Below are 60948 nucleotides of genomic sequence, written 5' to 3' on the forward strand. Positions count from 1 at the left end.
ATCATGATAATGGGGGGAAGGAAATATTTAGGAACTAGAGGAAAGTTGTATGTTTCATCGTTGATACCCTGCACCCTGACTGGCTCATCTCCTCCCGACGACCCTTTGGTAGGGGGTGTCCAATTGCCTACAGATGGGCTTTGGTCTCCACTCTGCACTCACCTTCATTTACAACGATATGATTTTTACTTCTTTGATGCCTGATACCTGATCCCATAGATACCTCTTGGTCACACAGGCTGGTGTGCTTCTTCCATGTGGGCTTTGTTGTTTCTCAGCTAGATGGCCGCTTGTTTATCTTCAAACCTTTAAGACCCCAGACGCTATATCTTTTGATAGCCGGGCACCATCATCTTTCTTCACATTTGCTTATGCACACATTTGTCTTCAGCGATCGTGTTGGAAAGGTGTACATCATGGAATGCCAATTTAATAGAACAAAGTGTTCTTGCATTGAGTAAGTACTTGAGTGGAGGTCCAATGTCCATTTGCTGCCTTAATACTAAACCTATAAATATATGCACGTAGATTTATTCCCCCATCCTATATAAATATACTTACATATGTTCATGCCTCTATTTAGACCTCTATAAATACCTTTTGCCTCCTAGTTCTTTCCTCTATTTCCTTTTACTTTCCTCTTGTCCCACTCTCATGCTCAGCCTTCATTTAGGTTTTAGTAATTTCTATCGGTTACATTGCCCTTGCTGAATCTCAACCACGCCTTTCACCTTGCCACTAATTTTGGATCACTTGTTGCTTCCTTGTCCCTGGGTTGGTCAACACCACCTCCTTACCCCCTCCTCCCCCTCTCCTATGTCCCCCCAGAACCATTGGTCCCGTTGTTTTCTCTTCCAGCCTGTTCATCCAGCCTATCTTATCTAGATAGATCTGCAAAGATAATAATATGCACCAAACAGCAAGGCATAGCAAGACAAAGCAACAAAAGAGAGCACAATGATGACAACAAAAAAGGACATGAATGACCCAGAGAAGAATAAATTAATTTTTTTAAAGAAAATAATTTTTTTTCAAGAAAAACCTGTAAATAGATCAAGGTCTAATTTTTAACCTCTAGGTGTGTCCTCCAGTCAAGTCCAATAGGGTGCCATGCTCTGGACCCAAAGTTTATCCTTTGCACTCCTTCGGGAGCTCCCTGCTCTGCTCCCCCCTCCCCCACCCTCACCCCCACCCCACCCCACCCCCGTTGCTCTCCCATGCACACACAAGCAAGTTAAGATCACCTACGGGGCCTTTCAAACTCTATTTAGACACATTCATTAAAATGGGTAGTTTTACACACATACACACATTTTGGAAACTATTTGATTGAATTACCATACAGATTTGGTTCTTAAAATCTCTGCATCCTATTGAGCTATAATCTAGCCTTTTAGATTAACAAACCATAAAGCTACTCTGCCTTTTGGATTAACAAACCATAAAGCTACTCCTTCCACCAGACAATCCTTTAAGGGTTTGCAGATGCATACATTCTTGCTTCAGCTTTTTTTCTCTGCGTCAAGTTCAGTTTATATGTATGTATATATATATATACATATATAAATCATTTTATTGGGGGCTCATACAACTCTTACAATAATCCATACATCAATTGTATCAAGCACATTTGTACATAAGTTGCCATCATAATTTTCAAAACATTTTCTTTCTACTTGAGCCCTTGCTATCTGCAACTCTTTTTTCCCCTTCCTTCCCCCACAAATACAGTTTTGTTTGTTTTTTTAATGACATATCAGGCTTCTGAGTTTTCCTTTATGCCACTTGTCTTTCTCTGGACCCATGCTGTTCTATATGTCTCTCTCTTAAAACATGGTGCTTAAACATGAGCCTCCAGGTGAGGCCTGTCTACTGCAAAATTCACTGCGACCATTGGAACTCTATTGGACACTATACTTTGTTGATATAATTTAAGATTTTATAGGCTTTTTAGCAGCAATGAATCACAACCCACTCATGTTGAGCTGGTGTCCACCAAAAACACCCTTTTCCCCCTCTTAAATGGCTTCCAAGGGAAGCCTTTTTGTAGTTATGAACTGGCTTTTAATTTTTGAGCCAAGAGAATGGAACTTCCTAATTTTAAACAACAACCAAAAAACCTCGTTGGGAGTTGTACGAGCCCCCAATAAAATGATTAAAACAAAAACTCTTTGGGCTGCTTCTTTCAGACTCCATCACATGACTTGCACTGCCAAAACGTGACCCTTATTATTATTTTTTATAAATCAGTTTATTGAGGATTCTTACAGCTATTATAACAATCCATACATTCATTGTTCCAAGCACATTTGTACACATGTTGCCATCAACATTTCCAAAACATTTTCTTTCTACTTGAGCCCTTGGTTTCAGCTCCTCTTTTGTCCCTCCCTCTCTCATGACCCCTAGATAAATTATTATTATTTTCATATCTTACACCGTCTGCTGTCTCCCTTCACCATCATTACTGTTGTTCATCCCCCTTCACCTTTATAATCAATCAGATGATATAAAGCCTGTAGACCTTGAGTGGAAAAAAAATGAACCCATCAACATTCCATTAATCTATTAACCCACTGGTCTTGTGGCTTATACACTGACCAAATCTCATGCCTGATTCCTGAATAATCTGATTTCTAATGTTTGGTCGTCCCTGGTCACATGTTGCTCCTCTAATAAGTGGGGACCTTCCTAATTCATAGGGTGTGTATATCAGCTTTGACCAGTGGCTGGTATTAGGTAAGTCACTGTTAACCTTTGTTCTCGTCCTCCGTTGGAGCCAGCTGTTCTGAATGAATGTACTCTCTGGGGCCAGGAAGCCGTTCCAGCCTCTCCTGTGACAGTTATAAGGACAGCAGTCAGATGAGCGCCAGAAGGACTGAGAGTTAGGCACGACTGGACGTGCTTTAAAACAGAATGGTCAGAGTTTCAGTGAATTCTTAGGGATTGAATTGCGTCCTCCAAAAATATGTATCAACTTGGCTAGGCCAAGAGTCTCAGTCTTGTGTAATTATCCTCTATTTTGAGATCTGATGTAATTAACCCTCTGTGTTGTAAATCCTAGCCTCTGAGATTTCAATGAGGCAGGATTTGTGGTGTATTCTATTAATGAGGCAGGATGCAAGCTACACAATTAGATTGTATCATGAGTTGCTCTCTCTTGAGATAGAAACCAGATGAAAGAAGTGACCAGAGGTTAGAGGGCCCTCGATACCACCAATGAGGAAGAGCCTGGAGCAGAACATGTCCTGTGAACCCAGGGTCCCTGTGCCACTGGTCTAGATCCAGGGAAAATTTGATGATCAGAGCCTTCCTCCAAAAAAAAAAAAAAAAAAAAAAAAACAGAGCCTTCCTCCAGCACCAAAAAAGAAAAACCCTTCACGTACAGCTAGATTTCAGAATTTACACTTTGAGGCTACTAGACCTTGAGAGAATAAAATTTCTGTTTGTTGAAGCCATCCACTGTGATATATGTGTTTTGACAACACTATGTATAAATAAGAAACTATCAGCATGCAAACAAACTCTATGACGAACCTTCCAACCAAGTCTGATTCCTAGATCCCACCCCATGTCCTTTTAGGACACAGGAGCTCTGTGTCAGGCTGGGTGGACTACAGAAACAACTCCAAAGACGCTCATATGTGTATAAGAAAGAGTTTTATATCGAAGAGTAATTATATAATAAGAAAACTTCCTGGCCCAATCCAGATGAACTCCATAAGTCCAATGATAGCACATATGTCTGATACCAGTCTATAAATTCCTCTTCAGATTCACACAGCACATGCAACGGATACTGAATGCAGGAAGATCACAGACCAGTGAGTGGGAAAGCTTGTGGATCCAGTGGTGGTGGAAGAATCTCAGCACTGGCATGGGTCTCCATGTGGCTCCTCCAGCTCCACGGCCCTGGCTCCATCAGCGTGGCTTCATGTGTCTTGTCAGCAGGAAGACAAAGCAGAGTGTGTGTGTCCCGCCTCCAGGGAGGGAAAACAGGAGTGTCCACCATCCTCAGGGGAAGGCCATGCCCAGACAGAGGTCACATTGGCTATGATCTGATTGACAGACTGGACTCCATCCCTTCGCTTAAGTTGACAGGAGTTTATGTGACTGCCACAAGCCCTTTGTACTCCAGCTTGGTCATCTGGGGTTCTGATTTCCTGTGACCACCCCCACCACTATCTGGTTCATAGGAGACTCTTCATGTGACTCTAAACCTAATCCCCAAATTTGGAAGCATCTCTCTGATCTAAGACTTGAATTCCAATTGACATCTTAAAATAGTAATAGCTAGCAAAACTTCCCCTCCCCATTGTCACGGACACCTTAGAGCAGTGGTTCTCAACCTGTGGGTCACAACCCTTTTGGGGGTTGAATGACCCTTTCACAGGGGTCGCCCCATTCATAACAGTAGCAAAATTAAAGTTATGAAGCAGCAATGAAAACAATCTTATGGTTGGATGGAGGGTCACCACCACATGAGGAACTGTATTCAAGGGTCTCGGCATTAGGAAGGTTGAGACCACCGCCTTAGAGTAAATCCTTTCCATATAGATGCTCCCCAAAGTGAACAAAAATCCACCTTAACATGTGGACTTGATGATGCTGACTGATGGCTTTCATGGATAAAGACTGCTTCCTTTGTTTCAACTAGTCTCCACAGCTCTCTCACTCCCAATACTATCCTCCTGTCCACCTGAGCCTTCTTCCCCACTAAAGGGTCCAAAGGTACCTTGAGCCTCTGGGAAAGTATTGGTTAAAGCAATGGAAAATTATGTGAAAATAAGACCCCGAGGGTGGCAGAAAAAAGGGTCAAAAGTGGAGCCGTTATTTGAATTATGGAATGTTATGAATGTTAAGAGCTCCCAATAAAATGGTGAAAAAATGGGGGGGGGAGAAGCTTTAAAAAAATCAGGTATATCTGGATAAGATAGGCTGGATAAACAATCTGGAGAAGAAAACACCTGGACCGACAGTTCCTGGGGGATATTGGAGATGGGGAGGTGGGGGAAAGGAAGTGGTGTTAACAAACCCAGGGACAAGGGAACGACAAGTGAACCAAAATCAGTGGTGAGAAGGGTGTAAGAGATCTAGCAGGGTTAGAACGAAGGCAATGTAACTGAGAGGAATTACTGAAACCCAAATAAAGGCTGTGCATGATAGTGGGACAAGAGGAAAGTAAAAGGAAACAGAGGAAAGAACTAGGGGGCAAAGGGCACTTACAAAAGTCTAAATACAGGCATGTACATATGTAAATGTGTAAACATATTTAAATATACGTAAATATATTTATATATGATGGGGAAATAAATCTACGTGCATATATTTATAGGTTTAGTATTAAGGTAGCAGTTAGACATGGGGCCTGCACTCACATACTCCCTCAACACAAGAACACTTTGTTCTATTAAACTGGTATTCCATGATGCGCACCTTCCTGACAGGATCACTGAAGACATAGAGAAAACAAAATTCCTCACAAATGGACGAGCAAGCGACATCATGATCCTTAGAGAAAGATCGAACTTGTCGAGAGTTCCATTTTACTTGGATCGATGACAAATGCTCACAGGAACAGCAGCCAAGCAAAAGCTATTTTTCTTTGTGTTACATTTCTTTCTATCGCGTGGACAAATCTTCTTCAAAAGAGCTCTTTGAATTGGTACATTATATAGAGCTCCCTTTCTTTGGGTCAGGAAAAAGGTTCCACATGTTTTCCACCCCAATTAAAATGAGGTGATTTGCTTTTTTAAAAAAATCACTTTATTGGGGGCTCGTACAACTCTTATCACAATCTATATATCCATCCACTGTGTCCAACACACTTGTACATTTGTTGTCCTCATCATTCTCAAAGCATTTGCTTTCTACTTGAGTCTTTGGTATCAGCTTCTCAATTTTTCCCTCCCTCCCCACCCCCTTCCCTCACGAACTCTTTATCATTTATAAATTATTATTCGTTTTTCACTGTCCGACATCACCCTTCACCCACTTTTCTGTTGTCCATCCCCCAGGGAGTGGGGTATATGTAGATCTTTGTAATTGGTTCTCCCTTTCTACCCCACTTACCCCCTAAAAAGGTGGGTGGTATTTCCCCAGCCACGTGTTAAGCACTGCAGAGTGCGGGAGGGCGGAATTTCCCAAGGAAGAAGTTGGGCAGGATATAACCTGTTGGAGGGTAGGCGGGCTTTCCCCAGCCTGGGGTTATGCTGTAGAGGGTGAAGCTCTCCCAGCTTGGTGGAGAGCAGGCATAAATGCGCTTGGCTAAGGGGAGTGATCTAGAGGTCGACAGTGGTGTGTGAGAGAAAAAGGAAGAGAAAAAGAAAAGGAAGAAATAAAACTAAGCCCACTGAGACTGTGGAGGGATCGAGAGGAGAGAGGGAAACGAAAATAATAATATAGCTGAGCCCCATTCCCTGACCATAGGGCTGGAGGGGTTTAATCCCTACCCCGAGGCAGCGGCAAGCTATAGCTGTGTTGAGATAAAGCCCCTGTGCTGGCTCCAAATGATCCCAGCTCCAGCTGAGAAAGTGGTGGGGTTATGGCCAAACCCTAGGCAGCCTCCACAGTGGTAAGCCAAAAACCCTCAGCCCCTCAAAACCTAGTGGATCTGTGCCTACTTATCTTTATGATGCCTTATGTCATCCGAGGCTCTAAGGCTGGTGGGAGGAAGCTCCCTCAGTCACATGGGACCACAGAGGATATATAGGAGCTCCCCTAGCCATGCAGACAAGATTTCCTCAGAAAGAATGTGGGCAGGATTTCTCCCAGAGGAAGGTGGGTGGAATATCCCCTGGTGGAGGGTGGGCAGGCTTTCCCTAGCCTTGGATTACTCTGCAGAGGGTGGAGCTCTCCCAGCTGGGTGGAGTGTAGGTGTAAATGCCCTAGGCTAAGGGGAGTGGTCTGGAGGTTGACAGTGGTGTGTGAAAGAAAAGGGAGAAGCAAAAGTAAAAAAGGGGAAAAAATTTAAACTAAGCCCGCTGAGACTGGGGGAGGGGGGTATAGAGAGAAGAAAGAAAAGTAACAATATAGCTGAGCCCCATCCCTAACTGTGGGGCTGGAGGAGTTTAATCCCTGCCCCAAGGCAGCAGCAAGCTGTGGCTGTGTTGCGATAAAACCCCTGTGCCCGCTCCAAATGATCCTGACTCCGGCAGACAGTAGCTAGGCTAAGGTCAAACTCTACCCGGCCTCCACTGTGGTAAGCTAAAAGCCCTAAGCTCCTCAAAACCTAGGGCATCTGTGCCTACTTATCTTTATGATGTTCCTCCTGCAACCCCGCAGTGTGAAATTTCCCTCTTAGTAACTCTTGCACTGATTTCTGCAGATTCCCTCTGGTATGTGTTACTCAGACGCCATCTTCCCGTAAAATTAACTCAGCACAGATTTTTTATGCATGTGGTAGCAGGTTACTCACTGGGCTGCTAACTGAAAGGTCAGTAGTTCAAAATCGTCAGCTGCTCCATAGGAAAAAGGTGAGTCTTTTTACTCCCATAAAGAGTTACAGCCTCAGGAACCCACAGGGACCATTCTACCCTGTCCCATAGGATCACTCTGAGTCAGAATTGACTCAATGGCAGTGAATTTAGTTTTAATTTTATACTGGAGTATCTGTTGTAGTAATATTTAGAGAAGGTATTTGTATTTGTAGGTCTATTTGGACCTACATATATTTGGATGGATTTTCCTTAATTCTTGGGGAAATATCTTGTTATATGAGTATAATTCAAATGTGTTCTTGCAAAATCATAGAAGCCCTTGTTAAATAAAAATATCAAAATGTGAAGCTACTGCTTCTTGACATTTCCTCCATCTAGGTTTATACACGTCTGAAGGTAATCTTTCTCTCTAACCCTTTCTGGAAGAATTTTCTGCATCATGTCAAAACAACAGTGATTTCAGAAACTTAAGATACTCAAATCATGTTCCTTTAAAATGTGCTTTGAGTTTTGAAAACAAAAGGAATTCCAAAGGGTCAAGATCAAGGCTTTAGGGTGGACGAGGTAAGGTTTCCCACAAGATGTTCCTTCGATCTCCACCCCCTTGGAATGGGGGATGGGGAAGGAAGTCAGTATAGCCTTTTGAGCCCATGTCACTGACTTGAATTCAACTCTGACCTGACTGTTGAAGGTCATTGATCTGAAAGATGTGCACTTGAATTTTGTTAAAAATGTTAAGTCAGTCCTAGCTTCAAAATAATCCCACCGCACCCTACACCATGAAATAAAACGTATCTTAAAAAAAAAAAAGTACCCTAAAGAAACTCAGACAATAGTGTGGCCGAGAGAAGCTGTCTGCAGCCACCCACTGATCACAGAGACATGTTTGGACATGATTTGTTTGGAATAATCCCATGCATGTGTGAACCAGATCCCGAGTAACAATATGTTTTGATCTATCCTCCTATGGTTCTGTCTATTTAATTTGTTTTCGTTTGTTCATGTTGTTTACTTAGAGAATACATACACTAATGTATGTAAGTTTCTTGGTCAGAAGTTCTTCATTTGTATAAAGTAAATGCACGGGTACATTAGATGCTTTTTCTTTCTTTCTTTCTTTCTGTTTTTAACCTCAGGAACTCAATGAGAGGTGGGAATGTGAATGAAGGGATTTGAGAATAAAAGGGCTTTGCACTCTCTCCCAGATTTTCTAAATCTGTAATATGAAACACTCAAAGAGAATCATTGTCCATCTTAAAGGAAGGCAAATGTCCTTCCTTTTTGTTGGGCCGACAAATTAGTAGAATAAGAAGGTGGAAATAAGACCAATATCTCTTTGTGATGGGTCATCTGCATTAGTCATCCATGTCCTGGAATGTGATTGGACTGCAGATCAGCGCTTCTGCAAATAGACTGTTTCACAAATTGTACCTACATCCCCAAATGCTTGCTGCTAAGTTATTCTTCATGCATCCAGCACAGAAAACATGAAGATAACTTTCAAAAGCCCATGTGATGCAAGGAACTCACATTTGTACAAAATCTACATTAGGCTTTCTTTTTTATAAAAAAACTCAATTATAGTCACAACCTTACTGCTTGGGGATCTTTTGTTGGAGCAACGCTAGATCCAAATCATAGCACTTTAGTAGTTACTACTTAGTTTGGCCCTCATGTCCTTGGGATGCATTGAACAAAGTTTTTTTTTTTTATCACAGATTATGAAAACTCTAGAAACAATGTGAAATGAAATATGGATCTCTGGTCCCTAGACATCAGATATTCTTCTCTCCCTGATTTCATTATTTGGGAGCTCTGGGGGCATGGTGGATTATATGTTGGGCTGCTAACCATAGGTTCAAAGCAACCAACAACTCCATCAGAGAAAGATGAGACTTTCTACTCCCATAAAGAGTTACAATCTCAGAAATGCACTGGGGAAGTTTTACTCTCTCCTACAACATCCTTATGAGTTGGAATCAACTCAGTGTCAGTGAATTTTTTATTAATTATCCAACTATTTTAAAACCTTTTTCTCTTAAGTCATTGACAGAAATGTTGGCTTGGCACAGTCATTTCAACTCCAACCTTGTACTGTTGATTTTTGTTTGTTTGTTTGCTTTTAAACAGTATTGGAGTCCTTTTATTTTCTACTTCCTCTTTTTTTCTCCATACTTTTATAGGGGACTCTTACAGCTCTTATCACAATCCATACATTCATCCAGTGTGTCAAACATATTTGCACATATGTTGTCATCTTTATTTTCAAAGCACTCTCTTCCCACTTGGGCCCCTGATATCAGCTCCCCATTTTGTTCCCCTCCTTCCCCCAATTGCCCTCCCTCATGAACCCTTAATAAATTATAGATTATTATTTTCATATCTTATATCATCCTCCATTTTCCCTCACCTACTTTTCCATTATTCATCCCTCACTATTTTTGCTGTTGACTTCTTTGTTGTGTCTTATTCTGGTAGTCCAATTATTCTAATATTGTTCCTGTTTATAGCATCAGGCATGCCTCTCAGGTTTTCTTCAGCTTCTCTTATTGTCTTATTTGACTGCTTTTCTCATTTGTTGAGGTCTGCTTCTAGGTAATCCTCTAGGTCGCTGGTATGATTCTCTGCCGCCTCAAGTCTATTGGCAAAGTCTGTTGATTTGTACTTGATTTTGTTATTTCTTCCCTTAGGTCTTGTATTTCGCTTTGGTACATTGCCTTTATCTCCTCTATCAATTCATCCTTCTTCTGTGTTGCTTCCCTCATATCCTATATGACTCCAAGCAGCATTCTGAAGATTTCTTCCTGTGGCAGGTCTATGCCTGCTTCTTCTAGGCACATCATTAGGTTCAGGACTTCCTCTGTCATTGTCTTCAGTTTCTCCTGCTTTTTCTTTGAGGCTGTTGGGGCTGGTTGCTGTTTACATGTTGTTTTAGAGAGGCAGGCATCATCTTCCAGAGTTGAAGAACACTGGGTTCTCTCCTGCGGAACTTGTATGAGTTGTACTGTTTTGCTGTTTGTTTTTTTTTAACTTGTATTGTTTGGGGCTTGTTTTTGAAAACTCCCCAGTATGAATTTCAACAAATTAACAACGGGTCCTAAGTTCTCACTTCTAGGCCTAACTATAGTAGTTGACACATTAAATATCTTGTGTGTCATCACTTGCTTTTTTTCTTTTAATTTTACACAAATTTTTCCAATGAACCACTTTGGGTTCTGAACATACTTGGTAGGAAACAGCTGTTTACAAATTCCTTCCCCTAACGTATCTGTGGTGGGAATCCCCTGGCACAGGCAGATGGGATTTTCCCCCCACATCGGAACCACATTAAAAGCTGGATTGGTTTTGATCATTGCCAATGCAGTTTCCTGGCTAGCATGCGTGAAGCAAAAGTGACGATTCCATTGAACAAAAGGGATGAAGGAGAAGGGCGGTGAAAGATAGCTCACCTGCACAGCCAGGGGATGATGGAGAAGGGCAGTGAAAGATAGCTCACCTGCACAGCCAGGCTACCCAGCTCCAATGTGCTTAGTTTGTATTTGGTCACCACTCCTCGCTATTTTTTCCCTGCCTAAATTCCTCCTGGCTTCTCATGGTTTCAGGGCTGAACTTCCACCCACAATTTTTTTTTTTAACGTTTTATTAGGGGCTCATACAACTCTTATCACAATCCATACATATACATACATCAATTGTATAAAGCACATCTGTACATTCTTTGCCCTAATCATTTTCTTTTTTTTAATTTATTTTAATTTTAACAATTTATTGGGGCTCATACAATTCTTTTCACAGTTCATGCATATACATACATCAATTGTATAAAGCACATCTGTACAGTCTTTGCCCTAATCATTTTTTTCTCTTTTCTTCTTTTACATTTTATTAGGGACTCATACAACTCTTACCACAATCCATACATATACATACATCAATTGTATAAAGCACATCCATACATTCCCTGCCCCAATCATTCTCAAGGCATTTGCTCTCCACTTAAGCCCCTTGCATCAGGTCCTCTCTTTTTTTTCCCCCCTCCCCACCCACAATATTAAAAGAGAACTCAATTTGAAAAGAAAACTAAAAAGAGAAAACTTCCAAATAGGATGTTATAGGGAGGCATCATTTGTTTTCTTCCTTAAAATCTTCTCTGTGTGATATACTAGATCTTCAAATGAAAGCCACCAAATCCAATACCCACCCATCTTTAAGTAAATCGCTTTGATAGAAACTAATGTTCATTGAGCTAGTACTAAGTGCCAGGGACTGGGCTAAGCATTTTACCTTTACAGTTTCATTTAATCCTCATGGAGGAAACCTTATGAAGGAGGTGCTTTTTAGCACCCTCCATTTAAAGAGGAGGAAGGGCACCTAACAGAATCGTAGTGTATGGATCCACCTCTGTAGCTTGATCATTGTAGACCTCTTACAGGAAAGGCTCTGAGAATCCCAACACACACGCACAGCGTTTGTTCACCTGGTGAATATTGACTTCAGAAAAGAGCAGAGGGGAACCACAAGAGAGGAAATAGTACCCTTTGGCTTTTTAAAAGTAATTCTGCTTCTAAGTATATGAATCCACCAGCACTATCAGTTAATTGAGTCCATCCAAGCGATCCTGTATAGGATTTCCAACGCTGTAAATCTTTACAGGAGCAGCTAGCCTCATCTTTCTCCCAAGGAGCGGCTGGTGGGTTTGAACTACTGACCTTTAGGTTAGCAGCCCAAAGAGTAATCAGCCAGCCCAGCAGGGCTCCTCCCTCTTAAATAAACTACTTATAAAATGTATTCCAAAGTATCTTGATTAAGATGAGTTCTTTTTTTTTTTTTAATAAGATGAGTTCTTTATGCAGCTTTATGTTGGCTGCAAATCACAGCGTGAGGGCACATTGCTTTCAAAGACAGATGGAGAAATAACTCCTTGGGGATTGTTACAGACCCAGAGCTTTTGCCAACAGCCCCTCCTCTTGGGTCTTCTTTATCATCTGGACTGTCCAAAGGCCCCAATGCCTCTGCTCTGTCTTCATCACCAGCAGCATGAGCATTTCATTTTGAACAAAACACTCCTGGATGAGATCTAATTAGGCTATTCCATTCTAGTAGTGAATGTTCTTCCTTATATCTGGGTCCTATCTAAAGATGTGTCATCTTGAATCAATTAGAATTAGTTAGAGATTAGAATTAATCTAATCTCTTGCTTGTTTTGCTTTTGTTTGGAATCTTTTCTTCTCACCAATTGTACCTGAAGGATGCAAAAGCCAGCATTAGCTACCAAAAAACCAAACTCACTTCCACCCAGTCCATACTGATTCATAGCGACCCTATAGGACAGGGTGGAACTGCCCCTGTAGCTTTCCGAGAGAGTTAACTGGTAACTGGAGCAGAAAGCCCCATCTTTCTCCACAAGAATGAGTAGTAGTTTCAAACTGAAGACCTTGCAGATCGCAGCCCAGTGTCTAACCACTGCTCCACCAGGGTTCTTGGGGATTAATTAAGTGCTCTGAATTTGTTTAGATACTTTGCACGTGAAACAAAAGATCTTTGCATACACTTAAATATAATCCCTCCTGGTTCTTGAACTAGCACTCAGTACCAGTTTGTTTCGGTGCATGTGTTCATACTGGTTTGTTTTGTTTTTTAAGGGCCTATGACAACAGTGGGATTTCCTTTTTAAGGACAACAGGTGGATGTGAACAGAACACACAACCATATAATACACAACCAGACAAAGTAAATTTGAAATTGGTGAAGAAATAGAAACAGGAAATTTAAGCAAGGACTGAATTGAGTACATAAAGCACATCCTGTTTGATCTTACACACTGGCCGGAAGGTGGCCACATGCATGGCTTTCTCACAGTCACAGGAAGTACTCTCAGCCCACTGTCAGCCATCCCGACCGACAAAACAAATGGAGATAATGAACAAGGGAAACACCACAATGCCAGGTGCTAAAACAAAAGGCCTGATGTCGTCCAGATATTGACAGAGAGTAAATCTAGCAACAAGGTTCGTGGGGCTTTCAGATACACCCCTTCAGGTAAGCCCACAGTGGTTAGTATACCAGCGTGAGTTCAGTAACGGCATTGATCTGGGAGGAGAAAGGATCTGCGGCAGGACTTTGGGGATTGGGTGGACAGGAAGGGGGAGACCGAGGCAAGACCCAGGGACTAAATCACTGCAACCCAGACCCAAAACTCAACTAATTGCCATCCTGCCAATGCTGAGTCACGGCGACGTTATAGTACAGGGTAGAAATGCCCTGTGACTTTCTGAGACTAACTCTTCATGGGAGTAGGAAGCCTGAATTTCTCCAGCAGAGCAGCTGATAATTGGCCTTATAATGCTGTGTAACACCAAGGAGACCATACAGTTTAACAGTTCATCCCAGAGAATAGGCAGGAACCGGGACCGTCCTGAGCAAAGTGGCCATGTGGTTGTTATTGATATTGGTGATGGCCAAGGTGCCATCACCTCGGTTCGGACTCCCAGCGCCCCTATGTACAGCAGAACATGAACTATCTGGTCCTGCACCATCACAATTGTTCTTATGCTTGAAACCATGCTTAAAGCCATGGTGTCAATCCATCTCATCAAGGGCCTTTCCTCTTTGTTTGGCTGTTCCTTCGCTTTATCAAGCATGATTAAAAAAAAACTGGTCTCTTCTGATAGTAAGTCCAAAGTATGTGAGACAGTCTCACCCTCCCTCCCCTCTAAGGAGCACTCTCGCTGGACTTCCTCCAAGAAGGTTTGCTCCATGGTACCTTCAATCTCCTTCCCCAATGGGTCAACATAGGTGACCCTAAGTCAGTCTCACCATACCCTGGCCTTCTGCTCCCAGAGCCACATGCCACTGTCACGTAGTGAGCCAAACACATCTACCCCAAATAGAGCACATTTATCTAACCAATTCTGGTCATACAGCATTTCTGGCCCAGGTCACCACAAGGGCTGGGCTTGCTGGGTGTCAGCTAACCAGGGCAAGTCATGAAGACCGACTCCAGAACGCAGTGGGTCGCTGTGACCTGAGGATTCCGTCTTCCCAAGAAACAGTAGGGCGGACATCCACTGCAGAGAATGGCAGGAAAAGGAGTAAACGTAATCGATCATGCAGTGGGTTCCACAAGGAAGAACAAATCTCTCCTGGCACTCCAGGAAAGACCAATTGAGAGACCCCAAGGAAGAAACCTGCTCGATGTGGGGGACAGTATATGGCAGCTGTCATCTCTAAAGTGTCATGCACAAAGGTTAGTGTGAGATGAATTATCTGCAGAGCTGGTTCAAGGACCCAACCCCACTGATTATGATTTTATTCATCTGAGATAGAATTGAGGAACCCATTTAATAAGCATCACGGGTGATTTTGGTAAAGATAGCTCAAGTCTACACGAGAGGAACATTGTCTACATTGAGCAATACTGTCCTGAAGACTGCTTAAATAACCTTGAGACAGGCTGACTGCCCAGAAAAAAAGAGAGTCCTGGGTCTGTTCTCCCCTGCGTGGTGGAGGCCTGTGGGGGTGAGGCTCAGGACAGGTGGACCATCTGAGCATCTCAGCTTTCAGTCACCTGAAAGGCTTTCCCACCAGAGACCTGGGTCTGCAATTTGGATGAGATAAAGACCTTTCCTCCTCAAGTCCCTTAGTAGTCCTCTCAGTTAAAAGAGCCACTGTGTGTGGGGCCCAGGTGAACCCACTCACAAAACCCTATTAGTACAACTCCCACTTTAGCCAGCATCCCTTTTTCTCCCATCCAAGTACTAACCAGGCCCGGCCCTGCTTAGCTTCTGAGATCAGATGAGATCGGGTGCATTCTGGGTGGTATGGCCGTAGACCAACATCCCTTTGTCTGGGAAGAAAAGCAGCGAGCATTTGTTGACAATTTAGTATGTGCTGAGTCCTAAGTAAGAGCCCCATCAAGGTAGTGGATTACACATCGGACTGATAAGGTGGGGGGGGGGAGGGGCGGCTGTCTGCTCCTGTAAAGATAGTCTGCCTCAGGAACACTCTGTAGAACCACTAGGAGTCCAAATCCACGCCGTGGCCTGGGTTTGGGGTTTTGGGGAGCCCTAAGTACTGCACCTACATTCGCTGCCATAATCCTTGGAAATCCATGTGGTTATTGATTAGGCTGTGGTTGGGTGTCACTGAGTCAGTTCTGATGCACAGCTAGTCCGCGTACACAACAAAAAAGGAAACACTGCCTTGTACCTGGGCCGTCCTCGCAATTATTGGGATGTTTGACTCAAAATTTAAGCCCCTTTGCCACTGCGGCGTCGATCCATCCATCCGCTGAAGGGCTTCCTCTTGTTCTCTGACCCTCTACTTTACTCAGCATGCGGTCCCTTCCAGGGCACTGGTCTCTCCTGACAACACGTCCACAGGCGTGAGATGAAGTTTGGACGGCGTCACTTCAAAGGAGCATTCGGGCTGACGGTCTTCAGAGGAAGCTCTTTTCCTCCTCGCAGTGCACGGGGCTTTAGATATTCCTCTGGCACCGTAGTTCTGTTGCTCCAGCGCGGTGGGTTCTGGGGCGAGTGATGGGAGCAGTGTGCTGTGCGTCTGTCCACCGAGCACTGCTCGCGACGTGGTCTCTGGGGGCGGCGGCACTGGCGCAAGGCAGCGCGCACCCTTTCGGATGGTCCCGTGCTTTTGCCACTGCCGGCTGACACTCTTGCTCACCCTTCATGCTGGTCCCCAGACTGTGGGCCACAGCAGTTTGACAACCTTTCCGGAACCCACGCTCTGAAACCTCGCAGACCACAAAGAAGAGAGAACCGTATGGTCCTGCCAGGAGGGGAATTGAACCAAATTGGAAATGGGTAGTGGCTGTGCATTGGGCTGCTAACCACAAGGTCAACAGTTTAAAACCAGACACTGCAAGGAGAGAGACAGGGACTCTATAGGTTCCCTATGAGTCAGAATCGACTCCACGGCCGTGAGTTGGGGTGCTTTGGGGCTTTTTTTGGTTTATTTTTTGGTTTGTGCACGTTACACCCAGGGCGGGGGAGGGGTGTAGCTAGTGAGGAAGTAGCACATTCCAGCGACTCAACAGTACCCAATGAGACTCTCCTCCTAAAGTCTTCCCAGGAGAGGTTCCAGGGCTGCCTCGCCCAGTAAGACTAAATGGATGTAGAAAAAAACCTCGTGTTCCCATTCCTGCCGTACTTTTTCTGCAGGAAAACAATTCTGCAGTCAAGCTTCTGGCCTCCCAGATCCTTAGGCAGAATGGATGGTGCACTGTCTTATAAGAAGCTCTTATAAGCTCTGGTGACTTAATGGTTACATCTTGGGCTGCTGACCACAAGATCAGCTGTTCAAAACCACCAGCCACTCTTCGGGGAAATGATGACGATTTCTCCTCCTGTAAAGAGTTAAAGACCCAGAAACCCACAGGGTAGTCCTTTTGAATCACTGAGTCCAAATCAACTCAATGGCAATGAGTTTGTTTGTTTAAGTTGTGTCCTCTAAGAGGCTTGCCAGGAGGAGGAATCAATTTGAAGGCAGGAGGTAGTATTTGTCCTAGAACATGCTGCTTTTATCACACGTTGGGATTTTATTGGTGTGATTTTCTATGTGTCTGTCTCTCTATGGAGTTTACAAGCTGCTTGAGGCCAGAGTGCCTGGGGAAGGAAGTCCATGTGTGCCCCAGCTAGGGTTTCTTGGCCTTCTTCCTTCCTCTCTTCCTTCATTGTTAGGCCTTAACTGCCCTCCCTTAAAATTTTATTGGGAAAGACAAGTTTGAATGCAGTACCATGTACACAGAACTCTAAAGAGGGTTGCATGGGGCTAGAGAAGAGGGGCTTAACTTAGCCTGATCAACAAGGAAAGGGAGATAAAATGGGTCGAAGAAGAAAAGAGGGGCATTGCAGGCAGAGAGAGGGTGGCTTGTACAAAGAAAGTCAGGTGTGAGGGAGGTCAGCATAGGAGAGACAGGAAAAAGAAAGAGGAGGAAGAGGAAAAGAGGAGAGAAAGGCAGAAAGGAGGAAGCTGAATGTGGCTGATGACATGGTTACTTGACTGTGATACTAATAAGGTGGCATAAAACAGTAAGTGGTTGACTACTAACCAAACAGTGGTCCTTTCAAATCCAACCAGCAGTGCATAAGAAGAAAGGCCTGGCAATCTGCTTCTGAAGGGTCATAGCCATTGGAAGTGCAACGCACAGCTCTACTGGGGTTGCAGACTCCACTGCAATGGATTTGCATGTTTGTTTTGATTTTGCTTGGTTGGCACTAATAAAGATCATGAACTCTGGAGCCAGACAGTCTGGGTAACCTAAATACCAGGCTTGTAATTTGCAAGCTGTAGCACCGTGGCAAATTACTTACCTTCTAGAGCCTCAGATGCTGATAATAACAGCATCTTCCTTAGGGGACTGCGATTACAATTAAATGCCTCAATACTTGTAAAATTCTTCAAACAGTATCTAGCACACAGTAAATACTTGATAAAGGGTATCTATTATTATAACAACTAGGAGCCTTAGTGGTAGAGTGGGTTACTCATTTGGGCTGCTAACCACAAGGTCAGCAGTTCAAACCCACCAGCAGCTCTACAGGAGAAAGATGAAGCTTTCTACTCCTGTAAAGAATTAGCAGTCTCAGCAACCCACAGGGTAGTTCTACCCTGCCTAATAGGGTCACTATGAGTTAGAATTTACTCAGTGGCAGGGAATTTTTGTTGTTGTTGTCGATGATGATGATGATTTTAGATGATTGTAACTGTGAGTCCTAGTGGCACAATGGTTACGTGTGAGATGCGGACTGAAAGCTAGGTGGTTCAAGCCCACCAGCTGCTCCTCAGGAGAAAGATGTGGCGGTCTTGCTTCAGTAAAGATCACAGTCTTGGAAGTCCCATTGGGCAGTTCTGCTCTGTCCTTAGAGGATCACTGTGGTCACATTTGACTCCATGGTAGTGAGTTGTTTGTTTTTTTTTTGTTTTATTCTTTGGGTAGCTTTCTCTATCTCTCTTTTCCCATTTTTAATTCTTCAGCAAGTTCTACCAGTTCTAAAACAAATACAGGAGGTTTCAAAATGTTTGTGGGGAAATGGAGTTAAAAGATCCTGGAATTACTCCACATTATGAAGCGCCGCGCCCCCCCCCCCCAATACGAAGACGTCTACTTCTGTTTACACCTCTTTTATCTTGGTCCAAAGACCTATGATTTCTTTCCTGACTTTTGGCAATGGTCTAAATGCTTCCCTGCATCCACTCCTACTTCTGTCACAAGCTGATGTCCACAGCAAGAGCAGGCCTTTGCAAAGGAAAGTCAGGTGTCAGGTCTTGGCTTTAAAATCTTCTCTCATGTCTCATCACGCATCATACCAATCACTTAGAATTCTCATAACCAGGGTCTAAAAGGTCTGATCTGATCCCATGTCTCCTCCTTGCTCCCTAGGCTTCAGCCTCTCAAAGCACTCAAACTCACTGCCAGCAAGTCCATTCTGACTCAGTGCCACCCATAGGACAGAGCAGAAGCGCTCCTGTGGGATTGGGAGGCTGTGAATCTTTTCAGATGAAGGAAGACTCATCGTTCTCCGGTGCTGCAGCTGCTGGGTTCGAACTGCTAATCTTTCAGTTAACAGCCCAGCTTATTATCTACTCTTATCACCAGAGCTCCTTCATCTTTCAGCCTCTCAGCTCTCAAAAGACATTGCCATGGAGTCCTTTCCAACTCATAGCGACCCTATAGAACTGGGTAGAGGTGTCCTTGTGAGTTTCTGAGACTGTTGGCTCTTGGTGGGAGTAGAAAGATTAGTCTTTTTCCCACAGAGCACATGTCACACTTTTTTCCCCCTGCTAGGATATTAACACCTGCTTTGCTTTTCTCACCCCTTCTCTTGCCTGCTTTCTTCCAATAGCGAGCCTGTAGGGCAATGTAGAACTGCTTGCTGGGTTTCTGCGGCTCTAAGTTGACATCTTTCTCTCTCAGAGAGGCTAGTGGGTTCAGAACAGACAGACTTCTTGGCTAGCAGCCCAATGGTTAACCCATTGCACCATAAGGACTCTTCGCAAATAATAGACCCTCAATAATTATTGAATTGATGTTGCATGAATTAGAAGTGGGCAAGAAAATAAGAGAGAAGGTGGCCAAAATTCAAGGTACTTGGGGTCACTTATCACACATCCGCAGTGCTCTGATGGAAAATGAGGATACCCTAGCAGTGGTTTTCAGCCATGGCCACACATTGGAATCACCTGGAGTTTGGGAAAGTTCTGAAGCACGAGATTCTGTTTTGGTTGGTGGCTCACATCTGGGCCTGGGATTTAACACTCCCAAACCCCAAACTCCAAGCCCACCTCCATTAAGACAATTCTGACTCTTAGCACCCCAGTATAGAGTTTCTGAAGCTTGTAAATCTTGACAAGAGCAGACAGCCTCACAACGCTCCCATAGAGTGGCTAACTGGTTTGAACCGCCAACCTTGCCATTAGCAGTTCAACTCTTACCCTACAGCACCACCAAGGCGCCTTGCCAGCTCTCCTGGGGATTCTAATTTGCAGACACAACTGGACACACTGCCTTAAAAACTGGAAGAAGGGATGGAGAAGAAAGCCTTGAGTGGAGAGCTGTTTAAACAACTATAACACACCGAAGTTGATGGTCAATTATGAAACAGTAGGAATACAGTGTAGGGTGCAGGAAGAGTTCTAGATTCCTGGTTGTGGGCTAGAGTGAATGACAGAGGCAAGCTTTGAAGAAAAGATCATGAATTCTATTTGGGACAGTCTGAGTTTGAGGTGCCTGTGAAAATCTGAGTAGAGATAAGTAATAGGTATTTGTTTCTGAATCGATTTATGTTAGTGAAGAGCAAGAAATTCTTCTAATTTTTTGGAAGATGAGAAACTCAGGTCAAGGACTCTCTAGAAAACAGAACCATTGTATGGAGTGCAAGTCCACACCCCTCCTACCCTGGACAAAAAACACCCTACTCAAAACCACGGTCTAAGTCTGTCCTTAAAAGATGGAGAATGTGTGGATCTCTTTCCAAAAAGGATTAGTAGATTATGTAGGAGAACTGTTCCACAAATACATTTCACTTGCTATTTTTGCAGTAGTGCTAGGCTCAAAGTATCCCCAAGACTAAGTTGCTGACAGTCATGAAGTAGAGGTTAGACATCGTGTATTATAGCTTAAAATCTTCCTATCAAGACAAACATACTCATCATTACTTCCTTAAAGATTCATGTTCCAAGGGGTCCAAGTTACTTAGCCCAGAACTGACTGCAGCGTTGAACTTACTTCGTTTACTAATTGGTAAACATTTACGGGGTTACCAAAGATACCAAGCCCCGTCTGAAAGAACGTGACTCCTTAGTTCATTTCTAATTTAAATTAGACACACTACAACAAGAATTGAGAGGGTGACATATTTAGTTAAGTAGCAGATGGCAAATGGACATTCTGTCCCGCATCAATCACATTCCACTTCTCAGCATTCCAAGGAAGAGTGACTCTAAATCCTGAGGGAGGAATAAACTACAAGGGACTGGGCCAGGCCTGGACTAAATTTGTTTATTCAACTAAGAATCCGCGTATTCAGAGGATATGACTGGCTGGCTCAAAGGATGCGAGGGGCCGGAAAAGGCAAAACGGAATTAAAGTCATTCCAAAGGCACTCAAGATCGGCGAGGGAAGAAAATGTGAATTCCAATACTTAAAGCGGATTGGGGAGACGATTGTCATTATCCAGGAAAAAGAAACGCGTGGGGGAGAATTCTGAGCCCTCGCATAAGGTGTCACTGTATCCGAGTCGCCGCAGCAGGCGGAGATCGATTCAACTCCAGGAGCCGGGGGCGGCGGCTGCAGACGTGCAGGGAGCTGCTTACAAAGGGCACCGCCACTCCCCCGGCAAAGACATTCCCCAGCAGGAAGCGGCAGGAACTTGCCGCCGCCACCGCGCACCGCACACCCCGGGGCTGCCAATCAGGCAGGTGAGCCGGGAGTCCACAAAGGAATGAACGCGAAGCCCCGGGCCCAAGGTCCGAAGGGCCGGCCTCGCCCTTCCCTCCCGCGCGGCGCCCGCCACGCCCACCGGCCCCAGCCGGAGACGCTCGCTCTCCGGGGGACGCCGAGCCCCCACGACTTGGGACGCCCGTGGCGGAGCGCTGCGAACGGGAAGACGAGACAGGGCGGCAGGTGCCCGGCGCTGAGGTCACGCTCGCGGGCGGCGCTCAGAGGCGCCAGAGTCCCAGCCCGGGCGCTCCCGCGAGGGCGGGGCACGAAGGGGCGCGAGGGAACGACCACGTCCCAGGACCGCCCGCGGCAGGCCCAGTGGGCGTGACGCCATGACGCAGCGCACGGGGCGGGGCGTCGGGGCGGGGCGGGGCGGGGGCTGGAGGAAGGAGTGGGAGGAGGAGGCGGGGACAGCGGCGGGCTGACGGAGGGGGAGAATGGCAGTTGCGGCGCTGGTTCTCGAGGGCAGCCGTCGGGCCAGAACTGCGGAGGAGGAGTTCGGGAAAGCGGCCGCGCCATCCCCTCTCCTCCGTTTCCGCCGCCCCAGCCGAGAGACGCCTTCGCGGGCCTGCCGGAGGCTCCCCTGAACTTCCTCTGGCTCGCTGCTGCCGGGCGATGGGCCTGCGCGCCCGGCGCCCGCCGCCCGCGTCGCGCTGACGAGTGGAAGAAGGTACGGGCGGGCACGGGAGGAGGCTACGCCCGGGGTCCGGAGGACCGGGGCGGCTCCCGTTTCCGAGGTGCTCGGGCCGGGCCGCCGCCTCGCTCCCCGCTCCCCGCCCCGGAGCGGAAACGGATTCGGAAGTCCCGTGGGAAAGGCGCCCCCTCGCCGGCGCGGGGGGTCAGACCTGGAGCTGGTTCCGGGTCCCCGGGCGGAGAGTCCCGGGCCGGGGACGTCTGGAGCCGGCGGCCGGCTCGCGGCTGTCTTAAAATGGGCCGGGCGCCGCTCCCCGGGAGCGCCTCTGGGGCCCTGGAAGCGGGCGAGACTCGAGGGCGGCGGGGGCGGAGCGCATTCTTGGGGGTGAAAGTGGCTCTCACAGGGCCCATTTCCGTGCCTCGGGGCGAGTTCGGAGCCCCTGCCCGCGCCCCCCACTCTTTGCTGCGGGTCGCGCTGGGGAACGGGAGGCTTGCAGCCGGGAGGCTCCGCCCGGAGAACTGCCGCCCTCTGCATAAACAAACAAGCAAACAAACTGCAACCGCGACCCTTGCTGGGGCGGCGGGGGGAAAGTGCAGGTTAATGAAGGGGTTCCAGAACTGACACCCCCCTCCCCCGATTTGAAACCTTTAAGGTGTTCCCCACCCTCATTTCACTCGGCAAGTAATGCCACTACTTTTAATTTCCTGTTTTCCATCTGGATTCTACTCTGCCGTTGCTTTTTTCCCTCATTTCCATTCATGGGAAGAGTTTAGGGTTCATTAGTCCCGCGACAAGGGCAGTAAATAGGAAAGGGAAGAGAGTAGTTACGGCTATATATGGGAGAAAGAAAGCTCCTTAATACACCCCCCCCCCATGGTCCTGGAAGGCAAGAATATAGGAATGATGTTTTTATTGTGGCTAATGTTTACTACTCAAGAGGCTGGTCCGATGTCGCAGATAAGTAGCGCTGCAGTTTTCAAGCCTAGGTGCTACCTGGAAATGCTCGTTTTAAATGCCAGTAAACACCGAAGCATTAAATAGGCCTTTTCCCTATTTACAATGCTCGTGATCTTTACTTTCCAGTGGACTACCCCACCCCTGCCCCGTTAAGAGCATTTCATTGTTTTCCGGTTTTGCTTTGGTTTAGTTTTGTTTTCCTGATTTAACCTCGATTTCTTGTCCCTGCGGGTATCTGACAGATCTCAAGTTTGACATGCCGTTTTGCCATTAACCAGGGACCTTGCTTACTGCACAGCTTACCACTTCTGTTTGTAAAGCAAGCAAAGATGACCATATTTGCCTGTTCATGCTTCTCCAACGCCAACTGTCTGAATTCAATTAAAATTTAAAAGGCCTCTCTATTTAGAAAATGGCGATGATCTTATGTTAATTCTGTTTTCAGTGTTCTTCCTTGCTACATGCCATTCAGTGGTTAGGATTTAGAATTAAGTGTTGGAGCTTAATTCCCTGTTTTGCACACAAACACGCAAAACCCACTGCCACCAGAGTCATTTCCATCCCAGCAACTGTAGGACAGAGTAAAACTGCCCCATAGGCATTCCGAGACAGAAAATCCTTATGAAAGCAGACTGCTACATCTTCTTCCTGGAGAAGGAATAGTGGATTCTAATGTCCCAACCTTTCAGTTAGCATGAGGGCACTTTAACCACGGCACTGCCAGGCCTCATCTTCCAAGAGCTCAGCATTTAACAATTTAGCATATTCAGCTTGTTCATGTTCTTTCTCTTCTTACTGCGAACAATGAACTTGAAGGTTAAATTTAATGTGTCAATTGGGTGTTTTTAATGTCAAAAGATTGAAGGGAAAAAAACCCCACCACATTTCTTATGTAATGCTAGTATTTTTTTCTCTGGCTTACAGAAGGATGGCAGTAAGATTAACTTTTAAAACTGCAACAACATTATGAGCTTTGAAAGACAACTCAATTCCTTAGTCTACATTAACTAATTGAAATATTGTTTCATTAGATCTAAGAGTTTTTCAGTTTGGCCATTTTCATTTTCCGGTCATCTAACCAATGTTGGAGTTTTCTGTTTTGTTTTGATTTTAGAGTTGTGGAATTTTTCGTGCCTTTTTTTGTTGTTGTTCCGTGACTTTTTATCTGATTAAATGAAACCATATTTCCTACCTAACGTCGAAAAGATGATGCTTCAGCATCTCAGTGGTTATTAGTTCTTGAAATTGAACGTCAGTGAAGTTAACACAGTATATACTTGAGGTCACCTCGAGGAATCAAAATGAACACACGTTGCTCTTACGGGGTTACTGTGTAGAGTTAAATTTGGGTCACTGAGGCTGGCTTTCTTTACGTATGTTTTAATCATTTGTAAGAGATTCTTGTATATTATGACAGGCCCTGACTTTTATCCTAACTCTTTTAACTTTATCCCAGTGTTTCTTTGGCTTCTAAACATGTCTTTCAACAACCCCACTCCCATGTTGTTTAGTTTTTCCCTTTTAACTGGTAGGCACTAGGATTGAGAATTTTTCAAGAGAGAAAAAAAGACAAAATATTTATAATAACATGTTGAAATCCCTAGTCAAGTGTGGGCAGAGGGTAAATGCATTTGAATTGCCTGTGTATGTTTCCTCTCTACTCTAGATAGGAATTCTTAGAGAATGCTTATTTGTTTTTCTGATGCTACTTACAAGTGACAATTCATTGTCAAAGGTGGCTGGTTTCCTACAGACAAATTTAAATTCTTTCATCATTTGGAGCCAAGAAAAAAAATTAGCTTGGGTTGAAAACCAAAATAAAATTGTATTTCAGCAGATATATACTTTCAAGTATATATGATTGTGCTTTATATAATATGTTTTACAAATAGATCATTATAGCATACTATAGTTTAATTGGTGCCTTGATCATATATAGAGTATGTTTGTTTAAAGACCATGGTTTGACGCCTGTTTAGCAAAGTATTTATCTGATTACCTATGAAGAATAGCTAAATTTTCTGTATTTGGGCAATTTTCTTTTCCAGTCAGAAGCTAATTTAAGTTTTTCTCAGGCTATTTTTCCTCCTAAGTCATAAGGTGTCACTTCTATGTTAGCGGACAGAAGATGCATAACATGGAAGCAACACCTGTGCATAACCACCCTACACAGCTAAGGGCTGAGGGTGGGTATTCCTTTACTAAAACACATCTGTATTTCACATGGTCACAGGATTCAACCCCAAAGGCAATAAAACCACTTGGGGTACTTACAGTGGGGGAACTTCATTGGGTTCTCACTATTGACAATTATTTGGAAACCTTACACAAGGTCATAATGAGTGGTTTTAGTTCTCAAGTAAGTCTACGCGTTGTGTCGTAAAGCAAAATACCATTTGGAAAGCACTCTAGTTTACTCAAGCCCAAACGAAATTTCATAATTAATTCTTGTCCAAAACTCTGGAGTTGGCTTCTCAAAATTATGCACACTTAATATTTCTAGCCTCTTCCCTGAGAGTATAAGTAGCATTGCTGTAATGCCAATAATAGGCAGGTTGCCCGTTGAAGAGTCTTTAGGAAGGGAGCAAACTATGGTTCCAGGTAAGAAGCAAGAAACCAGAAGAAGCGATTGGCTTAAAGGTAAACGTCATCAGCACAATGCTTTAGACGTCGTTTCACAGAAAGAGATGACCGTTAATATCAATCTCCTGTCATTTCTGTTTTTGCGATTTCCAAGTCCATTCTGGTGACTCCATCATCATTAGTCATATGCTTTTATTGTTACTACCGTTTGTTATCAGCATCTCTACAAACCTCATCTTTGAACATCAGAAAATGAGAAAATCATCTGATTACACACTGCAACACTGTATGTAATGCATATTACTAATGATAAGAGGTATAAAACATAAAACCCAAAACAGATGGTAATAAGTGCAAGCCACCATAAGTTGAATAGATCAAGAACTCCTCTACTGGCATTCAGAACCCCCAAGAGTAAAGTGTTTCATTCTAAATCAAATTATTTTTATGAGACGTTACCACAAATGAGATAATATATCTGAAATGTACAGTAAAGCATAAAAAGATAAGGTGTCAGATGACAGGGAACCTTCTCTTTTGTTCACGCTATTGGAGCTCTTGTTCTAAACATTGGGTGTGCAAAAAGCTGTGTTTGGGTTCACTGGGAGCACCCAGGTCATTTTGTGCTTCCCCATTGATTCAGCCTCCACAGGATTCTTTCTGTTGACCTTCCTCTTCTCTACTGCAAAGCAGCTATGGGTTTTAACTACCAACCTTGAGATTAGCAGCCCACCACCTAAATCACAATACCACTGTTCCTTATCATTTCACATAGAGCCTGACTCTCATAGATGGTATTTGTTAACTGAATAAGTTGTCTATAATATGTGAGGTCGCTACAGTTTAACTTTCTCTACAACAGGACTGTCCATTAGAAATACAATATAAACCATGTATGTAGTAATTTAATTACAGTAAGTAAAAAGAAACAAGTGAAATTAGTCTGAATAATGTATTTTATTTCCATCCAAATTATCCAAAATATTACTTCAGCCTCGTCATATAGGCTGTTATACCCGTAAGGTTTAATTCCTAAAAGAGTGCCTTTCCACTCCTTTACTGTCTGTTTCTCTTCTCCCCTCCATCTCAATGTTAGAATGAATGCCACAGGGCTCAGCTCAGCCCCGGATGATTTCATCCATGTTATTAGTGTACACATCTGCTATATGTCACCAAGTCCCAGTTTTAAAACTGTAGGTCAGCCTCTTCTGTGCCCTCCAGCCTTATCAAGTAGGTGTTTGGGAGATACATTTCCAACCAAATGCAAAGGGCATCTCAAAGTTAAAAATATGAAAGTTACCTCCTGGCTTAGCTACTCTCTCAAATGTATTCTGTTTTTCTTTTTCATAAAACCGAACTTGCTGCCATTGAGCCATTGCTGTCTCACAGCGACCCCTTTGTAGGTTTCCAAGAGGGTGCTGACCTGACTACCCAGAGGGTGTAAGAATAACACATTTGAGGAATTCTGGTAGTGTAATGGTAACTCATTGGGCTGCAGAAGATGCTGGTGGTGGTTTCGAACTGCTGACAACAGATTGCAGTCCAATGAGTTACCATTACATTCTTTTTACAGCTTCCCCAATTTCAATGGATAGCAGTTTCAGCCTTCTGGGTAGTCCGGCCAGCACCCTCTTGCATCTGCATATGAGCTCTACTTCTACCACCAGGAGCATTTTCATCTGATTATTGTGGTAGCCCTCAAACTATTCTCCCTGCTACCCACTACACCGAAAGAAAGGTGTTTGGAAAACGCTCACTACATACTAGGATAGCCTGTGCCCATAGTGAATTAAAGACTTTTAGATGTCTTCATTTGTTTTATTTAATTATGTATTGCTTGACTACAGACTTTTGCTCCCTTGTAACATTAATAATATTACACATAGCTAGTTTTCTTCAGAATTATACTTTGGAAACATTAAATTGGATGAATTCCAAAATTGTTCACAGGAAAGTGGAGAAGGTATTTAATTAAGCAATAAATAGATTTGATTTGGCATCTGGTTAGACTTGAATAATAACACTAAAACAGGAAATAAACAATCCTTACGAAGGATCTTTTTGATATAGCATCTGGGGTCTTAAAGACTTGAAGGTAAACAAGCAGCCATCTAGCTGAGAAGTAACAAAGCCCACAAGGAAGAAGCACACCACCAGCCTGTGTGATCATAAGGTGTTGATAGGATAAGGTATCAGGCATCAAAGACAGAACAAAAAACCATCTCGATGTGAATGAGGGGGAGTGTGGAGTGGAGACCCAAAGCCTATCTGTAGATAATTGGACATCCACTTACAGAAGGGTCACAAGGAAGAGACGATTCAGTTGTGGTGCAGTATAGCACCGTTGAAATATACAGCTTTCCTCTAGTTCTTTAATGCTTCCTCCCTCCCACTATCATGATCCCAATTCTACTTTTACAAATCCAGCTAGACCAGAGCATGTACACTGGTACAGATAAGGGCTGGAAATAGGGAATCCAGGACAGATAAGCCCCTCAGGACCAATCATGAGAGTAGGGATACCAGGAGGGAAAGGGAAAAGTAGGGGGAGAAAGGTGAAACCGATCACAATGATCAACATATAACCCCCTCCCTGGGGGAATGGACAACAGAAAAGTGGGTGAAGGGAGACAGCAGTTGGTGTAAGACATGAAAAAATGATAATTTCTAAATTATCAAGGGTTCGTGAGGGAGAAGGGAGAGGGGTTAAGTGAGCTGATACCAAGGGCTCAAGTAGAAAGAAAACGTTTTGAAAAATGATGGCAACATATGTACAGATATGCTTGACATAATGGATGGATGGATTGTGATAAGAGCTATATAAGCCCCCAATAAGATGACTTTTTTTTAATTTTCATTTTTAGTGACCCTTCACTTTACTACCTACCTGTGACCACCTGCCCTGGTGATAGTGACATGTCCATAGTAAACAAAAGTCTCCATCCTTGCTTGTAAGAAGCATTCCTGTTGTATTTCTTCCTTGTCTTTATGGTTTTTAATACTTTATTCTGATTTGGGTGAGAGTTAACAGAGCAAACTGGTTTTCCATTGAACATGTCACACATTTTGTTTTGACCTTGATTGCATTTCCCACAGTGTAGCGCTACTCTTCCAGCAGACACCCGCTGTCCATCATGTCCATGTGTCCTTCTTTCCTATTCCTTTTTCTTGCCTTCTGAACTTTATCCTAGACAATCTCCCCCTTTTAATCTCATATGGCTTATTGTTCTATGGAGTGAGCATCAACTTGGTGTTATAGTTCACAAGGGGTTATCGGACTGTCTGTTATTTGACTCTGAAAGTTTAACCCATAAATGAGTTCAGTTCTAGGCTTAAAGAGTAAGTAAAGGCCACATAGTCTTAGGGTTCTATCAGTCTATTATCAATCTCAAAGCTTAGTCTTTTTATGATTTTTTTTTTAGTTTGGCCCCACATTTTCTTTAAGGTCCCTAAGCTTGCCCCCTTTTTGCCATTGATGATCTTTTTAGTTTGAGGTTACCATTTAAGTCTTTGTTGAGTTAATTTATATATATATATATATATATATATATATATATATATATATATATATGTATAGTGTGTGAAGTATGGATTTTGTTTAATTTTTCTGCAAATGAATATCCAGTTTTGTGAACACCATTTGTTATAAAGAGACACTTTTTCCCCCATTTAATGGACTACAGCTTTTGGTCAAAGATCAGCTATCCAGATCAAACCAATTATGTGCCATTAAACGGATTCCCACTCATAGTAGTCCAAAGGACAAAGTAGAATTGCTCCTTAGGGTTTCTGAGACTAAAAATTTCACAGAAAAACTGGTGGATTTGAACCACCAACCTTTTGATTAATAGTCTGATGCTTAATCTACTGTGCCACCATGGTTCTTTATCAGCTGTCCGGTAGATGGATGTATCTCTGGGTTCTCAATTCTGCTCCATGGGTTTCTGGGTCAAGCATTGGGCCAGTACCAGGCTGTTTTGACTATTGTGGCTGCATGGTAGATTTTGAGTTATATTTCTCTAAGACTGATCCATTTGCTCTTCTAGCAGTCTGATATTTTTAATATTCTTTTCTAATACTGCAATTCAAATGCATCATTTTTTGTCTTATTTTTTTCATTAGCCTCATGGTCTATAACCTTTTGACTCGTATCTCCCTGGCTTATTTAACAGCACTTCTTAGGACTAAAGTGCAACCTCTTTTGTTTCATTTGAATTCTGAGCAAAACCTATAACAATAAACTTTTGTGGTTGCCTACCTGCTACATATTTCTTACTTGGTTGCTTTAGAAAACACTCCACTTACTTCTGTCCCTTAGCAAATCAATGTATTCTTTGTGTTTGCGTTTTCATCTTATTTGGGGGGAGTTTGTTAATAGACAAGCTATTATGAATACCGCGTGTCCAAAGGAAAAGAGACACATTTTGCTTATTGTGTTTCTTACCCCAAGAGATGTTACTCTTCCTCCTGAGAATTAAGCTATAATTTGAAGAAGATTTTTAAAATAGCATCTAATAGCTTTACCAAACATCTCTTTCAGTTGTATTTACTCTGCCTCCTTGTGTGTCTATATCACAAATAAAACACACAATGATGTAGCCAAACAGAGCTCTCCCTCTCCCCCTGCCCAAAATTTTCTTTCGGAGAAAATGACAGCTGAGCTTCAGAGATTTGTAGAGGTGGCATACTACTATTTTCAATGCCTTATATTTTTCAAAAAGAAAAAAATATGGTAAGGGCATAATCAACTCAGACACTTAATTCTGCAACATGGGCTCTTCTCTTTGAAGTATTTTTAAATTATCATGAAACTTAATAAAATTCCGTTTTCAAAGATTGTATTCACTCCACAGGATTTACCAAGACATAAAAGTATACAACACGAGATAATTTAGAGGCATTTTTAAAAGAACTGACACAAAAACTATATTGTTATCCCCCAAAATCTTAAGTGGCCACTTTTAACTCCTAAGTGTGTTCTGGGTAGCAAAACTGACTATGTTTATATAAAAATTATAATATTTCAGACCTCTGAGAGACTTTAAAATTACCTGGTCTAGTCACCTTGGTTTTCGAATATGAAAGTTAGGAAGTGGCGACTTGGCTAAGATCTCAGAGAGTAGGGTATTGTTTCTCTCCTGTTGACCTATGTGTGTATATTAACTGGTCACAAAGATTTTGACAGTTAAAGATCGAATTTAAAACTTGGGCACATCTCTGTATACTGTTAATAATTGTCGCTTTTTACCTGCATTCACTGCCATTTGCCTATTGGTATATTGTTTCCCTTCTCAAAGGGGCCCTGGGATGAACTATACAAAATGTGTTAAATCTTTTTTAATTGGGAAAATGAAATGAATGATTTTCCCCCCTTCTTTAGCAGGCTACCTTTTGTAAGGATTAAGTAATGAGTACTGCATGTAATAAATATTAACTCCACAAAACACTTTGTAGTCTATCTGCCAATTAAGAATAGGCTTAAATATCAAAAACATTCATGTGGCAAGTGCATGTTTTGACTCTATTGAAGAGTTATCTCTTGGGAGGCTGTGTGGCATAAGGGAATAGTTTCTTTGGAACTTTCAGTTTTTGTTTTGGGGAGACCACAGAGACTGTCTTAGTGATAGAGCTCAAGATAGTATGCCAAATTTATATTTGAGTCTTCCTAAGCATTCACTTTCCAAAAACATGAGAAAGTTCCTACATATCAGCATTAACCCTAGCCGCTTACCTCATAAGTTGAGGTTATTACTTTTAGAGAAACTCGTTAGGTAGATTTGTAGAATATTGAAAATGTTAAGTATTTTGTAGAGAAACAAATGTATTAATAGGATGACTTCCAAACTGAAGTGCCAGCTAGAAAAGCTGTATTTTAGAGCCAACCACTGTTAACTTTTCTTTCTTTTTTTTATGGAGTGCTTCACAAATTTGCAGGTCATCCTTGCACGGAGGCCATGCTCATCTTCTCTGTATCATTCCCAATTTTTTTAGTACATGTGCTGCGGAAGGAGCACTACTTTTATTTCCAGTAGTAAGTGTGATAGTCCTTAAAGCAGTTCTTTTTTTTTTTTGAGCATCTTAATTTTTATTGTTGATTTATTATAAACAAGCATCCATACCAGTGTGGGTAGGGGGGAGCAGGGCAGGGGCAGGGCAGAGGAGGAGGAAGGAATTTTGCCTTATTGGTAATAAAGTTCCAAGTTCATCCCATCATGGGTTTCATAATCACCCAGACACACGTGGCCCTTAAAGATGGTGTACCACTTCTTAAGGACGATCTTGTTCCAAGGGGTGCCAGTTTGGGCTGCGATCAGCTTCTTGAGATCCCCGATGGTGTCATCCGTGTTGCACTTGATGCGGACCTTCTTCCCCAGACGGTCGTTGCAAACCACCTCGATCATCCTGGCTGGAGCTACACGGGTCGGGAGAAGGGAGGCGGTGGGGTCACGAGTTCAGGCATGTCCCAGACCTCGATGTCGCCAGCCTCCCAGGTCCTCAAGCCCCTCAGCCACTCTTAAAGCTGCTCTGATGCAGTAAATGGTTTAGAACGTTGGACTCCTCTACAGTCGTCATAGCTAACATTTGACGCGCCCTGGCTGCACAATGTGGGGGGGGGGTGGGACTATCCACTCCCATACAGAAACCATAAGAAGCGCTTTTCCTCGGCCTGTGGGATCGTGATGAGTTAGGCTGAACTCCATGGCAGTGGATTTGGGACGGCACAATGGTTCCGTGCTTAGCTAACTGAAAGGCCAGCACTTCAAACCCACCAGTCCCTCTACTGGAAAACAAGACCTGGAGATTGCCCATCAAGATGATAGTCTAGGAAATCCTGTTTGGCAGTTCTTGTCACATAGAGCCACTGTGAGTAAGAATGAACCCTAGTGCCCACAGCAACACAGCGTCTCTATTAGATGATGAATGTGTGTCAAACTGTTCTGAATATTATGTATCTTATTACTTTTGTAGTTTTCAGTCCTGTGGACTGTTAGGGAGGGTGGAGGAGGTAGGGGTAAAAGTGGAGCTGATACCAAGGGCTCAAGTAGAAAATGTTTTGGAAATGATAATGGCAACATAAAGACAAATGTGCTTGATGCAATTAGTGTATGGATTGTTACAAGAGCTGTAAGAGCCCCCAATAAAATAAATAAAAATTTAACCTTAAAAAAATCCCGTGGACTGTAAATACTACTATTTCTGTTTGGCAGTTGAAGACATAAAGTCTTACTGATTCCCATGATGCCACACAACTAATACTTGTCAGAAGCTTCCCTTGAACCCAAGACTCTCATCCTTTTTCCTCAGTAAAAGGGTGCTACTTCATATTTAGATAGCCTTTTAAAATCCACTGTCTCCCTCAAACTACTCTAGATGTTATTTACCTCATTTCATCTACCAACTTTAAGATGATTAGGATAAGTAATAATTGTGTCTGAAACGGATAACTCCAAAATCTCACAACAGAATAAATGAAAGTTTCTTTCTCATTCACTTAGAGACCATGGATCACACAGGTACCCAAATTCGTTCCTCAGGCTTATGGTGATGTCTCGTAGGGCCTGATTGCCACTGTAGCCATTACTTCAGTAATCCCCTGAATGGAGAAAGACGAGAGGTTGAATGCTCTTAGGCGATTACACTTGAGGGGCTAGTCCTGAAAGTGGCATACTTTATTGTACCCACCGGCCGAAATTTTCACTGTGTTCATGCTGTTAAAGGCTAAAGTGTCACAGCGAGGTCTCCCGCGCCCTTCACCTGACTTTGGTATAGAGATGAGTGATGCAGTTAGTTGCCTCTGAGTCCACTCTACTCAAGGCAGCCCGATGAACAGCAGACCACATGATGCCCAGACCCGTGCCATCTTCAGGTTGTTAAGCTCAGGTGTTACAGAGATAAGAGAGACTTCCTACATTTTTTCATCTGTTAGCTTATCTTGAAAACTGCTGAGTCCATTTTCACCAAGTTAGGGGAAATCTTGACAAGATAAGACTTTGTTAACCTTTCCTTGCACATTCTTTCAGGAATTAAGTATTCATATGCAAGCCTGTGTTGTTTCATACTGTTCATACTAGTTTGCAGTTATTGCTGTTCCCTCAGCATGATATCCTCGAGATCGTTCCATATCATGACACAAATCACAGTCCATCTTTTTTCACTAGCTCCCTGTTAGACATGTAAGTTACTTCTCAGTTTTGTGATTTTTGTTTTTAGGTTTTTGTATTTTGTTTTGTATTTGCTTTTATTAGCTATGCTGTAGAAAATAGCTATGCATGATATGTCTATACTTTACTCCTATATCTGCTGAAAGATAAATTCTTAGCTGTTATCTGATTTCTTGAGTCAAAGAAAATTTTGAAGTTTAGTAAGACAATGCCACATCGCTTCCTTAGAATTATACTAATTGTGCTGCTCCCAGCCGTATGCTTACCAGAATGCTTCTTTACAACACACATATCTTAGTACAGAATATTTATTTTTGTCAGAAATCTGATACGCACAAAGATGGTATCTAAAATATGAATTTTAATGTCTGATTATTGTTGAACATTGCTACTATCTTACTAATTTTTATAATTTTCTCTGCATTTTTGTGTCTGTTCCTTTTTATATTATTATTATGATGAGGCGTTGTGCCCAGTCCTGCGCCAGCCTCACGATTGTTCTTATGCATAAGCCTATAAAGTCCTTGCTACTCTCAAAAAATGAGCAGTTACATTGTTGTGATGGAAAAAAAATTGCTCAGCACAACTCTTACCAACACAATTTTCAATGTTCTACAATTTTATAATAAGTCCCTGTGTCTTTTAAGAAACTTTATCAAGTTGACCTCTCTGGAGTCCCCCCAGTCACCACTGCCTTCTGCACTTTGAATTTTTGATTTGAGATGGCCCAGCAGCATATTTTGATTGGACTTTTTAAAAAACCATATAGGAAGATTAAATTTTGAGCATTCAAACTTTTGGGATTTTTTCTTTGGAATTCACATGTTCCAGGTTGTTCCTGTTGTCCTTGTATAAGGATTAATAGCATCCCCATTAACTCTTATAAGGATATCATTTGGGTAATAAATTGTATGTATGACTATTGAACTTGTAGACATGTATATTTTGAAGAAAACTCTAGGAAATACTGATTAAGTATCTGGTTTAATATTTTAAGTGATAAATTCTGAAAATAAGTCCAAGATAGATTTCTTGAATAATTCTATTCTGGTAACATAATTGAACTCTGCAGAATAGAATGCATTTAAGAAGTAAAAGGGAAAAAAAAGAAGTAAAAGAAAGTGAAAGTATGCTGATACTTTTTAATGAAATCTACCTTTACACACTTTTTCTTTTAAATAAGGGAAAATTTTGCAAATAACAGGAAACCAAGCACTGAAGAATTTGACTAAAGGTTGCCTGAGTGAACTGTTTTCTAGATTTTGTCTGGGAAACTACGAATATCAATTCCGAGAGCAATTTTTAAAAACCTTTTACTGTGATGTAGCATTCATCCAGTAAAGCACATGAGCCTTGAGCTTTAGATCTATCAGCCTGACCATACCTCTCAACCACTATCAATAGTCCTCTTGTGCCCCCTCCCCCCTGGCTTTTGGTATCATAAATTAGCTCTTTTGAATTTTATATAAATGGGATCATATAGTATGTACTCTTAGATGCAATTAACCCTTCTTTTGTGTGTGACAATATCTTCTTCTTTTCATTGCTTTATCTTTAATACTGAAGTTTGAAGATGCCTCCGGTTTTCCATTCTGCTGCTGATGGAATGCTCATTCCCCATATGTTGGCCAGTGTAGCTAATGCTGCTATAAATGTGCTACGTATGGCTTTTCATGGAGGTGTCCATGCAGTTCTTTTTAGTACTCATTTCTAGTAGTAAACTTGCTGAGAATAAGATAACTGTGCAAATTTGGAAATATGGTCAAACTGGTTTCCAAATTAATTGTACCATACTTAACACTAGCAGTGTAAGAGAGTTCTGATTTTCGTGTAACAGTACTTGAAAATATCCACCTTTAATTGTAACTATCCTACCGCATGGGTCAGGGATCCATCAGTGCCGTTTTCATGCGTATTTCTCTGATGACTAATGATGTTGAACACTTCATGTCTTTTTGTAAAATGTCTGTTCAAGTCTTTCATCTGTTTTTCTGCAGGCGTTCTCTTCGGATTTGCCTGTGTTCTTTACGTATTCCAGATACTGGTCGTGTATTCTTTTTATGTGGCAGATGTCTTCTCCTTGATACCGTTTCTTGATCGTTTTATTTTCTGATTTATCAATCTTTTGAGTTTAATGGTTAGTGCTTTTGTTAATTCTGTTGAAGAAACCTTTGAAATATTCTCTTCCCTTGTCTTCTGGAAGCTTTATGATTCATTGTAGACATTTAGATCTGTGAAACATCTGGAATTTATTTTTGTGTACAGGGTGAGCTATAGGTCAAGATCTTTTTCTTTTCTCAGATGGTGTGTGTGTGTGTGTGTGTGTGTGTGTGTGTGTGTCTGTGTGTCTGACTGTAGCTTTACAGTCAGTCTTTCTATCTGGCAGTGTACGACACTTTCTCTAGCCCCTTCTTCCTCAAGACGTGGGCCGTTCTTAACCTTTTGTGTATGCATGTACATTGACGATTAGCTTTTCCACTTTTAAAAAAAAAAGGTAATGAGGAATAATTGCAGTCAGAGAGGTAATGATTAGATATTTTGTGAAAGATTTTAATTAATTGATTGGATTAAAACAACCATGTCCTAGTTGGTTATTTTTGTATTGGTTTAACAACAAAAAGAACTTATCATGAAAGAACCTTCTTGTTTGGAATTTCATAGTGAGTTTGTAAGTTTATAAAGTATGCAGACTAAGAAAACAATGACACGGTCTTGATATGTTTGTTTGTTTGCTTTTCAGGTCATCTATGATAGCAAGCTCCTGGAGTAAGTTGGACTTTCTCAAGAATTCCCTGAAGAAACCAAATAATGATTTTCTTACATCATGACTTAATCTGAATGCAAGAGCAAGAAATAAGTTTTGTCTTTAAATATAATGAAGGGTTGTGTGTAAACACTGACCCTGACTTAATTCTAATGAGCATTTTAGACATGAGTTTACATCGGCAAATGGGTTCAGATCGAGACCTTCAGTCTTCTGCTTCATCTGTGAGCTTGCCTTCCGTCAAAAAGGCACCCAAGAAAAGAAGGATTTCAATAGGCTCTCTGTTCCGGAGAAAAAAGGATAGTAAACGGAAATCAAGGGAGCTCAATGGCGGGGTGGATGGAATTGCGAGTATTGAAAGTATACATTCTGAAATGTGTACTGATAAGAACTCCATTTTCTCTACAAATACCTCCTCTGACAATGGATTAACTTCCATCAGCAAACAAGTTGGAGACTTTATAGAGTGCCCTTTGTGCCTGCTGCGGCATTCTAAAGACAGGTTTCCTGAGATCATGACTTGCCATCACCGATCTTGTGTGGATTGCTTGCGACAATATCTACGGATAGAAATCTCCGAAAGCAGAGTTAATATCAGTTGCCCAGAATGTACTGAGCGGTTTAATCCCCACGATATTCGCTTGATTTTAAGTGATGATGTCTTAATGGAGAAATATGAAGAATTTATGCTTAGACGGTGGCTTGTGGCAGATCCAGATTGTAGGTGGTGTCCGGCACCAGACTGTGGGTAAGAGAATTTACTGACTATTGTTGAAAAGAAAAATCGGGAAGGTCAAGGGGAAGGTGAGGGAGAACGGGGGAACTGATCACAGTGATCTCCATATAACCTCCTCTCTGGGGGACGGAAGACAGAAAAGTGGGTGAAAGGAGACATCGGTCAGTGTAAGACATGGAAAAAAACAATAATTTATAAATTATCAAGGGTTCGTGAGGGAAGGGGCAGGGAATGAGCAGGGAAGGGCTCAAATAGAAAGCAAATGTTTTGAGGATGATGGGAACAAATGTGCTTGACACGATGTATATATGGATTGTGGTAAGAGTTGTACGAGCCCCCAATAAAACGATTTATTAAAAAAAAGAAAGAAAAGAAAAATCAGTGTGCCAGAGATTTCATTTTTTAAGTAGACAAACATGCTGAGCTCATGCCATGCGTCAGGTACAGTGTTAGTTATAGGCAGGAAACCTGTCTTACTTACTTTTATATTTCTTGCATTAGATTTATTTAAGAGCTTTTTGAGAGAAAAGGATAAGATGGTAGAGTCCAGGATCTGGTTTATAAATTCTTTTGTATGAATGACATCATTTCTCAAATATTTTGAAAATTTCAGAAACTCATTTGGGCCCTCTTTGCTTCCCCCCTTTTCCCTCCCTCTCTGAGGTTTTTGTGATAAAAATTGGCTTCATATTCTAAATATTTGAAGATTATACCTTAAATGTTAACTAAAGTATAAAACATATAACAGTAAAGACATTTATCTTTAAAAGATTCTATTGTTATGAAAACAACTACTTGATTGTTATGCAAGTTTAACCAAGAAATTGTACTTAGTTACATTAACCATAAATTAATTTGGGGCTTTAGGTGCTTGTGTAACCTACAAAGAACCGAAAACATGTCAGGTGGCTTTTATCAATGTCTTTTCATTAGTGGGTGACTTATTCTGACTATCTAGATGTGTTAGTCTGGTTTGACTAGAGAAACAAATTCATGGACACTCTCGTGTATATAAGAAAGAGTTTTATGTACAAGAGCAATTGGATATTGAGAAAACATTCCAGTCCAGATCAAGTCCATAAGTCCGATATTGGCCCATATGGCCCGATACCAATCAATAAAGTCCACTTCAGACTCACAAAACACATGCAATAATGCCAAATGCAGGAAGATCACAAACCAGTGGGTTGGAAATCTTGTGGATCCATTGGTGTTGCAAGCATCTCAGCGCAGACAGGGATCTCCATGTGGCTTCTCCAGCTCAGGGCACTAGCATAGTATTTCCATGTGCCTTGTCGGTAGAGTGTCTCCCAGGGAGTGAGCAGAGAGAGAAAATACAGGAATTCCCAGAACCCTCGGGTAGGCCATGCCCACACAGAGGCCTGCCTCATTGGCTGTACAATGATTGACAGATGAAACTCCACCCCTTTACTCGTAATCCTCTCAAATTGATAGCAGATTATATAACTACCACATTAGATTAAGATTATATTTTATGTACTCAATGGACTTAAAAGTTTGTGATTGTGTTACATAGAATCGTCACCCAGTGACAGAAAATATCTATGTATACTTTGAAAACAGAATACTGCCTGAGCCCTCATGTAAAGGTTACAGGTACAGTTTTACTTAGCATGAATGTGTGGACTTGATTGTGAATCACTACTGTGGTGTCCATTGTTGATGTTTGTAACAATAATTGTTAACATATGACAAGTTAGTAAAATAGGTCTTAAATGTCTCTTTGATTAAGTTGCAAGTGCTTAAACATTCACTTCTAGAGAGTTGGCTACATGCTTTCCAGTATAGGAAATATACTTCCCACTGGTTACCAAGGACTGGAGATTCAATAGTGACCAAAAGACAAAGTGTCCCACCCTCTTGCAACTTGTTACATACAACCTTTGGGTCCATAGAGGGTCAGTTTAAAATTTGAATGACTTATTGCACGGAGAATGTTGTTAAATGTGGCACTCACAGAAATGCCTAGTTTCGGTATAGGACCATAGAGAGGTAGGTGGTATTTAACCCTTGTCGTTGTTCAACACACTCCCCCAGAAATGTCTAGGTATGGAATTAAGAATTTTTTCTTTTTGCATATGCTATTTATCACTTGTCAATATGACATTAATTTTATGTAAACCTACTCCCTTAGAGTAGATAAAAGTACTATGTGACCTGGTTTCTGTTTTTGTTTGAGAAATCTCAGAGTTCCTGACGTAATATTCTGAGGACCAGGGCAGATTAGGATTGTTTATAGGACAACATTCCATAACATAAAAGAAAGAAAGAGAGTGGAGCGAACGAATGGAAGAGCCCAGGAGGTCAAAGCTGAGTGCTCTGATTGAATCTTGAGGCTAGCTTGCCTGGCTCAGAAGAAAGGTCTGCCCTTCACTGGAGTGTGGGGCATGGATGAGGGGGTGCATATGCTGCCTTTGATAAAAGACTTCTGATTACCTTCTGCATCTGAGGCCTACTTTTTACTTTGGGTGAAAGGTGAAAAGTTGGAGTTTTAGCTTCTCTCCTAGCCTGGTTCACTTGCCTAAGGCTGCCCACTCTCATCTCATGTGGGTGCTGCTGACTTGCCTGGGCGCTTTGGATATAGGAGTACTGAAACATGTATTATAATAGAATGTAAATATTTAATATCAATGGAGAGGGAGGTATTGAGGTTTCGGGGTTTTTTTCTTCTGCCTCTATAAATTGTGACTAACTTCACAGAAATGTTGATTTGGGCATTGTCCTCTAGATTCAGAGATTTCTCCCATCCTCCTCCCTACTTTTTCCTTGATGCCTCCAAGACAATGTAGGGCAGAGAGAGAGAGAGATCTAGCAGAAAGTACCTTTTCCTTTGCAAAGAAATTAGTATCTTAAACAAGACTATTTTAGTTTATTCTTGAATTATAACCTGTAGGATTTAATATCTTAATGGCAGGGGCTGCAGGTGCCATCTTGATAATTGCTGGTACTTTTGAGAACATCATCATGGATGTCTGTTCTTGGTTTATTGTTGTTCAGTGTGCTGTCAACTCCGTTCCACTTCACAGTCACCCTGTCTGACCAGTAGAGCCACCCCATAGCGTCTCCTAGGCTGTAATCATTGTGAACGCAGCTCCCCTGGTCTTCTCTCCTGATGCTGACCTTTAGACTAGCAGCCAAGTGCTAAACCACTCATTCGCCACCAGGGTCTGGTATACCTGTGACACCTCCAACTCATTGCTGCTCAGTTGACTCTATGGGGGCAAGCAGAACTGTCCCATAGGGTTTCCAAAGTTGTAATCTGTGTAAAAGCACATTGCCACATCTTTCTCCCACAGAGCACCTGGTGGATTTGAACTACTGACCTTTGGATTAGCAGCCGAGCATTTAGCCACAGCACCACAGGACTCCTCGTGCCTTTGGCAGATCTTGGGGATTAGAGGATTGGTCGATCAGAAAGAAAATGGAGTTGAAAATGTACATTTTTAGAGTAAACCACTTAGGAACAACAGGTCTTAAAATGAAAAAACTCCCTAACTAATAAAATCTTACATAATTGTATAGAGTATCTTGAAATTGAATGAAGTCTTAGTTAAAGTTATACCTTAGATTTTTGTGTGAGCAAAAGAGTTCTGAAAACTCCCCTAACATTTTGAGGCAAAGAAAAAATATTTGCTAGCCTAAAACACCCTCTTATACATAGATTAACACTTGTAGGTTGCTGTTGTAAAAGAGATCTAGAATATGCTTTAAAATTTTAAAATAATTATAGAGTTCATACAGTTGTAAGAAAATAATACAGAGAGATACAATTTGCCCCAATGATACATTTCGCAGTGCTGAAGTGCAGTATCACACCCAAGCTATTGACATTAATTCCATCTCCCTATCTTACCGAAACGTTTCTAGTTTTCCTTGTAGATTTGCCCTGTGTCTAAGGGCCTAAGGGGTCCATCAAGAGCTTCTCATGTTGCCCTTTCATAACCACATCCTCCTGCCCCTTCCCTGCTTACTTTCCTCTGGAAACCAGCTGTTTTTCATGTCTACAGTTTTATATAAATGCGATCATACAGCTTTAACATTGTGAAAATGGCCTTTTCCTGTAAATGAATTCCCTGTCAATGAATCCAAGTTGTGTGTCATTTGTCCCTTTTATTGCTGAGCAGTATTCCGTGATATGTACGTGTCATAGTTTGTTTAACCATACACCTGTTGAAGGACATCAAACTGTGTGCAGTTTTTGTTCAAAGCTGCTATGAACATTCATGAACAGGTTTCTGTATAACATGAGTTTTCATTTCTCTGGGATAAAGGCTCAAGAATGCCCAGAACTTATTTTAGCTGCCAAAAAATTACCTCAGCCAATAGTTACTAGGGAGAGTCATGAATCTAGTCCTTCTTTTAACAGAAAGGAAAATCCTGTTGACAGTCGCTGGTACAAGATTGACCCCAAAGACAATTTTCATGATGCCTCTTAGAAAGAAATGAAAGAGTTGATGCTTTTGTTGTTGTTAGGTGCCAGTGATTCCATTCCAACGCAAGCAGCGACCCTGTGCACAACAGAATGACACACTGCCCAGTCCTGTGCCGTCAGCACACTTGCTTCTATGCTTGAGCTCATTTGTCAGTCCATCTTACTGAAGGCTTTCCTTTCTTTAACGTCCCCTCCGCTTTCCCAAGAAGGATGCCCTTCTCCAGGAATTGTTCCCTTCTGATAACTTGCATGTCTCACCATCTTTGCCTCCAAGGAGCATTCGGGCTCTCGTTCTTCCAAAAGAGATTTTGGCAGTCCATGATACTTTCAATATTCTTTGCCAACACCATAGTTCACATGCATCGATTTTTCTTCAGTCTTCCATATTCAGTGTCCTAACTTTTGTAACAACCTTGCTTTACAATATTGTCTGTCAGTTTGTCCTACTGTGGTGACTTGTACATTGCTGTGATGCTTGAAGCTATGTTACTGGCATTTCAAATGCCAGGAGGGTCATCCAAAGTGATCAGGTTTCAGCAGAGCTTCCACACCGGAAACAGACTAAGAAGAAAGATTGTGAATTGGGTCAATATGTCACTGACAGGTGTAGCTGGACTATAATCCCAAATCCATTACAATCAAGTCAGCCCTACCTAGTGATTGCATATAGGGCTTCCAATATGAAATCTTTTCAGACACACAAAGCTTCATCTCTTTGATTTTCCACAGTGGCATTTTACTATATTTTTGGATATCTTTTGTGATGGGTTCCAATACGTGAAATTATTGGGAGCATTTTATTATATATTACTAAATAGTTGTCAAATATACCAGTATATACACAGGAGCTTCAGAAAGTTCATGGAAAAGTAGAATTAGACACCAACTCTCATGTTGCCCAAAATATCAAAACCAAAGTCAATGCCATCGAGTTGATACTGACTCACAATGACCCTATTGGACCAGAAGAAATGTTATGTGGGTTTCTGAGACTGTAATTCTTTATGGGAGTAGAAAGCCTCATCTTCCTCACACAGAGCAGCTGGTGGATTCAAACTGCTGACCTTGCAGTTACCCAGTACAGTTAGTATTAGTAACACACTAGGCCACCAGAGCACCTCAGGTTGCCAGAAGTGTTCAAATTCAGTGTTATTTCTAGCCCAAATTCAAGTGTTATTTTTTTCTTTTGTAAGTAAGTTAAAATGAAAAGTTGACCAAAATGAGCCTTAGCCTTTTGTATGACTTTATTTGTAAACTATTCATCTTTCTCCCCATTCTATATTGGTAAGATAATATTAGGGTTCTTAAGACTACAACCCCTCCTCACTTATCAACATGGTTAGGCTCCAAAGCCCAAGTTACTATGTAAAAGTCAGCATTATATGAAAATGGACGATGACTATATCGGATCATAATTGCCAAACCACTGAGAATCATGGCCCAGCCAAGATGATACATAATCTGGATCATCACAGCCAGTGTTACCTCTTGCCACACCTCAGCATTCATGACTGCCAGATATATGTTGTTAATGTGCAAACTAATTGAATGAAAGATTTTTTTTGTTGTATTAAATGCAACTTGCTGGATAACAAGATAGTCAACTGCGCAATAAGTATATTTCAAAAGGTTTAGGAATAACAGTTTTAAATGTGTTCTAGGAATAACCTTTTAGTTTGATGATTCATTTTTTAGTTAATGATTATTCTTACTTTATACTACATTTTAACTCGTTTTTTCTTGATCTTTCAAGCTACGCTGTGATAGCCTTTGGCTGTGCCAGCTGTCCAAAATTAACTTGTGGGCGAGAAGGCTGTGGAACCGAGTTTTGCTACCACTGCAAACAGATTTGGCATCCTAACCAGACCTGCGATGCTGCCCGGCAAGAGAGAGCCCAGAGTTTACGTTTGAGAACTATCCGTTCTTCTTCCATTAGTTACAGCCAGGAATCTGGAGCCGCAGGTATGTGTGTCTCCCTTTCACGGAGAACATAACTGACACAGCACACTCATTGTCTTCACTGAGCATATGTCTGGGTGCACATGTGAATGCACACGCTGTTCAAATGCTGCTGTCACCTAGCCTGCCTTCCAGTCTTCAGAAACGTCTTATAGTAATTTGTGCCCCAAAAGCACTCGGTCTTTTCCCGTAGAACTAAAAAGGATTTGTGATTGGAAAACACAAGTGTTGAGAAAGAAAGAAGAAAAGTAGTGGCATGAGGATTCATAAAGCTCGAAGCCACAAATGGTGTGGACTGCTTTGCAAAAGTGCCAGCATATGTCTTCAACAGAATACTAGTTTTGAAATGTCACCTGTAGATTATTTTAATTGTACAAAATATGACAAAATCACAGACTTAAAGCACTATTTATTCTTAGAATGCTTTCTTTTCATGTTTTGTGAAATGCGTTCTCACTCGCTGAAGTCTCATCCAGTCCCAAGATCAAGTTTACAATATTTCAAATAGTATAGAAGGCACCAAGAACTTTCAGGTGTGAATTTAAAAGTTCTATGGGAGGCTAAACATTAAGAATCTAAACATCTCATCCTAGGAAAATTGAAAAACTTCCCTCTGAATGTGAAAGATAAACTTTGCAAAACACACAAAATTACTAAGAAGATAAATTCCTACCTGCAACATATTGAAATAGTATTTTGTTATGCTAAAAAAAATCTTATTAAAACAACATGGAAAATTCAACACTCAGTATTTTATATAATGTACATGAATTTTTTTGCTTGTTTGTGACTGGCTTATTTCTTTTTCTCTCTTGAAGATTTGAATGAAATCCAAATAGTAGTCCTAGTTTGTAGATCCCTGTCCTGAAGCACCTCAGCCCCCTCCCAGAGGAGTCAGCAGGAACCCCTGGGACACAGACACTTAGACAGGCATCCTCCCTCTCTCAGGCATCAAGGATGGGTGTTTCTTAGCCACAGAGCACCTAGATAGCTAGTGGGCAGCAGAGGGAATTCTTCCACTAGATTGCCCGGATTCAAATCCCAGTTCTCCACTTACTCTTTGGGAGACTCTTAAGTTACATGACATGTCTGTGAAATAAGATATTAATTGTTCTTTATTCCATAGGGTTAAAATATTTCCTGACTCATAGTAAGGGTTCTCTCGGACAGGGCAGAGAAATTAGTCTCCTGATAGAAATTTTAGTATATCTGGGTCTTCATTTTGTTAAATCACAAGTGTCAGGCTTTTGCTATTCTGAAATACCATGATTTTGAGCAACCATCTAAGATATATCTATTGATTTCTGAGCAGAGAGCAAAGAATTTGGAGCAAAGGATAATGAAGGAAACCAACATCTCAAAAGAAGCTACCGTATATAGTTGTGTATAAGCCGAGTTTTTCAGCACATTTTTAATGCAGTTTTTGTGGTAAAATTAGGTGCCTTGGTTAATATGCAGATCACTTATACTCAAGTATATGCAGTAGTCTACAGGATTAATAATAGCCCACACAAGCTAGGACTGCTTCCGTCCTGAGACCAGAACTAGATGGTACGTAACTATCACTACTGACTGTTCTGACCAAATAGCCAGTAGAAGGAAGGAAGGTCCAAGAGAGGATGAGAGAAAAATACAGCTTCCTAAAAAAGACCAGACCTTCTAGACTGTTAGAAATTAGAGGAACCCTCAAGACCAGGTGTCCTCAAACTACGGCCCAGGGGCCACATGCGGCCCGCTAAGGACATTTTTCCGGGCCGCCGGGTGTTTTTGCCCCGTTCGCTTTTTACTTCAAAATAAGATATGTGTAGTGTGCGTAGGAATTTGTTCATAGTTTGTTTTTTTTTTAACTATAGTCAGGCCCTCCAATGGGTCTGAGGGACGGTGAACTGGCCCCTGTTTAAAAAGTTTGAGGACCCCTGCTGAAGACTATTGCCTTTAGATACTCTTTGAACTTGGCACTGAAGCTTCTCCTAGGGAATATTAGTATAGAAGGCACCAACTAATAAATAGATTGCTTGATTGTCTTATAAAATAAGTAATGTGCTCCCTTGCACAATCAAGTATATGAGACTAAACAGCAGTTACCCAAACACAAAGCTACAAAGGCAAGAAGTATGTTAAGGGTGGGGCTTGGGAGCTAAATCAGTAGAAACAATGGAAGTAATGAGAATGGTGGAAAGTGAAAACAATGACATGGAACAATTTGTGTAAAAATTGTTAAGTGGCAGGGGAAAAATGAGCTGATACCAAGGACTCAAGTAGAAAGAAAATGTTTTGAGAATGATGATGGCAACAAATGTATAAATGTGCTTGACACAATGGATGCATTTACAGATTGTGATAAGTGTCTTACGAGCCCCCAATAAAATGATTTTTAATTGTTAAATGGCAATTTAATTTGCAATGTAAGCTTTTACTTACATCACAGTAAAATAGTATTTATCAAAAATAAACATGACTTAGTCATCCAAATAAATATTGGTCATCTATAAAGTCATCACTGGGAGGTTTTATGTGTATTCAGCAGTGCAGTCCTGAAATGCCTGGTTATAACTTACTGGTTATAACTTTTAGATCCTGATACAGTCTCATAAATTATCCTTGTAAGTTCAGTTTGATTTTGGGAAATGATTGAAAGTTTCTTGTTGCTAAGTCTTAACAACTAGAGGACCATACCAGGTTGCATCACTGGCTTGAGGTAGAGTCAGACCAATATGTGACAATGTGAGGAGCGTGACTTCCATACAGAACATAATTTTAAAGGAGACTCTGAAAGAAAAAACTTTGCGAATGATTTATGCCAAATATTTGCATGGTTGGAATAAACATTGTTTTTCTGTGTTGCTTATTATAAAAAACAAACTTGATTTGGAATTTGGTCCTTATCTGTTTTAAAAACTTAAATCTCACATAAGATTGAAAATTTTAATTTGGTTCTAAATTTAAAGTACATACAACTTTACTTGAAGTGCTCCACAAGTAAAAGCCTTCAGTATCGACTGATCATTTCTATTGATTCAATCTATTAAAAATTTGAACTTGGTTTTTTTTCACTGACTTGGGGGGCAGGGGAAGCTACCATCTCAAATTGTTTTATTAATAATGGTTATTCTAGACCTCTTTTTCTTTTGTGTCTCTCATTATTGTGATACATTGAAAGATTGGTTGCACTTACTTCTAAAGCACCTGAAGGTAAATAAATGTGCCTGAACTAATTTATATTATATTTATCTTTAAACTGGTATCTAAGTGAGACTTCTTTCTTAATAGCTACTAAAGTTTATGTATATTGAGTAACATTTAAATGAACCATCTATTTTATAATTTTTTTATCCTTTTATAAAAGATAAATTATTTATTGGGTTCCTCATCTCACCTATAATCCTGTACCACTATCAACAGTAAATGTTTTGTTGTCTTTATAAGTGTGTCTAGTGCGCTTTATAAAAAGGTCTAATGCACTTAGCTAGGAAGAGGAAGAAACATTTAAACCAAAGTCTGGTGATACAGTAGCCTATTGACAATTCCCATATTTTAAAGGTAAACAGTAATCAAAGACAAAAGTTTTACCAAACACTTTAAAGAAAACAGAAAATCCTTTATGTTTTTAATATAAAGGAGGTATGAATTTTCTCCTGGAGAGTGGAAGGTCAATTGATAATCTAATCAGTAAAATTAATTATAATTTAGCTCTTGTACATTTTGAGAAAATGTGTGTGCAATAATTTTTTTTAATTGCAAGATTAAAAAAATAAGACAAAATAGTCTTAATTATTTCCACAGAGTCAAAATAAGTAGATATAGATACATAGAGACATAACAAAAATACATTGCTTATTCTCTTAGCATATCAAAAGGCTTGTCTTGTGTTGTTTTTTTAGAACCATGATGAAATAGGGATGCCACTTTTCAATTTCTGTTTGAAGATTGCAGGTATTAGAAGCAAAACCTAAGTCCTCTGCTCTCATTTCTAGTTGGTGCATCTACTGCTGGAGTATACATTGGAATGAGGAGTTAATCAATTGATAACTCCACTTAAGCAAATGTTACTAGTTTTTTTCAATCCAATGCATTAGATATTATACCAAGTATAAAAGCCAGTTTTGTTTCATTCATATCCCAATGTTAACTTCTGTGTAATGTATATAGCCTTTGTATTCTTTAGACTGTTTAAATCAAGACTTATGAATACTTAAAAATTTTATATTCTAGTAATGATCATTTATCTTGATCTGGTTGCATACAATTATCAGATTGCTCACAATTGCCTGAAATACCAATTGTGATCTCTGACCAGTTCTTAAGTTAAAAAGCCATTTTGGCCCTAGAAGAAGCACTAAGGAAGTCTAAATTCACTGATAAAAGCACACAGGTAAATTTGACCTTAAAACGTGTAGAAAGAAGAATAAAGTACAACTTACTGCTTGTGGTGTGAGAAATTTTTTAAAAATATTTTAATTCAGTAAGAGCTTTATAAATACATTTTTCTAAAAACCAACTGTCCATGTGTAGTTAGAAAATAAAGTGGACTAATAATGACAGGTTAACTGTTGATAAGTAGATACCAAAATTCAAGAGTTACATAGTTTAAATAACTCTTTGTCAGTGATTCCAAAGTTTCACGCCACTTGATTTAGATTTGGCACTTTAGGCCTTGTAGCCACATTACTATGTACACGGAGCAACTACAGTAGCAATTTCTGAGCACTTGAGTAAAAAGGACGAATACTGTTACCAGTCAAGAGCCCAACTCGCCACACTGACATTAACTTTGCAACTGTTTTCAGTTGTCCATACTCTAGTGTTTATAACGATATAATTTTTCCTTAACCTCTTACCTCTTCTCTATTTCTGTGTATGAATCCTTTGCAAGGCCCATCTGTTTATTGTATGAATATTGCTATTACTTAGAAGAGAGAAATGAACTCAGTGCTTTGTCTGTTGTGCCTCAGATCAATATCAGATAGTCACTTCCTGTTAGTATTCATTCACTAAAGTCACTTCCTGTTGGTATTCATTCACTGTAGTCACTTCCTGTTAGTATTCATTCACTAAAGAAATGCTATAGAACATCTGCATTTTAATTAAGGAGAAAGGGTTGGAAAAGGTGCGCTCAGAGAAGCCGGCTGTAGGGCAGGGACAAAAACTGACCTTATCACAGTTTGCCAGGGCTGACCTTGGTGGTCCTCCTCTTTCTATTCCTGTGTCCTCACTGATCCTGTGATTGAAAATGTCTAAAAATTAGCATTTTAGTGTTAAATATCTGCTGTTACTCAGAAGAAAGGACTAAGTGCTTTCTTTATTAGAAATGGCAAGTTAAATTTACCAAGTTAACAAACTATACATATTAAGATCTCTCTTTTGTGGGTGGGACATTACTACTATTGGTATCAACCTACTAAAAATTGTTGCCTTTCTATCAGTTTTACCTACTAAGCAGATTTGTTGGTTTTCCTAATAGCTGATGACATAAAGCCATGCCCACGATGTGCTGCCTACATAATAAAGATGAATGACGGAAGCTGCAATCACATGACGTGTGCAGTCTGTGGTTGTGAATTTTGTTGGTTGTGTATGAAAGAAATCTCAGATTTACATTATTTAAGGTAAGTTTTTGGAAAGAGCTATTTATATCTAAATAATAGTTTTTATTGTTCTAAAGGGACATTTTCAGAAAAAGGACTGTCTTAAGCATGTTTTCAAACTTGAGATTTATAAAATATTTATAGGGATCTATTTTATTCTAGTTAGGTAGATTTAAAAGGAACCATATTTTGCTAATCATTTGGCAATAATATCTAGTAAAATTAAAAAGTATTAACTTTTTGTTGTTATGTGATAAAGCCAGTATTTAATATCAGATGGTAGGGGACAGTTCCACTTGGTTTTCTCAAGTGGAAGTCTCATCACTTAAGCTACTAAGTGAGTTGATTGGGGTGTAAAGGGAAGGGCAAACAGTTAAGTATATGCCTAAAATAAGTTTTGCATTAATGTGCTTTTTTTTTTTTTGATAATGCATGGAACGTCATCCTTCTTAATGGTGGCATTCCATGTGCTTTTGATTTTCTGATTCCAGATGGTCAACACCAATCCATTTCAGCTCACTAATGCCTAGCGTTTTTATCTTCATGTGTTCCATGTCATTTTGGATGACTCCCAAGAGTCATACTTCGCACATTCCAAGTTCATATTCACATTAATGTGCTTTGTAAAACCTACCAAGATTTAAGAGTAAGGGAAAACTAGGGATATATTTTTAACATGAATCCCAGTTGTCAGTATCCCTTTAATATAGTTCATGGTAGTCCTTACCTTAACTGGGGGGACTTTTAATCATCTAAGGATTTAAAGAAAGCAGAGTCTCACTTTTAAGTATGAACATCTTTCTTGATGAGGTACTGTGTGATTCGTTATGATGCTTTTCAACAGTTTCTTTACACTAACATTTTTCTCCCCACTACTAGTCCATCAGGATGTACTTTTTGGGGAAAGAAACCTTGGAGTCGAAAGAAGAAAATACTGTGGCAACTGGGAACCCTTGTTGGCGCTCCTGTCGGAATTGCTCTGATCGCTGGCATTGCTATCCCTGCGATGATTATCGGCATTCCCGTGTATGTGGGCCGGAAGGTAGGATATGGCACTCGTTGGTTCGTGGTCTTTCTTCTCTCAGTCTGAAGGGGCATCTCTGTAGAATCCAGACCCTGTTTGGTATATTTGTATGCACTGGGTTGCTGACCACAAGGTCAGCAGTTCAAAACCACCACCCAGTCCTTGGGAGAAAGATGATTTCTGCTTTTATCATCTGTCTCAGAGATCCACAGAGGCAGTCTATCCTGTCCTATGGGTTTGCTATGGGTCAGAACTGAGTCGATGGCAGTGAATTGAGTTTTTTCTGTAGGATCCATGATTTAGGTCTGGTTTAGTTTTTCTTTGTGCTTTTAATTTTAACTGTTTCATTTTAACTCTTTGGATTTCTTTTTCATGCTTAGGAGAACTGTTTTGTTTTGGTCTTTCTCATTTCACAATGCATTGGAAAATTTCTCAACTTTGTAGCACAGAGAATATTTTGAAAACATGAAAAGTCTCAATTCTTATCTTCTTGTCCATGGATGTTAAAGACATTTTTTCTTATTGACATGTGTTGGGAACATCCCTGTTCATGTTAGTGCATTTGTTTTTGTTGTTGTTTTAAGACAAAGGTTATTTTAATTTCTTTAATATAAGTTATCTTCTTTTTCATGCTTGGCAGAACAAATTATAGACAATGTGTTTTATAATAAATTTTTAATGTTTTGTTAGCTCATGTATGTACATAAAAAACAGACTTGCTTTGCAATGATCTGAATCTGTAAATGTTATTGTATTCATCATGAACCAGCTTTGAATATTAAGTATTGGGGAATACATACATAACATTTTTCTCATGGGCTTATCCTCCTCAAGTCAAACATTTATAATTTAAGTTAATAACTTAATAACACATGCCCGTAGCAAAGAAAAATTACCTGGTTCCTTCGTTGTTCCCATGGAGCCCTGGTAGTCTGATGGGTCAGGCATTGGGCTGCTTGCCCACAAGACCAGCGGTGCAGACTTACTGTGGAGCATGCTGAATTGCCACGAGTTGAAACAGACTTGTTGGCAGAGGGTTTAATTGTTTCCAATTTAAGTTCACAACTTTTTTCTTTTCTCACCCAGATTCCAACCTTTAGGAAATATGTTTTATAGATTCCAACTGGCTTATGAAGGTCCAACACCAATATTTATTAATTAGTACAACTAAGTAAATACTTTTCAAAAGTTTTACGAGAAAATATATAATGTGGCTAATAAATCTGCTGGTATCTAAATTAACAGAATCTCAGAATTTGAAAATGACTATAGAAATGAGCTAATCACAATCCTCTACCTGAGCTGAATAATGAATAAGATTGAAATTAAAAATTTAATATGAAAAGAGTTCATGTTTATTGAATCCTCATAGTGTAGTAGGCTAGTTGTAATCGCACGGCAGCCTTTCAAGATAGATATTTTAGTGTAGTTTTGTGTTAGAATATTAGGGCTCGGACATGCTTATGCAACTCTTTCCAGTTGCGCAGAGGGAAGCAGGGCTGGGATTCTAATCCAGACGCAGGAGTCCCGTGTCAGACCCCTCGGGGCCTTGCACTCTAGCTATTTGGGCAGGAGGGGGAGCCAGCTCCGGAGACAGCCGCTTTGTGGTCTGATTGCTAGAGACGGTAGAAAATGTGAGTCGGAGCCTCTCCTTTCCACTCTTTCCTTTCCTTCTTGTTCAGGCTTGGGGCCTCCTTCAGGATGAGATCAATCAACTGCCTTCTCATTGCCCATTGTGTAACAATATTCATTGTAAATAATTTTTTATAACTAGAAAATTAATACATACTATTTTGTTTCATTTTATTTTAATAACAGATATTTACAAGCTAAATATTTCAGAGTCAAAGTAACTAAAGTTTTTGAAAGTTTCAAACAGAGCTGACTATAGCAATTTTATATGTAGTTATCCCAAGCAAAGCTTTGCTGAAATAGAGCTGTTAATTCAGTGACTTAGACAAGTTCATGAGAGAGACAAATGTACTCTGCAGTCCCACAAATAATTTATAGAGGAAAGACTATCTCACTGTTCAAGTTTTAAGTATAATTTCTAGTCTCCTTTTTACAATATATGAACCCATAAGGTTGTAAGTCAGTAAACTGGTTGCCAATGAATCAGTATTTTCAGTGGTATTTAAGTTTCCAGACCAAGAAATAGGAAAGCCTATTAAGTTGATAAAATACCTAAAAGTTGGACCTTTATAATAGAAAATGTTTCAAAAGTAGTAAGACAGAAAACAACAATAATTTCTAATTTATAAAGGGTTCTTGGGGGTGGAGGGAGCTGATACCAAGGGTTCAAGTAAAAAGAACATGTTTTGAAAAATGATGATGGATGGCAACATATATACAAATGTACTTGATACAATTGATGTATGGGTTGTTATAAGAACTGTAAGAGCCCCCAATAAAATGATTTTTTTCAAGTAATAAGGAAAAGAAGTTGCACTAAGAGATTGATCTAAATCAATTATCCAAGCAAGTTATTAATAAGCCAATAATTTGAAAATATGATTTAAGAACAATAGAAGGTTTAGCTTGAATTAGGAAACGCAACTGGGAAATTATGTAAAAGATCTCTGTAGGCTTCCAGCTAGCAAATACAAGTCTGTTGCACAAACTCCACTGAATAATACATTTTCTCAATCCTTCCATTTCTTATTCCAGATTCACAATCGATATGAAGGCAAGGATGTTTCAAAGCACAGACGGAATTTGGCCATCGCAGGTGGGGTGACTTTGTCTGTGATCGTGTCCCCTGTCGTAGCTGCAGTAACTGTAGGTAAGCACATCCTCACATTGTTAGTGACCTCACACCTCAGCACTGAAATCACGTGAAGAAGGGGTCTTCCATCAGAGCATTGTCTTACTGTTGACGATGAGAGAGGTACTTTTTAAAATTTAAGAACAATTTAAGAAAAGCCTCTCATTCAGTAATTTTATTTGCTAAAAATATTCTAGACTCTGGAGCCCAGGGTAGCTGATAAATTGTTAGTGACTGATGCTGCACCCCACTATATTCAGAGCCCTAGGACTTAGCTATGTGAGTTTACGTTGTACGTGCACGTACGTGCACTCTGTAAGACTGGGAGCTTTTAATAGGCTTACGTCCCCTTAACATTGGGCTAAATCTCTCATTTGGCAGCCGTTCTAGCCAAATTTCCAGAACACTAGCATGTTCTGCCTTATGTGTGTTCTCCTGGAAAGACCTTTTAAAATGCACGCTTCTGTACCTTAAGTTGTCGTCTGTAGTAACCCATTGAATTTCTCTTTAGGTATTGGTGTACCTATTATGCTAGCTTACGTCTATGGCGTTGTTCCAATTTCTCTCTGTCGAAGTGGAGGTTGTGGAGTCTCAGCAGGAAATGGAAAAGGAGTCAGGATTGAATTTGATGATGAAAATGATATAAATGTTGGTGGAACTAACACAGCTATAGGTGAGTCCTTTAATGAAAATTCATTTTATAGCTATAGGTGATATGGAAGTCAGTTTCCATTCTCCACTTACTAGGTCTAGTAATGTTCATCAAGAATTACTTCTTAAATGCTTCCTCTCCCCACCCCCACTCTCGTGATCTCACTTCTACCTTACAACTCCGGCTAGACTAGAATATACACTGGTATAGATAGGAACTGGAAACACAGAGAATCCAGGACAGATGAGCCCTTCAGGACCAGTGGTGATTCTGGGAGGGTGGAGGAAAGGCAGGGGAGTAGAAAGGGGTAACCAATTACAAGAATCTACATATACCCACATACCCGCTCCCAAACAACAGAAAAGTGGGTGAAGGGAGACATCGGACAGTAAGACATAAAAAAATAATAATAATTTATAAATTGTCAAGAGTTCGTGAAGGAGGAGAACAAAAGAGGAGCTGATACCGAGGGCTCAAGTAGAAAGCAAATGTTTTGAGAATGATGATGGCAACAAATGTACAAATATGCTTGACATAATGGATGGCTACATGGATTGTGATACGAGTTGTATGAGCCCCCAATAAAATGATTAAAAAAAAAAAAGAATTACTTCAGTAAAATGAGCCACTGAGGAAAGAGGTATATGGAAGAAGAAAGAGGATGGAGTATTTCACCAATGAGCATGATATAACTTAGAAATCATATCCTTTTCATATACTCAAATTTTACATAAAACATTATAAATCCGTAATTAAAATATATAGAAGCATGTGGTTCATAGAATGTGTTGTTACGTGCCATCAGTGGGTTGGTTCTGGCTCGTACTGACCTTATTAGTGCGGCAGAAGGAGACCTCACTGGTGTGCCCGCTCCATCGTCATTGCTGTGGTTGAACCGTGGTGGCAGCCATGTGGCAGTCCATCTCCTAAAGGGTCTTCCTCCTTTCTGGGGACCTCTGGCTAGCCTGGTTCTGCTTGCTGGATTGCATGTCTGATGTGCACGAGATGAAACCTGACCATCCTTGCTTCGGAGGACCATTCGGGCTGTTACAGTCTCAGATAGAGTTGCCCCTGGTAGCAGTCCATGGTATAGCCAACATTCTTTCCCCTTCATAACCTGCCTCTGATGTATCAGAAAGTTCTGTTTACCCTTCCTTCACTATTGATTCGCAACCCCACCATTTCTCTCTCCCTCTCCACTAGTCTTCCCTTAATCCAGGCTCCCAGCCTGTCTTTGCATAGGAGAGTAGCCTCCTAATTGTATGTTCACCTTCCCAGCATCTGCTTCCTGGAGATGTACTCCACAGTGCAGTTAAATCATATCTTGCCTATACTCAAAATCTTTCTGGTGGCTTCTGATCGTATGGGGATTAGTGGAGAGGGTGGTACTTGGGAACAAGATCCAAAGGCCTTCTAAGGCCCACAAGTTCTCGGTTCCCAACTCTTTATCTCGAAGCTCCTCTTTGGCCACGTTCTTTTTCTATACCGCCCCGCCCTGATGTGTCGGAAGATGCCAAGTGCTCTCCCCCAGCTAGGCATTTATCCTTGTGCGCTCTGCCGGGAATGCTCTTCCGCTGAATAGTTTCCTATCTTTACACTTCCTTTGAGTCTCTGCTCAAATGTTACCTTCACAGGGAGGCCTTCTTATTCCCCTATACTATCCTCTCTTCATAGACACATAGAATTTATCACAGTATGATCTTGTTTCTTACTCTCCCTGCTTGGTTTCCTTCCTCCCCAACTAGAATATTTGCTTCTTTAGGACAAGGTGTTTCTTGGTTCACTGTGTCTTTAGTACTTAGACCATTGTTGGGTATAGAGGGTAGAACTCAAATATTGGGGTTAATTCGTGAATCCCTCATTTCAAAGTATGTGAAAAGTATAATATTGGAATATAGTGTTATCAGATCTTGTAGTCGCTTCTTGATGATTAAGACTGTGAGATATATCTGGAAGTCATCTTTGACCCAATATTAGTGACCTGACCTGGAAACTGATATTCTCTTTAAATGACCATTATTAAAAACTGAAGGATTATTTTCTGTAAGAGTAAGCTAAATCCATCACCAACCAAGTTCATTCTTCTGAATTGTTTTTTTAAAACGTGTGACCATTTAAATTCCAGGGCTGCTCCTGGCCCATCACTACTTGCTAAGATATTTCTCCTTATTCTTTTTTTTAAATTTGGTTTATTGGGGCTCATTACAACTCTTATCACAATCCATACATACATCCATTGTGTAAAGCACATTTGTACATTCGTTGCCCTCATCATTTTCAAAACATTTGCTTTCCACCTAAGTCCCTGGCATCAGCTCCTCATTTTTCCCCTCCCCCTCATGAACCCTTGATAATTTATTATTTTGTCATATCTTACACTGTCCGACATCTCCCTTCACCCACTTTTCTGTGTCCGTTCCCCAGGGAGGGGGTTATATATAGATCCTTGTAATTGGTTCCCCCTCTCCCTCCCATCCTCTGTCCACCTTCCTGTCTCCTTACTCTTACCCTGACTCCAAACATCTCTTCTTTTCCTGTGTATGTTTTATACTTTATAATAACATGTCCAGCCCACGATCACAGAGGAATGTAAGACTTGGATATTAATAATCATAATTAATTTTCTAAAATATTTTCATTTAGACACAACTTCAGTAGCGGAAGCGAGACACAACCCTAGCATAGGAGAGGGCAGCGTTGGTGGTCTGACCGGCAGTTTGAGTGCAAGTGGAAGTCACATGGATCGGATTGGAGCCATTCGAGACAACTTGAGTGAGACGGCTAGCACCATGGCTCTTGCTGGAGCCAGTATCACAGGGAGCCTGTCGGGGAGCGCCATGGTGAGCTGTTTCAACAGGTAGGTATTTACCCTCTGTCCGCTTCCACTCATTCACTAGAAGGAGCATCCAAACGGTGACCTGGAACCTTACTAAGGCGGGACGGGAATCGTCCTATTAGAAAATTGCTGCTTTGGGGGACATGGAAAGGCAGTGTTTCACCTCCTCGGGAGGTGGCCACAGGTAGAGGAAGAGAGGAGATGTTCACCGAGGACAGGGGCATCTGAGCATGCAAGAACGGGGCCCAGAATAGGCTCCCTGGGTGCTTCTAAGTCCCCACGGTTACTGCAGTCTTCCAAAGGCTTTCCCAGCAGCCAGCTAGAGAAGAGAGGCTGCAGGGATTGGCACACTTTATCTTCCCTTGTTTCTTCTATTCCGTGGCGCTCTATTCTTTACTTTTTTTGGTAATTTTTAGTTTTTACTTAATTTTTACATGAGAACACTGAATATCTTTTAAGTATTTTGCATTTGAACACATTCTTTTCTGTAGATACTGTGCTGTTACTATCACATATAAAGAATCGAATGTTCTTTATTAACACTGATGCCAAGGTACATTGAGGCATGTACCTTGGTTGATAATGTGTCTCTGTGATTTTAACTTTTGCACGAAAACACAGCGTGGAAAATGCCAGCTACATCCTGCATGAGGATAATAGAGCTTGTTTTTATCCTTTGTGTGTATGTATGTGTTATTCCGCTAATACCTTACTTTGACAGAAAGCCAATTTTCCCCATTCTCTTTGTATACCTTATCTTGTTCATTGTGCTGTAGTCAAATTTGAATAATCAAACCAGCTCAGTCCTGTGAGAAATGTGTATAGTTCTTTTGAAAATGGCTTCTCATTATGAAAATCCTTAGCAAAATGGTTTGAAATCTACTGTGTGCCGAGTGCTGAGACGGCGCTGGCCTCACTTCCGGTGTCCCTCCCTCCTGCAGGTTGGAAGTACAAGCAGACGTGCAGAAGGAGCAGCACAGTCTGAGTGGCGAGTCGGGCACAGTCAGCCTGGGGACAGTCAGCGACAATGCCAGCACCAAAGCAATGGCAGGATCTATTCTGAATTCCTACGTCCCACTGGAAAAGTAAGGAAAGAGAGAGTGGCTTAAAGTTACGAGAATCTTCTAGCAATTTAAAAAGAGCTATCCCTGTTAATAGATGAAGTCGCCACTAAGTAATGGATACTATTAAGCTTTCTAGAAGAAGAAGATGGTGTGAAATTATGTTAAAAGATGGTCAAATCTTGTGCAACACTTTAATATGTAATGATTTTAAATATTGAGATGGGGTGTTTTGTGACGTTCTTCCAGTGTTGCCCAGGCATAGCAGAGCATTCACTTAGTGATGATGTAAATTTTAGAAGAAATCAGCCTCCCCTGCTGCCCCCTTCAAGTGAGGCATCATAACCACACGGATGGGCCTTGAAACACGTGCAAAGAAAGAAGTCAGTCTCGACACACCACACATTGCGTCATACTCCTTATTTGAAATATGCATAGAGACCGAAAGTAGATGAGTGCGTTCCCAGGAAGAAGGGTGGGGCGGCTGCTGGACACAGAGGCCCTTTTCGATGGAAGTGGTGTGGGCGTACGGAACCAGTGAGTTCCACATTTTTCAAGGGCACTTCTGATGGCCTGTCTGTGAATTCCAGCCCAGCAGCCCTGGGTGTCGCTGTTGGGGTCACTGGTGGACTGACTGCTAGCGACCAGCAAGGTCAGCGCTTCAAGCTCAGCAGCCCAGCCGTTCCACAGCTGGGCGAGAGAGAGGGCCATCTGTTCCCATGAGTGTGGACAGCCTTGGAAACTGTGCGTAGGGTCACATTGAAATGGACTGTGGGTTTGGTTTTTAAAGCTGTTCATTTAAAAAATTTTAGTTACCAGGACTACAGCTATATTAGTTTGTGAAAATTGAAACACTATAAAGCCCTTTCATTTCAATTACATTTTTTAATTGAATGTATTATGCATGATGATTTCTGATAGTTTTTCTTTAGTCTTTGTGAATTTTTCACACAAAACTCCTTCTTCCTTTACTGTCATCTGAGTAAAAATACAGAAGTCCAGAATGACCCTGAAAGCTGTCACTCTTGTGTTGCAGGGAGGGCAACAGTGTGGAGGTGCAGGTCGATATCGAGTCAAAGCCATCCAAATTCAGACCCCACAGTGGGAGCAGTGGCGCGGATGATGGCAGTGCTGCCCGAAGTCAGACTGGCTCTTCAAGTGCTCTGCCTGACGGTAAACCCAGTGCCACCAAGTGGCCCAAAGAAGCAACAACAGGGAAAAAATCAAAAAGTGGCAAATTGAGGAAAAAGGGTAACATGAAGATCAATGAGAGCAGAGAGGACATGGACGCACAGCTGCTGGAACAGCAGAGCACGAACTCCAGTGAGTGTGAGGCGCCGTCCCTCAGCGACAGCATGCCTTCGGTTGCAGATTCGCACTCAAGCCACTTCTCCGAACTCAGCTGCTGTGACCTGGAGAGCATGAAGGCCTCGTGCAGCCACGGCTCCGGTGACTACCACGCCCGCTTCGCTCCTGTGAGCAGCCTTCCGGAAGTCGAACACGACCGTCTGGAAAACTCCCCCCATCAGTGTAGCATTGCTGTGCTCCCCAAGATGGCTCCATGTTCCGAAGTTCCGCCCGCGGATCCCACTGCCGACGAACACACTGCTCACAGTGGATTGGGGCCCCGTGCTGACTTATATTATGCTGACTCCCTAAAAGAAACCAATAACAATCATCCACAACAGACACTGGAGTTGAAAGTTGCAATTCAGACTGAGATTTAGGCCTCTAAATGCTGCAAAACACTCGCCACTGAGCGACCTTGTGGGAAGCTGGTTGAACTACCTGTGACTTAAGTTTTCAAGTTACCAGCAAGAGCCCGGGTTCCTAATCAGAAAGCAGATATATTTTATGTGTTCAGCAAAGCATTGTCTGTCATGTGGATCTTAGTTACCAAACCCTGTGATGAAGGCTTTAAAAGTGCATTATTATAAGGACAGGTTCTCTGAGAGAGTGAGGCAGGTCTTGTGCGTTTGCCATAAAACACTGCTGGAAGCACCTACGTGTGTACTTAGATAGAAATGAGGCTTAATTTATAATCAGTATAAAATACTAATGCAATTCGATAACATTCTTGTAAAGAAAACTTGACGCTTAGGGATCAGTGGTCAGTGACATTTTATTGAGACCACTAAAGGATACTGGCTAGCAGAGCCTTGCAGGCTGCTTTCGGTGGAGTCTACTCCTTGGAACGTGTTTTCTTCATAACTGGGCATAAATTTCTTTCTTTTTTTCCCTTAATATGCAATGTGGATAAAGAAACCTTAACGCAGCCCATTTGCTACCATTTGGAGACTTAGATACTTTGAGCAAGACTGTGGCAGTTATTGCACAACTTTAAAATAGAAACCTGGTACTCTGTATATCTTGTGTATTGTTGATGCCATCTTAGAAGAGAAATGTAATGGTAGGTAAATAAGTATACTGACAGCAACAAATAAGATATATCTCGCTGCAAAATAAAATCCCAGCCCTTTCTAAGTATTAAAAAGCAAGCCGCCTTTCATGAGGGGAGTTTGCACCCCACTGGATTCTCCGTGCCTTTGTGGCAGACTGGGCTGTAAGGACCTAGTCACCTGAGGACTCTGCTGTACCATTCACCGCTCTGTCCTCTCTAGCCACCATGGGTTATTTAGAAAACTAAGAAATCTATGAACATGAATGTGATTACTAATAGTGCTGAAAAAGTATTAGCCTACCAAAGACACACTCAGGCTTTTGTGAATAACTTGACATAACCTCCGTTTCTAAATGCATGCGTGTCTGCGCCAAACGCAAGGTCAGGAGCATGCTGCCGAGCTCAGCGCAAGAGGCGGGGCCCTCGGGCCGTTGGGTTTCTTTTCTTTTATTTCTGTTTGTGGCAGGTGTTCAGCAGACATAAGAAGTTGGCCAAAATACTGCCTGCCTGTTCACGCCCCGCCCGGAAGGGGCTTCAAAAAGTCCATGGAAAATTGGAATTTAAAGATAATGGCGTTTTTTTTCCTCACAAACTCTTGAGACGCGCCCTTGTGTAATTTACTGAAAGCAGGATAACTTCAACGATAGATAGCAGTGAAACTGTTCCATCCTGTGTTTGTTTTTTCTGAGTATTGCTATTCTGGTGCTACTGAGCATTTTCTTTTGAGAAAGAGGGAAATGCCATGGGGCTGCAGGCTTCTTCCATCACTTTGCCTCACCCGGGTCCAGGAACACGCTGATAACACTAGTGCCAGTTACTTCATTGGATAATGCTTCTTAGGGCATTTGTATATGTGTTGTTTGCATTCCAATTGTGTTCAATAATGAGTGTGTAAGTTGCATACATTAAATAAATGTAAATACTAATGTATCACGGCCTGTTTGTGCATAGCTTGTCTTAATAAGAACTGGGATGTCCATT

The 60948-nt window shown here is 41.3% G+C and overlaps 1 protein-coding gene, 1 non-coding gene and 1 pseudogene across 2 annotated transcripts; 1 reads left to right on the plus strand and 2 right to left on the minus strand.

Moving 5' to 3' along the window:
- Positions 1–21797: 21797 nt before the first annotated feature.
- RNF19A (ring finger protein 19A, RBR E3 ubiquitin protein ligase) lies at positions 21798–60551 on the plus strand. Its single transcript, XM_075549436.1, has 10 exons — positions 21798–22066; positions 36473–37244; positions 43439–43647; positions 49106–49250; positions 50109–50271; positions 52921–53035; positions 53529–53690; positions 56313–56526; positions 57447–57590; positions 58603–60551. Exons 2-10 carry the CDS (start codon positions 36571–36573, stop codon positions 59291–59293), a joined length of 2517 nt encoding a protein of 838 aa, XP_075405551.1. The 5' UTR covers positions 21798–22066; positions 36473–36570; the 3' UTR covers positions 59294–60551.
- LOC142449515 (U6 spliceosomal RNA) lies at positions 31475–31584 on the minus strand. Its single transcript, XR_012784670.1, has one exon. It is a non-coding gene; the product is annotated as a U6 spliceosomal RNA (small nuclear RNA).
- Positions 31750–32077, minus strand: LOC142448691 (ubiquitin-like protein 5 pseudogene; annotated as a pseudogene).
- Positions 60552–60948: the final 397 nt, after the last annotated feature.

This window comes from Tenrec ecaudatus, chromosome 5, assembly GCF_050624435.1.
Source record: "Tenrec ecaudatus isolate mTenEca1 chromosome 5, mTenEca1.hap1, whole genome shotgun sequence".
Lineage (NCBI taxonomy): Eukaryota > Metazoa > Chordata > Mammalia > Afrosoricida > Tenrecidae > Tenrec > Tenrec ecaudatus.

Excerpts from the sequence above, each read along its gene's own strand:
- RNF19A (XM_075549436.1), top strand. The coding sequence starts at position 36,571 with ATGCAAGAGCAAGAAATAAGTTTTGTCTTTAAATATAATGAAGGGTTG. Across the intron at positions 43,648-49,105 it reads CCAGGAATCTGGAGCCGCAG|CTGATGACATAAAGCCATGC; the intron begins GTATGTGTGTCT and ends TTTTCCTAATAG. Across the intron at positions 50,272-52,920 it reads CCGTGTATGTGGGCCGGAAG|ATTCACAATCGATATGAAGG; the intron begins GTAGGATATGGC and ends TTCTTATTCCAG.